Below are 72,089 nucleotides of genomic sequence, written 5' to 3'. Positions count from 1 at the left end.
CACCCCGTGTCTATTTCAACTCAATCGGTATTTTTCAATTGAATGGGTCTATTTCACCCCACATACATAAAGCATACAATCAAATCAGCAAGAGTTACAAAGACAACAAACACATACACACATATCAATAAGTTTCACGAAGAGCACGTTCATACTACAAACATAATCTAGTGTGTCGATATTGGTGCCTTCGACCTACAAGTACAGTGAGGAGACTCACCTAAACTATTCAACAAAAGCCCAATAGTTACCTTAACAACAAAGTAGCCAACCCAAGCTTCCTAAAGCCAAGTTGAAACCAATCCTTAGTCGAATATTGAATTCTACCCAAGTTTGACCAAAAGTCAAACTGGTTAAAAAGTCAATGGTCAAAGTCAACTAGGATAACCCCACGTCATGGCAATTCATTTGCCACGTCGTGATCACGTCCAGACAAAACAGACGAGATAAGTCTCGTCACCACGCCGTAGGCCTTCCTTGGCCACGTCGTGGTCTTCAATTTGTAAAGATTTTTTTCAATATAAGCTTAACCTATAAGGACCAAAGCTAAAATCATTAATTCTAATTCCTAATAAATTCATAATGGATAAAGTTTCCAACTTTATCCATTGGGAAGGTCCAAACCACCAAGATCTAGACTTTAAGTCTTAAGGGGACCCAAAAATGCATCTTTCTCTACTTAATCCATTAAGTCCAAATCTATAACCTTCACATATGAATCAACATGATGATTAGATGGATAAATTTTCCAACTTTATCCATAATAATGTCTTAAACTTTCAAGATCTGAACTTTTATACACCAAAAACACCTAAAGGACCAATATAACTTGCGTGGCTAAAAGGGAAGGCAAAAGATCATAACTTTACTAGTCCATAAGGTCCAAGAAGCATTCTGTGACAACCCGAAACTTTCATCCTATGTAATTGGTCCACTTATTGTCTTTAAATCTTGAATTCTTCATCCTTTGTAAATCTTGTAGTTCCAAATGCATGTTTTGGACATAATATAGTTTAGTTATGGGTCTTAGGAGGTGTTAAAAAGTGTTATGCATCATGAAATTGGATCAAACACACCAAAAGAGGTGTGTGCGGCCACACACCCATGTGTGCGGCCTCATATCCAACCGCACACCCTCTAGCCTCACACCCAAACATATATATAGTGGTATACCTTCTTCATTCATTCATTTGGATGCTCCTTACTCTCTCTCTACTTCCTCTTTCTAAAAACATCAACCAGGAACACCTTGAAGGCCTCATAATTGTGATCTAGTTCATCTTCAAGCTTATTAGTGGTAAACACTTGAATCCCAAGCTTTAAAACTCATCATGTTCATCATATTCATAGTCCCTTAAAGGTGTACGGCCGCAAACCTTCATGAAGGGGGCATCACACATTCAAATCTCCTTAGTGTGAAGAGCAAACACTTCATTTGGACTCACAAGAGGAGTGTACGGACGCACACTCCTGTGTACGGCCGCACACACACTCTGAACAGCCGCACACACTTGTGTGCAGCCTCACACACCCTTCTGGCCGCACACCTCAGCCGCACACTCATATTCAAGGCCATGCACTCACTCAAATGCCCACTTTTGGCCCTAAACTTGCATGAATCATTAAGTATGGATCATGAGACACTTGTACTCAGTAATGCCGAGCCCTAAGGATGTTTTCCCATCATGTTTAAGCACAAAACACCCTAGTTCTAATCCAATTATGTGTCATCAAATGATTTATAGGGACCATTGGCATTCAGGGCATCTGTTGACACTCGAACCCTATGATAAACTGTGAGTTCATACCCCTTTAATGAACCTTTCAAATGTTTTTAATGTTTTAAGGGGGTGGGGGGGGGGGGGGTTACAAGCCAAATATACATGTTTATGAAAATTAATCACATGTGATTCACTATCCGTGACTCAAATCACATGTGATTTATCACTATGCCTTATAAAAGAACTTTGCGTTTTCAAAGCTATTTTGGATAAATAAACTATTTTCTAAATGTTCCCTTTTGACAAGATTTCCATTAAATATATTTTCTTATAAAATGTAACCACACTAATATATTTATATAAGTAAGACTTGAATGACTTAGGACCGATAGCTCGCCTTATTTCCTGTTCTTGTTTGATTGTGGGCTTAGGGTAGTTGTTATCCGTCCGACTGTCGTTGATTTCTTAATTATATATCATGTATATTGGTGTTGCATACGGGCCTTTTTCATTTCAATCGATGTTTACACTACTTAATTGCCAAGAATTACACACACTAAGTTAACTATTATGGGTATAATTAAGGCCACTACTACTCGTTACTGCCACTATTTTACATACTATATTACCACTATCACGAGACGACACACTAGTAAGAGAACTCACTACGAGCTATCCAAAAGACTACTACACTACGACTCACTATTAAGAGAAACTCACTACGAGCTATACAAAAGACTACTACACTACGACTCACTAGTAAGAGAAACTCACTACGAACTATACAAAAGACTACTACACTATAATTCGAGAGAAAGCACTAATCAGGGGATAACACACTAACCCACTATGAGATATGCTATTCGCTACATACTATGCCCAGAGTTTTCCGACAGGAAGACGACGCTACATGTATAGATCTATACGGGGCAGACACTATTACATCCCGACTGTTAACCTCAGTCCAAGCCGTGCAGGCCCAGGGATGCCACTATTTCTCTACACTATGCATGACCGGGAAGGTCATGGGGTACTCTATTACTCACACTATCAGTAGCATACAAGGAATACACTACATTCACACTAAGATACTAATACTAAAGAATAAGTTAATAATCCCGAAGTAGATAAGTATCTATTTCTTATAGGAGTTTGCCCCACTATCACCGATATCGGGCACAACTTTTCTTATTACACTACTTATTGGTGACTCACTACTATACCTTTACAACAAATGGTTTTAAATGAAGATAAGTACATGCAACTTATAGGTTTTCACTCACAAGGTATTTTCTGGAAAATTTAGGATTTTCTAGAGTTTTCTTCTACTTACGAATGTAAACCGCAGCTTTTCACACTATCTGTACTAATACATTTTATACTAAAATTTACACTAAACTATTATGAACTCACCAGCTTTATGCTGATACTCGTTTTCAAAATAACTTGTATCCTCAGGTCAAAGATAGACAGGTACAGGTGCAACATTTTGGAAAAGGTGGAGCATACAAGATTCATCTCTTATTTTTGTATACTTTTGTTGTTGTTGAACTTTACATAACACAGTTGTAATTAAACTCACTATGTAATAGAAATGGTTGTATGTTTCTTGCTTTTACTATTATGCAATTGTGATGATACTGTACATGACGTCCTCCACCCCGAAACGTATTCCGCCGTTATCGGTTTTGGGGTGTGACACATTCTAAACCGACCAAAAGATATTGGAGTCCATTCAACTCCAAGATCACTTATAAAATGGACCAAAAGAGCCAAAAACCACAAATAAAGATATCTAAAGAACTAAATGTTGGGTTATAAGCAAAATAACATTCCTATCGTGTTCATGCAAAGCCTGATTGCTTGGATCTAGTTTTTGTATTTGTACATGCAAAATTGTCCAAGACTTGCAAACCCTAATCTAGCATATAACAAAATTTTTTAATCAACATAAATAAACTAGTAAGAATGTTACCTTTTATTTTTTGCTTGAAGGTCTTTAGCTTATGAGAACCTAACACCTCAAATGAAACGCCTCTAATGAATTACAAACACCAAAGCAAGTTGGAAGATCTTTGCGAGAGGGGAGAGACTCAAAATCGGCTCTTGGATCTCTAGGATTCAAGTGGTAGCCGATTTATGTAGCATGAGGGTCCTTTTATATAGGTGTGAGATTAGGGTTTCAGTCAGACCTTATTCGGTTACTTAGCCACCAAGCAGCCCATAAGAAACTTCTGGATCCCTACCTTGGACTAAATCTTATGGGCTATCCATAAGAATTTCGTCCACCCTATCCCTAGGGTTTCTCAACCTACTTTGCAACTATCCAATAATTACAATTCAGTCCCCAATGTTTAATTAATCTCTTTTGTTCACAAAATTAATTCTTAATTAAATTTATGAGCAATATTAATTAAACAAATATGATTTCTCCTTTAATATATTAATCATACAATATATTAATAAACCATAATAAACTCTTTCTCTGTTAATCATCTAATCAAGTTGCTCCGCCGAAGGCAACCCAAAAGGATCATGCTATAATCGGGTCAATTACATACCAAATATAGTTATGGACTTAGATACTAATCCAACACTAAAGAGCAAGATTGGAACTTAATACTCATAATAGTCTTGAAATGTAATGCCTTTGACGGGTCCAAAATTGAAACGTCATTCCTTGCAACCAAAGGAACCTTCTTGATCTTTAACCTTCATCAAAATATCATAAAAAGCATCCAAAAGAGGAGAGGAGAGAGGGGAGGAACTTAAATCTTGAAGATATAGGCTACGGTTTCTCCCAAGGGGTTTTAGATATGATGGACGCTAAGAAATACCCTAAAACTTGAATCCCTGCCTTAAAATACCTTGAAAACCCTAAAAAAATTGTGGGCTTGGGTTGTATAGTTTTCACCTCGTGACAACCTACTTGTCACCTCGCGACGAGTCTCATGTCGTGACAACATTCCTGTCACCTTGTGACAATGGGTTTTCACCCAAATTCACTCTAATTCGAACAATCATACCTTCTTCATCTCAACTTCGTTTTCGGCAATCTTTATATGCACAAAAAGATATTAATGAGCCCCACAAACCCATCTAATTACTTTTGACTTAAAACATACCGAACTAAAATCATTAACTCATGCAAGAAGTCTGAAGCATCACTTTTCCCATTTTACCCTTGGCTCCAAAACACAATCAAGGGATTAAACAACTTAACCAACATTATTAACATCCGGTAGGGTCTAAACACTATTTCTTTGATGCCCAAGGCCTGCACATGATCGATTTTATAGTCCACAATCCCAAAATAAGAATATTCCTAAAACTGGATGTTACACTACTAGTATGATTTTTATACCAAAATAATCCAACAAAAGTACAAGTGAATCAAAATATTTTGCAAATCAAAAAAGAAAATCAAACTCTTTGAACAAAGTTGTTTTTTATTTAAAACATATGAAACTCTAGCTATGTGAATATATCATACACACAAATTGTGACACCCTCTAATTTTCAAAACCAATTAAAACTTTTCTTTACGCTTTAAAAATCGTTTATTTATATTTGCGGAAAATCCCAGTACAAATATCATTTTGATTACAAATGTTTGTTTCCAAAATGTTAAAATCCTAAGGATGTCATAATCAATACAGATACATAAGTTACAACGTAAAGACTTGATGGTCCTAAATACTATTGTGGGCTGTCTCTTAATCTCTCAATGTAACAACGGAAATTTTTAAACAATTTTTTTTTCATTTCAAAAGGAAGTATTTTCATCCAAAACAAGGCATAAACATTCAACGTGTCATATCATAATACAAATCATATGAATCCCAAGATCATAAATCATCTATGAGTGTGTACAAATCACGCCGGCGCCTTCCCACGGTCCTCGCTAGTACCTGAAACACATACACAACAACTGTAAGCTTAAACGCTTAGTGAGTTCTCTAAAATACAACTTACGCACATACGCCTTTCCAGGCCCTGACCTTTCGGTCCATGTGTCTCAGGGGACTTCCGTCCCTGCTGGGTAAACCTTCCGGTCCTACCCACGCCAACCCTTCGGTCCACATTACAACGCCTTCCGGCCCATAACATATTCGCCTTCCGGCCCATAACATAACATATCATACATAGCACATATAACAATTAACTTATCACATTTGGAAAAATCATAACTTCCTCATACGAAGTCAGATTTGGATGTTCTTTTTATGTATGCTCACGGTTTGAGGTTATCTATAACTTTCATTTAGATACTTAAGGCTAAAAACTATTGTATTGAAACTTCGCGTTTTTCTTTTATTCGGTGATGCCGGTTTTGCCGAGAATCTTCGGTTGGTCATAACTTCTTCGTTATAACTCGGATTTTAGGGTTCTTTATATGTACGAAAACCTTGATACGATTCCTACTACTTTATTTAACCCAAATAAGATTTTAGGAAAGTTATATTTTGACCTAAATTTGATTGGTTTTACATTACATAGTCTCGAAATATCGGGTTGTCACATTGGAGGTCAAGGGTGACAGAGTTTACTACCTTATGGACCGAATTTGGACTCCGCGCCACGGAGGTTTCAGAGAGGTAGTCATGAAGGAAGCGCACAACACTAGATACTCCATCCACCCAGGTTCGGACAAGATGTATCTGGATCTCAAAAAGCTATACTGGTGGCCTAACATGAAGGCAGAGATAGCTACTTTCGTGAGTAAGTGCCTTACTTGCGCGAAGGTCAAGGTCGAATACCAGAAGCCATCAGGACTCCTCCAACAACCAGAGATACCGGAATGGAAGTGGGAGCGGATAACGATGGATTTCATAACCAAGCTGCCCAAGACAACGGGTGGGTTGGATACCATTTGGGTCATCGTCGACAGATTGACCAAGTCTGCACACTTCCTACCTATCAAAGAAGCGGACAAGATGGAGAAACTCACAAGAACATACATCAAGGAAATAGTACGGCTGCATGGCGTCCCTATATCTATTATCTCAGATAGAGATAGTAGGTTTACCTCGAGATTTTGGCAATCACTACAAAAGGCTCTAGGGACGAGGCTGGACATGAGTACAACTTACCATTCACAGACCGACGGAAAAAGTGAGAGGACGATCCAAACTTTAGAAGACATGCTGCGAGCTTGTGTGATCGACTTCGGTAAATTGTGGGATACACACTTACCCCTTGTGGAATTTTCCTACAATAATAGTTATCATACGAGCATCAAGACAGCTCCATTCGAAGCCCTCTACGGCCAAAAGTGCAGATCCCCTTTGTGCTGGGCTGAGGTGGGTGACACTCAGTTGGCTAAAGGACGAGTTCCTGACAGCGCTCTCACTGGTCCGGAGATCATTCGAGAAACGACCGAGAAGATTGTACAGATTCGTGAACGATTAAAAGCCGCTAGGGATCGACAGAAAAGCTACGCAGACAAATGAAGAAAACCCTTGGAGTTTCAGGTAGGAGACCGAGTCCTTTTGAAAGTCTCGCCCTGGAAGGGCACGATACGCTTCGGAAAGCGTGGAAAGCTGAACCCAAGGTACATAGGGACTTTCGAGATTCTTGCTAGAATCGACCCTGTAGCTTACAAACTCAACTTACCCCACGAGATAAGTAACATACATCCTACCTTCCACGTCTCAAACTTGAAGAAATGCTTGTCCGATGAGACTCTCGTGATTCCCCTCGACGAGATCGAGGTCAATGAGATCCTCAACTTTGTGGAAGAGCTTGCGGAGATTATGGACCGAGAAGTGAAACGAACGAAACAAAGCCGCATCCCAATTGTGAAGGTTCGGTGGAACGCCAAGCGGGGACCGGAATTCACTTGGGAGCGCGAGGACCAAATGAAACTTAAATATCCCCATCTTTTTGCATAGTAGTTCTGTAATTACCCTTTGTAGGAATTCTAAATTTCGGGACAAAATTCCCTCTAACAGGGGGATAATGTGACAACCCGAAACTTTCATCCTATGTAATTGGTCCACTTATTGTCTTTAAATCTTGAATTCTTCATCCTTTGTAAATCTTGTAGTTCCAAATGCGTGTTTTAGACATAATATAGTCTAGTTATGGGTCTTAGGAGGTGTTGGAAAGTGTTATGCATCATGAAATTGGATCAAACAAACCAAAAGAGGTGTGTGCGGCCACACTTTTGTGTGTACGGCCACACACCCATGTGTGCGGCCGCACAGCCAACCACACACCCTCTAGCCTCACACCCAAACATATATATAGTGGGATACTTTCTTCATTCATTCATTTGGATGCTCCTTACTCTCTCTCTACTTCCTCTTTCTAAAAACATCAACCAGGAACACCTTGAAGGCCTCATAATTGTGATCTAGTTCATCTTCAAGCTTATTAGTGGTAAACACTTGAATCCCAAGCTTTAAAACTCATCATGTTCATCATATTCATAGTCCCTTGAAGGTGTACGGCCGCAAACCTTCATGAAGGGGGCAGCACACATTCAAATCTCCTTAGTGTGAAGAGCAAACACTTCATTTGGACTCACAAGAGGAGTGTACAGCCGCACACACACTCTGAACGGCCGCACACACTTGTGTGCAGCCTCACACACCCTTCTGGCCACACACCTCAACCGCACACTCAATTTCAAGGCCATGCACTCACTCAAATGCCCACTTTTGGCCCTAAACTTGCATGAATCATTAAGTATGGATCATGAGACACTTGTACTCAGTAATGCCGAGCCCTAAGGATGTTTTCCCATCATGTTTAAGCACGAAACACCCTAGTTCTAATCCAATTATGTGTCATCAAATGATTTATAGGGACCATTGGCATTCAGGGCATCCGTTGACACTCGAACCCTACGATAAACTGTGAGTTCATACACCTTTAATGAACCTTTCAAATGTTTTTAATGTTTTAAGGGGGTGGGGGGGGGGGTTACAAGCCAAATATACATGTTTATGAAAATTAATCACATGTGATTCACTATCCGTGACTCAAATCACATGTGATTTATCACTATGCCTTATAAAAGAACTTTGCGTTTTCAAAGCTATTTTGGATAAATAAACTATTTTCTAAATGTTCCCTTTTGACAAGATTTCCATTAAATATATTTTCTTATAAAATGTAACCACACTAATATATTTATATAAGTAAGACTTGAATGACTTAGGACCGATAGCTCGCCTTATTTCCTGTTCTTGTTTGATTGTGGGCTTAGGGTAGTTGTTATCCGTCCGACTGTCGTTGATTTCTTAATTATATATCATGTATATTGGTGTTGCATACGGGCCTTTTTCATTTCAATCGATGTTTACACTACTTAATTGCCAAGAATTACACACACTAAGTTAACTATTATGGGTATAGTTAAGGCCACTACTACTCGTTACTGCCACTATTTTACATACTATATTACCACTATCACGAGACGACACACTAGTAAGAGAACTCACTACGAGCTATCCAAAAGACTACTACACTACGACTCACTATTAAGAGAAACTCACTACGAGCTATACAAAAGACTACTACACTACGACTCACTAGTAAGAGAAACTCACTACGAACTATACAAAAGACTACTACACTATAATTCGAGAGAAAGCACTAATCAGGGGATAACACACTAACCCACTATGAGATATGCTATTCGCTACATACTATGCCCAGAGTTTTCCGACAGGAAGACGACGCTACATGTATAGATCTATACGGGGCAGACACTATTACATCCCGACTGTTAACCTCAGTCCAAGCCGTGCAGGCCCAGGGATGCCACTATTTCTCTACACTATGCATGACCGGGAAGGTCATGGGGTACTCTATTACTCACACTATCAGTAGCATACAAGGAATACACTACATTCACACTAAGATACTAATACTAAAGAATAAGTTAATAATCCCGAAGTACATAAGTATCTATTTCGTATGGGAGTTTGCCCCACTATCACCGATATCGGGAACAACTTTTCTTATTACACTACTTATTGGTGACTCACTACTATACCTTTACAACAAATGGTTTTAAATGAAGATAAGTACATGCAACTTATAGGTTTTCACTCACAAGGTATTTTCTGGAAAATTTAGGATTTTCTAGAGTTTTCTTCTACTTACGAATGTAAACCGCAGCTTTTCACACTATCTGTACTAATACATTTTATACTAAAATTTACACTAAACTCTTATGAACTCACCAGCTTTATGTTGATACTCGTTTTCAAAATAACTTGTATCCTCAGGTCAAAGATAGACAGGTACAGGTGCAACATTTTGGAGAAGGTGGAGCATACAAGATTCATCTCTTATTTTTGTATACTTTTGTTGTTGTTGAACTTTACATAACACACTTGTAATTAAACTCACTATGTAATAGAAATGGTTGTATGTTTCTTGCTTTTACTGTACATGACGTCCTCCACCCCGAAACGTATTCCGCCGTTATCGGTTTTGGGGTGTGACAGATTGGTATCAGAGCATTGTTTATAGTGAATCAAGTATATCAACCTATAAAAGATATACGAACTATGAACACTTCGGGACTAAAACACTCTGACCAAGAATATATACTGCTAAATATCTAAAAGATTTAACTAAGTATATATATACACACATCTCTATAAAACGCAGGAGCCAGTATCACCCTTGAACAGAACAAAAGTATTAAGATTGTTGGATAGCACAATTTGGCTTAGAGACATATAGTCACATTTGGAGGGATGTAGCCTGATCAACTACATTTTCCTGAGAGTGACTAGCATGTGCCTAAGCTTGGTTGTGATGTTGCAAAAAGTCTAAAAAAAAAACTTACCAACACTACCACAATACCGCTAGCATAAGAATACTACAGGAGTATTCTGTATCTCTAAAACATACATATGTGAGAACTAAAAAGGGTCGTTACTAGTGGAGCAATGGTTGCTAAATGGATACTTTCCGGTTACCTGTGATTAGGGCGTTATAGACTTAGAATCTGTGATCTTTGCTTTACTTTCTGTTCCTTGTTTGGTTGTGGATTTAGAGTTAGGGTCACTTATTCGACGGACTATCCTGTCCCGATCACATGTAATTAATATGCATTATGCAAGTATTGGTCCAACTCGTGAAGATCATCTTATAAGTAATTTAGGTTAGTACGTCTATTAATCTTCTTTTCCCCTTTCTCGCATAGATAGCATGGCTGGCTTCCACCTACCCGGCGACCCGTACTACCCAAACCAGGGCAATGAAGGATGGCTCGATGAGGAGTCAGACAGTGATCACCCGATCCCTCTGGATGATCATCATGCTGAAGGCTTCTTGGATAGCTCCAACTCCGAACCAAAAGTTAACAACCTACCTCCTGAAGCTCCAAACCCCAACCCCCGTCCGGCATTTCAGGGTCCCACTCCTATGTGGGCCATATCCTTGCACTGATGGAGCGACGAGCAGGGCCAGACTTTACCCTACAATGGAGACCGAAGCTTCAACAACCTAAGCGATGGAGGATCAGCGGATCGGGTTCTGCCCATCATGGTCCGAAGGATTGCCAGGAATGTCGAGCAGGGTCAAGTAGCCATTGGTCGAGTTGTAGAAGTGGATGCCAATTCAAATCTCAACACGGTTCGCATCCGCCAACTCGAAGGAGCCATGGACAAGGCAAGGAGGACCAACGAGGCTCTGCAACATCAGCTGGCTGCATCCCGAGCCGAAGTTAGGGAACTCTGAGCATGCCAAAGGACTCATGAACGACACCTTCAAGAAGTTATGCGTCAGATAGCGGATCTGAGGGTTCGCCCAACAAGTAACCGTCGCCAGTAGAAGACGTCTAGTACCTCACTCTTTTGTCTAAAGAACTAGCTTTCCCTATCTATATTCGTAGATCATTTGTCTGTAAACATTCCTAGCTCTAAAAAGTACCCTAACTAGACCTCTAAACTGCCAACATTTTTCCCTATGGTTTGATGTAAGACCTTCTGTTAGGTCAATTTTTCCTGAACTTGTATTACAACATCAATACCAGTATATTGGCAGCTAACTATCCTATTACCATGAATCTCATTCTGATGTTTGGATTATGTTGAATTAATCCATGAAACACCCTATTCTTATTTCGCAATAGACTCTTACTATTGCTATCATTCCTGTGATCTCCCAGTAAAAGATGCCTCCACGAAAGCGTCCAAGCAGAGGAAGACCAACAACTCAAACCCCTCCTCCACCACCTCCTCCTCTGCAGTTCGATCCAGTGCTGTTCCAAACGGCTATGACTTCAGTTGTGATAGCAGCCATGGCTCAAATGAACTTTGGTGATGCGAGCGGTGGCAACTCAAGATTTGGTGAAGTCCATCAAAGAGTGCAGGGATGCACTTATAAGGACTTCATGAACTGTAAACCTACCTTCTTCGATGGTACTGGAGGAATTCTGGCATTATCCCAATGGTTCGAAAGAACCGAAGTTGTATTCGAAATGTGTTCTTGCCCCAAAAAGAGCAAAATCAAGTTCGCTACTGCCACCCTCACTAACAGGGCTTTAACATGGTGGAACGGCCATGTCAATGCACTCTCCTTGGTCACAGCCAATGCCATGGGCTGGGACACTCTAAAGGATCTCATGAGAAAGTAGTACTGCCCGAGGGGCGAAATTCAGAAACTTGAGGAGGAACTCTGGAACCTCAAGATGGTAGGGACCGACATAACAGCTTACATGGCCAGGTTTTGCGACTTGGCGGCTATGTGTCCCAACATGATCCCATCTGAAAGCAAAAAGATCGAACGATACATCTGGGGTCTAATGCCCCCGTATCGAGGAAATGTTCTAGCCTCACACCCTACCACCTTCGACAGTGCCAAGGAATTGGCCCAGAGTCTGATCAACCATGATGTCTCTTCCACTACAGCAACAGCAACCACAACTACCACTGCACCACCTGATTCATCTGACAGAAAGAGGAAGCGATGGGATAAGAAGAAAGGCAAGAAAACTCAAACCTCCTCCAAGGATCAGCAAATTGTGGCGGTCCATGCTGCCACTACTCCAGCCACTCCTGCACCACCAAAAGCTTATTGTGGGAATCTGCCCAAGTGTCCCAAGTGCCCTTTCCACCACAACGGCCCCTGCTGTGAATTGCAGTGTTCCAACTGTGGTCGGAAGGGCCATGCTGTGCGATTCTGCAAGGCCCCTCCCAAACCTATCTCGCAAGTTTCCGGTTCGGGAGTGACCCCGACGTGTTATGGCTGCGGGGAAGCTGGTCATTTCAAGAAGAACTGTCTGAAGGCTGCGAATGCTGAGGGAACTGGTAGGCTACTCTCTATTGGTCACAACGAGGCGGTAGTGGATCCCACAGTAGTCACGGGTACGTTTCTTCTCAACAACTCTTATGCCTGTGTCTTATTCGATAGTGGTGCAGAAAGAAGCTTCATAAATCAAAACTTTAAACACTTACTCAAACAATCCCCTCAACCACTAAAAGAAACATTCGTCGTAGAGATGGCTAACGGGAAGACCGAAAGCTCTAACAAAATCTAGATAGGTTGTACCCTCACGTTAGACGATCACTCATTTCCAATCGATCTCATACCAGTCGCTATCAAGAGTTTCGATGTCATTGTCGGTATGCACTGGTTGAGTCTCCATCGTGCCGATATCCTATGCTTCGACAAAGCCATTCGCCTAAATCTTCCGAACCACGAAACTCTATTGATCTATGGAGATAAACCTGGTACGAGCCTTCGTATCATCTCCAGTATTCAGGCCTATAAATACTTACGTAAGGAACATCACGCCTTTCTTGCTCACATCGTCGACACAAGCCAAAAAGCGAAAAATCCAAAAGACATCCCCGTTGTATGCGATTTCCCCAATGTCTTTCCGGAGGACCTTCTAGGTCTACCTCCCAAGCGTCAGGTTGAGTTCAGAATCGACCTAGTCCCAGGAGCTACCCCTGTAGCTAAGTCGCCCTATCGTTTAGCGCCTTCCGAGATGCAAGAACTATCTGGTCAACTTAACGAGCTGCTCAGCAAGGGCTTTATAAGACCGAGTTTCTCACCTTGGGGAGCTCCGGTCTTGTTCGTAAGGAAGAAGGATGGATCGTTCCGTATGTGCATCGATTATAGGGAACTCAATAAACTCACGGTCAAAAACCGCTACCCTCTTCCTCGTATAGACGACCTGTTCGACCAACTGCAAGGGGTGAGTTACTTTTCCAAGATTGATCTTAGGTCCAGGTATCACCAGTTACGAGTGCTTGAGGAGGATGTTCCGAAGACAGCCTTCCGAACCCGTTACGGACACTACGAGTTCGTGGTGATGCCCTTTGGACTGACTAACGCACCCACGGTATTCATGGACTTGATGAATAAAGTATGTCGTCCATATCTAGATCAGTTCGTCATCGTCTTTATTGATGATATACTTGTGTACTCTCGGAGCGACGAAGAACACATAGATCATTTACGACGAGTCCTGGAAACCCTACAATCAGAGAAGTTATATGCGAAGTTCTCTAAGTGCGAATTTTGGAACCGAAGAGTTGAATTCTTAGGACACGTGGTCAGCGAAGACGGAATCCACGTGGATCCCTCCAAAATTAAAGCTATTGAGAACTGGTCAGCACCGAAGATGCCTACAGAAATTCGTCAATTTCTAGGCCTCGCTGGCTACTACCGTAGATTCATCCAAAAGTTCTCTCGGATTGAGAAACCTCTCACCATGTTAACACAGAAGGGCGTAACATTCGAATGGGAAGAGAAACAGGAGAAGGCATTCCAGACCCTGAAGCGAGCTCTATGCACCGCACCAGTATTATCCCTTCCCGAAGGAACAAAAGATTTTGTTGTATACTGCGATGCATCAAACCAGGGGCTAGGTTGTGTATTGATGCAGCGAGGCAAGGTCATCGCCTATACCTCAAGACAGCTAAAGACACATGAGGTAAACTACACTACTTACGACCTCGAGTTAGGAGCAGTCGTCTTCGCACTAAAAATCTGGAGACATTACATGTACGGCATGAAGAGCATAGTGTACACTGATCATAAAAGCCTCCAACACATACTGAACCAGAAAGAGCTCAACATGAGACAACGCCGATGGGTCGAGCTACTCAGCGATTACGACTGCGAAATTCGATATCACCCGGGGAAAGCCAACGTGGCAGCCGACGCCCTAAGTAGAAAAGAGTATTCTGGTCGAAGAACCAAGTCATTAACAATGACTATCCATTCGCATCTATCCGCACGGATCAAGGAGGCTTAGCTTGAAGCCTTAAAGCCTGAGAATGTGACGGGGGAATCCCTGCGCGGAATGGATAAGAGTTTGGATGTCACACCCCAAAAACGCGAACGGCGGAAACGTTCTGGGGCGGAGGACGTCATGTATAATATCAACAACAATGTAAAGTAGTAAACAAGCAACAACATCATCCATTGCATTAATAAAATAATTATTATACAATTGTATTCTGTCAAATTTTGATAAACACTAAAGCATAAATCAAAATGAAAGATAAGTCTTGAACAAGCTCCATCTTCCTTTCTCCTTGCATCGGTACCTGTCTATGATGACCTGAGGATACAAGTAATTTTGAAAGCGAGTATCAGCTTTGAAGCTGGTGAGATCATAAGTATTTAGTGTCTTAATTTGTATGTAAGGATTTGTAAGTCTGTGTATTGTAAGAATTTGAAAGTGTATATGAATTGTAAGTGTTTGAAAAACCCTAGAATCCCTATGATTCCTTCTAGTATATGAAGGTGTCTTCTACCAAGACCTAACTGTTCTGTGTGTGTGTGTCTCTTGTAAGAGTATGTATTTTTCCAAAGTATAACTATCATTATCCAAAAATATAGTTTGTACATTTATGTTTAAGTGAGGTTATCACTAAAAATATGTAATGGAAAAATTAACGTAGTACTAAAACGTAGCTCTAAAAGGACTACTACCGTACTAACTACCTTAAACCGGATTTTAGGCTAAGGCATTATGTGATAAATTGCACCATACTATCGACTGATAACAACGACATAAAGAACGGTCGTAATAACGGAATGACGTTTGGCACCCGCAGACCTGCAGGTCCGGCTGTAGCTAGCAGCAAGGTGTAGGATTGTCAATCTAGCATAGATCTATACACAAACTCATACTATGGACTGGTTCATCGACATAAGAATGGTCGAAATAAGGTATGACGTTTGGCACCCGCAGACCTTCAGGTCCGGCTGTAGCTAGCAGCAAGGTGTAGGATAGTCAATCCATTATAGAATCTATACGCAAACTCAACGCTCCCCCTCCAAGAGAATTCTGGCTACAACTCGGACCATGACATTTAAGGCATGCTCCGATACAGTGGATCACAATTGTTAACGTATTAATGTAAGGGTAATGTTTCTCGTTCTAGTATAGTTGTATATGTTCTCGTCCTAGTATAGTTGTATATGTAATGTACAGTAATGTTCTAGAAAGTATTGACTCATGAATGAACTGACTCATTGTATGATATCGCGTTCTAGTAACGGTTCTAGTATCTTCCTAAACTACCCATATGGTAGTTTAACTGGTACGTATGGTCATGGATGTATACCCTTACTAACTAAGGGCATGGGATGAACTGGAAAGACCTTTTATGACTATATATGTACACATGATATATAACTAATATTTAAATGACTTTCAGACGAATACCCAATATCCCACCAGACCACATCTCAAGGCGCGAAAAGGAAATAGGGTGGATAGCCTTCCTAAGTCTTTTAAACATTTCTTATATAACTATACATATAGAGGCATGCAATTTATAATATAAAAGCATAAATAAATTTTTTAAGACATTTGAAGCATAAATATTATTTTAAGAAAAGATCGACTTGATGTCGATCTATAAAACAATTTGAAGGCATAAGTATGATAAAACAGTTTTGAGTATAAGGAACATTTGTTTGAAACACAGTTGTAAATAAGTTTGAAATATGATCAACAGAGTAAGAGGTACAGTGTAATAAGGGGTTTAAAACATATAAAATGTTTATAAAAATCATTTGAAGGAAACTGTTTGGTAAAACGGCTAATGAGTAGCCAAATCTTTTGAATGCTGTATATTAATCACATGTGATTGATGTAATAAGTAATATAATCCTACTTACTAATCACATGTGATTGACATAATAAGTATCATGATTCTACTTGTATCCCCCCCATAAAACATTTAAAATAGTTTAAAACATTAGTTAAGGGGTATGAACTCACTTGATTGAAGTGGTTGATGTGAAATAGTCTAGAGAAGAATCGAGCAGAACTTCGACAGGAAGAGTTGAAAGCGGGGGAAAAATCTCGGGATTCTCGGGAATCTCGGGAACACAAGACCTTCCTTCGGGACTTGAAGGTGAAAACCGGGGCTTTGGGAGGGTCTCGGGGGCTTAAACGCAGAGTTTCGGCGCGAGAAAGAAGGGAACTGAGCAATGGAACTCGGAGCCCTTGAAATCTATTTATAGGGGCATTTTTGGGGTGTGCCACGTCTTGGCAACCTTTTTCCACGTCGTGGGCTTGGTCGTCACTGCATGCGTCATCCCAAGTTGTATCTGGGGGCCTCCCGGAGGTGTCAGGAGATTTGCCACGTCGTGGCACTGCTTGCCACGTCGTGGTCTCTGACAGCCTCGAATATCGGGTCTCGAACTTGTAAAATCCGTAACTTTCGCATACGAGCTCCGTTTTCGACGTTCTTTATATGCACGCGTAGCTAAAAATATGATCTACAACTCTCTTTTAGACTTCATTGGCAAATTTTGACTTTATTTTTAATTATTTATTTTTAACGGGCCGGGACACGAAAAGTCCGTTAAGAATCCATAACTTCTTCATCCGGTGTCCGTTTTCGTCAGACTTTTTGCCGTTGCGCTACTAATGTTGAGACCTTAGATTCTCATTTAGGTTGTTTTGGTCAAAAGTATCTCGAGCTCTATTTCGAGTTTTTAGCTGTCTACTGCTATACCCGAATCTTGGAAAAATCATAACTTCCTCATACGAAGTCAGATTTGGACGTTCTTTTTATGTATGCTCACGGTTTGAGGTTATCTATAACTTTCATTTAGATACTTAAGGCTAAAAACTATTGTATTGAAACTTTGCGTTTTTCTTTTATTCGGTGATGCCGGTTTTGCCGAGAATCTTCGGTTGGTCATAACTTCTTTGTTATAACTCGGATTTTAGGGTTCTTTATATGTACGAAAACCTTGATACGATTCCTACTACTTTATTTAACCCAAATAAGATTTTAGGAAAGTTATATTTTGACCTAAATTTGATTGGTTTTACATTACATAGTCTCGAAATATCGGGTTGTCACATTGGAGGTCAAGGGTGACAGAGTTTACTACCTTATGGACCGAATTTGGACTCCGCGCCACGGAGGTTTCAGAGAGGTAGTCATGAAGGAAGCGCACAACACTAGATACTCCATCCACCCAGGTTCGGACAAGATGTATCTGGATCTCAAAAAGCTATACTGGTGGCCTAACATGAAGGCAGAGATAGCTACTTTCGTGAGTAAGTGCCTTACTTGCGCGAAGGTCAAGGTCGAATACCAGAAGCCATCAGGACTCCTCCAACAACCAGAGATACCGGAATGGAAGTGGGAGCGGATCACGATGGATTTCATAACCAAGCTGCCCAAGACAACGGGTGGGTTGGATACCATTTGGGTCATCGTCGACAGATTGACCAAGTCTGCACACTTCCTACCTATCAAAGAAGCGGACAAGATGGAGAAACTCACAAGAACATACATCAAGGAAATAGTACGGCTGCATGGCGTCCCTATATCTATTATCTCAGATAGAGATAGTAGGTTTACCTCGAGATTTTGGCAATCACTACAAAAGGCTCTAGGGACGAGGCTGGACATGAGTACAACTTACCATTCACAGACCGACGGAAAAAGTGAGAGGACGATCCAAACTTTAGAAGACATGCTGCGAGCTTGTGTGATCGACTTCGGTAAATTGTGGGATACACACTTACCCCTTGTGGAATTTTCCTACAATAATAGTTATCATACGAGCATCAAGACAGCTCCATTCGAAGCCCTCTACGGCCAAAAGTGCAGATCCCCTTTGTGCTGGGCTGAGGTGGGTGACACTCAGTTGGCTAAAGGACGAGTTCCTGACAGCGCTCTCACTGGTCCGAAGATCATTCGAGAAACGACCGAGAAGATTGTACAGATTCGTGAACGATTAAAAGCCGCTAGGGATCGACAGAAAAGCTACGCGGACAAATGAAGAAAACCCTTGGAGTTTCAGGTAGGAGACCGAGTCCTTTTGAAAGTCTCGCCCTGGAAGGGCACGATACGCTTCGGAAAGCGTGGAAAGCTGAACCCAAGGTACATAGGGACTTTCGAGATTCTTGCTAAAATCGACCCTGTAGCTTACAAACTCAACTTACCCCACGAGATAAGTAACATACATCCTACCTTCCACGTCTCAAACTTGAAGAAAGGCTTGTCCGATGAGACTCTCGTGATTCCCCTCGACGAGATCGAGGTCAATGAGATCCTCAACTTTGTGGAAGAGCTTGCGGAGATTATGGACCGAGAAGTGAAACGAACGAAACAAAGCCGCATCCCAATTGTGAAGGTTCGGTGGAACGCCAAGCGGGGACCGGAATTCACTTGGGAGCGCGAGGACCAAATGAAACTTAAATATCCTCATCTTTTTGCATAGTAGTTCTGTAATTACCCTTTGTAGGAATTCTAAATTTCGGGACAAAATTCCCTCTAACAGGGGGATAATGTGACAACCCGAAACTTTCATCCTATGTAATTGGTCCACTTATTGTCTTTAAATCTTGAATTCTTCATCCTTTGTAAATCTTGTAGTTCCAAATGCGTGTTTTAGACATAATATAGTCTAGTTATGGGTCTTAGGAGGTGTTGGAAAGTGTTATGCATCATGAAATTGGATCAAACAAACCAAAAGAGGTGTGTGCGGCCACACTTTTGTGTGTACGGCCACACACCCATGTGTGCGGCCGCACAGCCAACCACACACCCTCTAGCCTCACACCCAAACATATATATAGTGGGATACTTTCTTCATTCATTCATTTGGATGCTCCTTACTCTCTCTCTACTTCCTCTTTCTAAAAACATCAACCAGGAACACCTTGAAGGCCTCATAATTGTGATCTAGTTCATCTTCAAGCTTATTAGTGGTAAACACTTGAATCCCAAGCTTTAAAACTCATCATGTTCATCATATTCATAGTCCCTTGAAGGTGTACGGCCGCAAACCTTCATGAAGGGGGCAGCACACATTCAAATCTCCTTAGTGTGAAGAGCAAACACTTCATTTGGACTCACAAGAGGAGTGTACAGCCGCACACACACTCTGAACGGCCGCACACACTTGTGTGCAGCCTCACACACCCTTCTGGCCACACACCTCAACCGCACACTCAATTTCAAGGCCATGCACTCACTCAAATGCCCACTTTTGGCCCTAAACTTGCATGAATCATTAAGTATGGATCATGAGACACTTGTACTCAGTAATGCCGAGCCCTAAGGATGTTTTCCCATCATGTTTAAGCACGAAACACCCTAGTTCTAATCCAATTATGTGTCATCAAATGATTTATAGGGACCATTGGCATTCAGGGCATCCGTTGACACTCGAACCCTACGATAAACTGTGAGTTCATACCCCTTTAATGAACCTTTCAAATGTTTTTAATGTTTTAAGGGGGGTGGGGGGGGGTTACAAGCCAAATATACATGTTTATGAAAATTAATCACATGTGATTCACTATCCGTGACTCAAATCACATGTGATTTATCACTATGCCTTATAAAAGAACTTTGCGTTTTCAAAGCTATTTTGGATAAATAAACTATTTTCTAAATGTTCCCTTTTGACAAGATTTCCATTAAATATATTTTCTTATAAAATGTAACCACACTAATATATTTATATAAGTAAGACTTGAATGACTTAGGACCGATAGCTCGCCTTATTTCCTGTTCTTGTTTGATTGTGGGCTTAGGGTAGTTGTTATCCGTCCGACTGTCGTTGATTTCTTAATTATATATCATGTATATTGGTGTTGGATACGGGCCTTTTTCATTTCAATCGATGTTTACACTACTTAATTGCCAAGAATTACACACACTAAGTTAACTATTATGGGTATAGTTAAGGCCACTACTACTCGTTACTGCCATTATTTTACATACTATATTACCACTATCACGAGACGACACACTAGTAAGAGAACTCACTACGAGCTATCCAAAAGACTACTACACTACGACTCACTATTAAGAGAAACTCACTACGAGCTATACAAAAGACTACTACACTACGACTCACTAGTAAGAGAAACTCACTACGAACTATACAAAAGACTACTACACTATAATTCGAGAGAAAGCACTAATCAGGGGATAACACACTAACCCACTATGAGATATGCTATTCGCTACATACTATGCCCAAAGTTTTCCGACAGGAAGACGACGCTACATGTATAGATCTATATGGGGCAGACACTATTACATCCCGACTGTTAACCTCAGTCCAAGTCGTGCAGGCCCAAGGATGCCACTATTTCTCTACACTATGCATGACCGGGAAGGTCATGGGGTACTCTATTACTCACACTATCAGTAGCATACAAGGAATACACTACATTCACACTAAGATACTAATACTAAAGAATAAGTTAATAATCCCGAAGTAGATAAGTATCTATTTCTTATAGGAGTTTGCCCCACTATCACCGATATCGGGCACAACTTTTCTTATTACACTACTTATTGGTGACTCACTACTATACCTTTACAACAAATGGTTTTAAATGAAGATAAGTACATGCAACTTATAGGTTTTCACTCACAAGGTATTTTCTGGAAAATTTAGGATTTTCTAGAGTTTTCTTCTACTTACGAATGTAAACCGCAGCTTTTCACACTATCTGTACTAATACATTTTATACTAAAATTTACACTAAACTATTATGAACTCACCAGCTTTATGCTGATACTCGTTTTCAAAATAACTTGTATCCTCAGGTCAAAGATAGACAGGTACAGGTGCAACATTTTGGAAAAGGTGGAGCATACAAGATTCATCTCTTATTTTTGTATACTTTTGTTGTTGTTGAACTTTACATAACACAGTTGTAATTAAACTCACTATGTAATAGAAATGGTTGTATGTTTCTTGCTTTTACTATTATGCAATTGTGATGATACTGTACATGACGTCCTCCACCCCGAAACGTATTCCGCCGTTATCGGTTTTGGGGTGTGACACATTCTAAACCGACCAAAAGATATTGGAGTCCATTCAACTCCAAGATCACTTATAAAATGGACCAAAAGAGCCAAAAACCACAAATAAAGATATCTAAAGAACTAAATGTTGGGTTATAAGCAAAATAACATTCCTATCGTGTTCATGCAAAGCCTGATTGCTTGGATCTAGTTTTTGTATTTGTACATGCAAAATTGTCCAAGACTTGCAAACCCTAATCTAGCATATAACAAAAATTTTTAATCAACATAAATAAACTAGTAAGAATGTTACCTTTTATTTTTTGCTTGAAGGTCTTTAGCTTATGAGAACCTAACACCTCAAATGAAACGCCTCTAATGAATTACAAACACCAAAGCAAGTTGGAAGATCTTTGCGAGAGGGGAGAGACTCAAAATCGGCTCTTGGATCTCTAGGATTCAAGTGGTAGCCGATTTATGTAGCATGAGGGTCCTTTTATATAGGTGTGAGATTAGGGTTTCAGTCAGACCTTATTCGGTTACTTAGCCACCAAGCAGCCCATAAGAAACTTCTGGATCCTTACCTTGGACTAAATCTTATGGGCTATCCATAAGAATTTCGTCCACCCTATCCCTAGGGTTTCTCAACCTACTTTGCAACTATCCAATAATTACAATTCAGTCCCCAATGTTTAATTAATCTCTTTTGTTCACAAAATTAATTCTTAATTAAATTTATGAGCAATATTAATTAAACAAATATGATTTCTCCTTTAATATATTAATCATACAATATATTAATAAACCATAATAAACTCTTTCTCTGTTAATTATCTAATCAAGTTGCTCCGCCGAAGGCAACCCAAAAGGATCATGCTATAATCGGGTCAATTACATACCAAATATAGTTATGGACTTAGATACTAATCCAACACTAAAGAGCAAGATTGGAACTTAATACTCATAATAGTCTTGAAATGTAATGCCTTTGACGGGTCCAAAATTGAAACGTCATTCCTTGCAACCAAAGGAACCTTCTTGATCTTTAACCTTCATCAAAATATCATAAAAAGCATCCAAAAGAGGAGAGGAGAGAGGGGAGGAACTTAAATCTTGAAGATATAGGCTACGGTTTCTCCCAAGGGGTTTTAGATATGATGGACGCTAAGAAATACCCTAAAACTTGAATCCCTGCCTTAAAATACCTTGAAAACCCTAAAAAAATTGTGGGCTTGGGTTGTATAGTTTTCACCTCGTGACAACCTACTTGTCACCTCGCGACGAGTCTCATGTCGTGACAACATTCCTGTCACCTTGTGACAATGGGTTTTCACCCAAATTCACTCTAATTCGAACAATCATACCTTCTTCATCTCAACTTCGTTTTCGGCAATCTTTATATGCACAAAAAGATATTAATGAGCCCCACAAACCCATCTAATTACTTTTGACTTAAAACATACCGAACTAAAATCATTAACTCATGCAAGAAGTCTGAAGCATCACTTTTCCCATTTTACCCTTGGCTCCAAAACACAATCAAGGGATTAAACAACTTAACCAACATTATTAACATCCGGTAGGGTCTAAACACTATTTCTTTGATGCCCAAGGCCTGCACATGATCGATTTATAGTCCACAATCCCAAAATAAGAATATTCCTAAAACTGGATGTTACACTACTAGTATGATTTTTATACCAAAATAATCCAACAAAAGTACAAGTGAATCAAAATATTTTGCAAATCAAAAAAGAAAATCAAACTCTTTGAACAAAGTTGTTTTTTATTTAAAACATATGAAACTCTAGCTATGTGAATATATCATACACACAAATTGTGACACCCTCTAATTTTCAAAACCAATTAAAACTTTTCTTTACGCTTTAAAAATCGTTTATTTATATTTGCGGAAAATCCCAGTACAAATATCATTTTGATTACAAATGTTTGTTTCCAAAATGTTAAAATCCTAAGGATGTCATAATCAATACAGATACATAAGTTACAACGTAAAGACTTGATGGTCCTAAATACTATTGTGGGCTGTCTCTTAATCTCTCAATGTAACAACGGAAATTTTTAAACAATTTTTTTTTCATTTCAAAAGGAAGTATTTTCATCCAAAACAAGGCATAAACATTCAACGTGTCATATCATAATACAAATCATATGAATCCCAAGATCATAAATCATCTATGAGTGTGTACAGATCACGCCGGCGCCTTCCCACGGTCCTCGCTAGTACCTGAAACACATACACAACAACTGTAAGCATAAACGCTTAGTGAGTTCTCTAAAATACAACTTACGCACATACGCCTTTCCAGGCCCTGACCTTTCGGTCCATGTGTCTCAGGGGACTTCCGTCCCTGCTGGGTAAACCTTCCGGTCCTACCCACGCCAACCCTTCGGTCCACATTACAACGCCTTCCGGCCCATAACATATTCGCCTTCCAGCCCATAACATAACATATCATACATAGCACATATAACAATTAACTTATCACATATAACACATATGTCTCATATCATATCCGACCTTCCGGTCACACAATCAAACCCTTCCGGGTACAGTATAGTGAGAAGACTCACCTCGTGAATATCGATAGCTAGCAAATCCCGAAATCACTCGTGCTCGATCCTCCGAGCTACAATCTCCCTATAACATCATACATCTCTTATTAACACTTTTATCTCTAAGGTTGACTATCCCTAAGAAGTCAACACAGGTCAACTCTGGTCAACGGTCAACGGTCAACTTTGACCGAACTCGGCGAGTGCACAAGGGTAACTCGGCGAGTCTAGACGTTTTCGCCAACTCTCTAGGATTCCCTTCTTACACGTCGAGTACTCCCCCCTGACTCGACGAGTTCCACCTGGAAGAATCACGGGGCCACCCAGACTCAACTCGCCGAGTCTCAAGAACGACTCGGCGAGTCCCAGCTCGACTCAGTCCTCCTGTCAACCCTCTCTAACTCACCCTGACTCACTGAGTCAACCTATGACTCGACTGGACCACTCACTGAGCGAACTCAAGGCAATCTTCAAGCTACTCGCCGAGTCTGCTCATCGGACTCGGCGAGTCCATACCATGCAATCACTCAAACTCGCTTCTAAGGTCAGATCTGTTCCAACAACTCATAGATCTGGCCTTCCTAGACTGATTCATCACGTAAAGCCCCTAACTTGGTGTCCATAACACACCCCATGGCTCATAAGTAGCATTTTGACCTAAGGCATAAGGATTCCAATCCAAAACCTCCATTGATTCCCAAAAAGCTTGGGCAAAGGGACACTCTGGACCTCCAAGGGTCCAGATCTATGGTCTAAATCGCTTAAGGGACCAAGGGAGCACAAGATCTAGCCACAAAAAGGGTTCAATAAACCCTAAATCAATGTAAACATCAACATAGAAGAGGATAGCTCGAAGGTATTACCACAATAGCGATGCTCTGGACTCCAACCCTCAGAAGATGGCCCCTCTTGCTTTCCCCTTAGTTGATTTTCCCTTTCCTTGCAAGATGACACCTCCAAGATCAATAATGGCCTCCTACTTTGCTCCAAACGCTCACACTCGATTAGGGTTTCACTCAAGGGACTGGTGAGCACAAATGACGGCCATAAGGCCCTTTAAATAGGTCCCAAACCCGAGAAATTAGGGTTTCATTAAACAGCGCGGTCTCGCCGAGTCCATATCCTGGACTCGCCGAGTCCAGGCGAATCCCGCGTCCAGAATCGCGACCCTACTCGGCGAGTCTGAGCTCCAACTCGTCGAGTCCCCTCTCAAAACACCAAAATCAAAAACAATAAAGATACCTGGAAATCCGGCTATACACTTCCTCAATGGAACCACTGCCGACTCATCGGCTATACACTTCCTCAATTGCGACACATGAAAAGTGTCGTGGATCTGCCCCAACTCTGCTGGCAACTCCAAACGATAGGCTACCCGGCCTACCCTCGCAATCACACGAAATGGCCCAATATACCGGGGCCCCAACTTGCCCCTCTTCCTGAATCGAATCACTCCTTTCCAAGGAGAGACCTTTAGGAGAACGAAGTCGCCGACCTGAAACTCAAGCTCGGACCGGCGTCTGTCTGCATAACTCTTCTGTCGGCTCTGGGCGGTCAATAACCTCTGTCTGACCTGCTGAATCTGCTCTGTCGTCTGAAGCACGATCTCTGTACTGCCCATCACTCTCTGCCCAACCTCTCCCCAACAAATGGGGGTCCGGCACCTCCTACCATACAACAGCTCAAAGGGTGGCATACCAATGCTCGAATGATGGCTGTTGTTGTAGGAAAACTCTGCCAAGGGTAAATACGCATCCCAGCTACCCCCGAAATCTAATACACACGCTCGAAGCATGTCCTCAAGCGTCTGAATCGTCCGTTCGCTCTGGCCGTCTGTCTGGGGATGATACGCGGTACTAAAATGCAATCTAGTACCCAACTCCTCATGAAATTTCTTCCAGAATCTGGAAATGAAACGCACATCACGGTCCGAAACAATCGAGACCGGCACCCCATGCTGAGATACCACTTCCCTCACATATATCTCCGCCAACTTCTCCGCTGGAGAACTCTCACTGATGGCAAGGAAGTGAGCGCTCTTCGTCAACCTATCCACAATCACCCAAATTGCATCAACTCCTCTGGCAGTCCTCGACAATTTGGTGATGAAATCCATGGTGTTCTGTTCCCACTTCCACTCGGGAACCTCCAATGGCTGCAACTTGCCATGCGGTCTCTGGTGCTCGGCCTTGACCCTACGGCAGGTCAAGCACCTCTCAACAAACCAGGCGACGTCCCTCTTCATACAGGGCCACCAATACTCTTTCCTCAAATCCAAATACATCTTCGTGGCCCCCGGATGGATCGAAAATTTCGACCGATGAGCCTCTTCCATCAAAGTAGTACGCGTACCGCCCACAAACGGTACCCAAATCCGACCCTGAAAAGTCATAAGCCCTCGACCATCCGTAACGAACTCTGAAACCAAACCAACGACCCGTTCCCTCTTCTGCATTTCCGGGTGCACAGCCTCGGCCTGTGCCCCACGAATGGCATCTAGTACCGGTGCTATCACGGTCAATCTCAAACATACATCTCGCAGTGGAGTGCTCTCCGCCCTGTGGCTCAACGCATCGGCTACCACATTAGCCTTGCCTGGGTGGTACAGGATCTCACAATCATAATCCTTGACCACATCCAACCACCTCCTCTGACGCATATTTAGGTTGGGCTGATCCATCAAGTACTTCAAACTCTTATGGTCCGTGTAGATCGTACACCGAACCCCATACAAGTAGTGACGCCAAATCTTGAGGGCGAACACTACTGCCCCCAACTCTAGATCATGCGTGGGATATCTCGTCTCATGAGGCTTCAGCTGCCTCGATGCATATGCTATCACATGTCCCCTCTGCATCAACACCGCACCCAGCCCTAAAATCGATGCATCTAAATATACTATAAAATCATCCATCCCTTCCGGGAGAGCTAATACCGGGGCTTCGCACAACCTTTGGCGAAGTGTCTCAAAGGAGGTCTGCTGCTCGGGACCCCATGAGAATGCAACACCCTTCCGGGTCAATCTGGTGAGCGGCACTGCGATCTTGGAGAAATCCTTGATAAATCTCCGATAATACCCTGCCAACCCAAGGAAACTCCTGATCTCAGATGGTGATTTTGGCACCTCCCAACTCATCACTGCCTCAACCTTGGCCGGATCAACCAGAATCCCTTCCTGGTTAACGAGATGTCCTAGGAACTGAACCTCCCGCAACCAGAAATCACACTTGGAGAACTTTGCATAAAGCTTCTCCGATCTCAAAACCCCAAGGACCTCCCTCAAATGCGCCTCATGCTACTCTCAAGATCTCGAATACACCAGAATATCATCGATAAATACAATCACCGACCGATCCAACATCGGCCTGCAAACCCTGTTCATGAGGTCCATGAACACAGCCGGGGCATTGGTGAGCCCAAAAGGCATCACCACAAACTCATAATGCCCATATCGCGTCCTGAACGCTGTCTTTTGGACATCCTCATCCCGCACTCTCACCTGATGATATCCCGACCTCAAATCGATCTTGGAAAACCAGGATGCTCCCTGCAACTGATCGAATAAATCGTCGATCCTCGGTAACGGGTAACGGTTCTTGACCGTCAGCTTGTTCAACTCCCGGTAATCAATGCACATCCGGTGTGAACCATCCTTCTTTTTGACGAACAGAATAGGTGCTCCCCACGGCGAGCTGCTCGACCGAATGAATCCCTTCCCCAGCAACTCCTGAAGCTGCGAGGATAACTCTTGCATCTCTGGAGGTGCAAGACGATAAGGCACCTTAGCGATAGGCGCGGCCCTCGGAACCAAATCAATACCAAACTCCACTTGCCTCACAGGAGGTACACCCGACAACTCCTCGGGAAAAACATTTGGAAACTCACGCACCACCGGAACCTCCTCAACTGAACTCGGTCTCTCGGAAGCCACCCGCGTATCCATCACATATGCCACAAAACCCTTACAGCCCTGCTATAGACACTGTCTCGCCCTAGCGACCGAACAAAAAGCTGATCCAGAACGTGTACCCTCGCCGTACACTGAAAGAACTGCCCCACTAGGGTCTCGTATGGTCACCAGCTGACGCTCACAGTCGATGACTGCACCAAATCGGCTCAACCAGTCCATGCCCACTATGACACAGACATCACCCATCGCAATAGGAACCAGATCAATCGGAAACTCAACCCCGAAAATCTCTAACACACATCTCTGGAGAACCTCCGTGGCACAAATCACTCTCTCATCTGCTATAGAAACTCTCAGAGGCCGACTCAACGGCTCACGAGTAACACCGATCTGCTGACTAAAGGTCAAAGATACGAAAGACCGACTCGCACTCGAGTCAAATAACACTAAAGCAGGTACAGAGTTCACAAGGAAAGTACCTACGCATATCATAGCATAAGCATAATATCTCAACATCAAAATAAATAAATGAAATAAAGCATACCTGCCACAACATCGGGCGCAGCGCGGACCTCCTCCGCAGTCAGCTGAAAGGCTCTCCCACGAGCCCTCGGGGCCTCGGCCTTCACTGGTCGAGTCTCAGTAGCCCTGGCAGCAGGTGCAGATCCCTGAAGAAGCTGAGGGCACTCGGCCTTCCGATGGCCGGTCTGGTTGCAATGAAAGCAAACCATAAACCCCTTGGGGCAATCCCTAGCGATGTGCCCCTCCTTGCCACACTTCTAGCAAGCACCAGACCGACATGTCCCCTCGTGACCCTTGCCGCACTTTCCGCAAGTGCGGCCCTTCGGACCTCCCGTCCTCGAATCGGCAGACTTAGTCCGCTTGGCTGCCGGCTGAGACTGAGCCGGCCGCCGATCCACCCGTTGAGACTCGGCCTCCTCCCTGGCCTGGGTCTCCAACTCGATCTCGCGCTTCCTGGCATTCGCCTGAAGCTCAACAAAGGTATGATATGTGGAGTTCGACACGAACTCCCGGATATCCCTCCTCAACACACCCAAATACCGGCTCATCCGAGCCTACTCTGTGGACACCTGCTCGGGGCAGAACATCGCCCTCTCATGAAACTTCCGCGTGATCACCGTAACCGAATCAGTACCCTGCTTGAGGGTCAAGAACTCCTGAACCAACCGTTCCCTCTCCACCGGCGGAACGTACTCGTCTCTGAACATAGAGGTAAACCTCTCCCACGTCACAGCTGAAATCTCTGCCAAAGTGAAGTTCGCCGTCACGAACTTCCACCAATCCTTCGCTCCCAGACGGAGCTGGTTCAAGGCGAACCGTACCTTCAGATGCTCCGGACATGAACAAGTGTAGAAGCATCCCTCGATATCAGCAATCCACCTCATAGCAGCGATCGGATCCTGCGTCCCGTCAAACTCAGGTGGCTTCGTGTTGCTGAACTCCCGAAACAGCAACGAGTCACCTCCTTGTGGCCTAGCAGCGGCCACCGCTGCGGTAGCTGCAGCGGCTGCAGCCTCAGTCAACGCGGCGTACCGCTCATCAAAGGTCTCCATCAAAGTGGTCTTAATAGACCCAAACATCTCCGGAATCTCGGCCCGGATCGCCGCAGCCACCTCCTCATGAATCATCTGACAAATCTCCTCGTCACTCACACTGCTCGTACTCGGTCTGTGGCGTGGTCCAACCATGATGCCTCTGAAATACAACATAGAACTTATCAGAGACTCTATCGAGCATAATCGTACTCGATAACGCAACCCTACTCAGTCTCCGATACTTAGGGATTCTTACTTGGGTTGCCCACTGACCCGGTGTCTTCAGTAGTACGGGCCCAATACTACCGACCACACCGCATCAGCATTCATCCCAAGTCCTCCTCCCCAAACCCCGGATCGTGAGTACTCTACTCTTGTTATGCACTAACTACCCGCTCGCTATCAAAGCATCTCATAGCAACAAACTTCCCTAGACTAAGGCATCACAAATCAGGCCACTCTAGTCCTATCATGAATACCTAGTCTTCTAGCATGCATAACAATTCATATCATATCATATCTCTTAACACAACATTGTAAAGGTATTTTGGGGATCTTTTCCGTTCGGGCGCTGGCTGATCGTACACACTGCTTCATTCTTGTTTACCACAAATACTTTATAAAAATTTTATGCCTTTATTTTAAAAGTTTTCCTAAAATCCTCGGTTTGAGTTCAGTTACGCCCGAAGGTGTACCCGAATCCCTCAAACCAAGGCTCTGATACCAATTTGTAACAACGGAAATTTTTAAACAATTTTTTTTTCATTTCAAAAGGAAGTATTTTCATCCAAAACAAGGCATAAACATTCAGCGTGTCATATCATAATACAAATCATATGAATCCCAAGATCATAAATCATCTATGAGTGTGTACAGATCACGCCGGCGCCTTCCCACGGTCCTCGCTAGTACCTGAAACACATACACAACAACTGTAAGCATAAACGCTTAGTGAGTTCTCCAAAATACAACTTACGCACATACGCCTTTCCAGGCCCTGACCTTTCGGTCCATGTGTCTCAGGGGACTTCCGTCCCTGCTGGGTAAACCTTCCGGTCCTACCCACGCCAACCCTTCGGTCCACATTACAACGCCTTCCGGCCCATAACATATTCGCCTTCCGGACCATAACATAACATATCATACATAGCACATATAACAATTAACTTATCACATATAACACATATGTCTCATATCATATCCGACCTTCCGGTCACACAATCAAACCCTTCCGGGTACAGTATAGTGAGAAGACTCACCTCGTGAATATCGATAGCTAGCAAATCCCAAAATCACTCGTGCTCGATCCTCCGAGCTACAATCTCCCTATAACATCATACATCTCTTATTAACACTTTTATCTCTATGGTTGACTATCCCTAAGAAGTCAACACAGGTCAACTCTGGTCAACGGTCAACGGTCAACTTTGACCGAACTCGGCGAGTGCACAAGGGCAACTCGGCGAGTCTAGACGTTTTCGCCAACTCTCTAGGATTCCCTTCTTACACGTCGAGTACTCCCCCCTGACTCGACGAGTTCCACCTGGAAGAATCGCGGGGCCACCCCGACTCAACTCGCCGAGTCTCAAGAACGACTCGGCGAGTCCCAGCTCGACTCAGTCCTCCTGTCAACCCTCTCTAACTCACCCTGACTCACTGAGTCAACCTATGACTCGACTGGACCACTCACTGAGCGAACTCAAGGCAATCTTCAAGCTACTCGCCGAGTCTGCTCATCGGACTCGGCGAGTCCATACCATGCAATCACTCAAACTCGCTTCTAAGGTCAGATCTGTTCCAACAACTCATAGATCTGGCCTTCCTAGACTGATTCATCACGTAAAGCCCCTAACTTGGTGTCCATAACACACCCCATGGCTCATAAGTATCATTTTGACCTAAGGCATAAGGATTCCAATCCAAAACCTCCATTGATTCCCAAAAAGCTTGGGCAAAGGGACACTCTGGACCTCCAAGGGTCCAGATCTATGGTCTAAATCGCTTAAGGGACCAAGGGAGCACAAGATCTAGCCACAAAAAGGGTTCAATAAACCCTAAATCAATGTAAACATCAACATAGAAGAGGATAGCTCGAAGGTATTACCACAATAGCGATGCTCTGGACTCCAACCCTCAGAAGATGGCCCCTCTTGCTTTCCCCTTAGTTGATTTTCCCTTTCCTTGCAAGATGACACCTCCAAGATCAATAATGGCCTCCTACTTTGCTCCAAACGCTCACACTCGATTAGGGTTTCACTCAAGGGACTGGTGAGCACAAATGACGGCCATAAGGCCCTTTAAATAGGTCCCAAACCCGAGAAATTAGGGTTTCATTAAACAGCGCGGTCTCGCCGAGTCCATATCCTGGACTCGCCGAGTCCAGGCGAATCCCGCGTCCAGAATCGCGACCCTACTCGGCGAGTCTGAGCTCCAACTCGCCGAGTCCCCTCTCAAAACACCAAAATCAAAAACAATAAAGATACCTGGAAATCCGGGCTGTTACACTCAACATCCTAATAAAGTTCCACTAGCTTAAACCTTGATACATGTGATGTATATAAACTAAGTGGGTCAGGTTTGGGAAACCTGATGAGATACATAGGGATTTCAATCCCACCATATTGATATGATATTATTCCTTAATTATCAGACCCATACAACCAGCCATTACCATACTAAATCTATATAGGCTTATACCTATATATCTATTCTTACCGATCCTTCTTAGACTATGATTATCAAAGAGAATTTATCTCGCTTGATGAATCGTTGACTACACAGCGAGGCTTCCTTTTTCGATTTAAGTCATAAAGGCTTATGGGCGCCAGAGTATTTGATGAATATGGTTTTCCAATTCATCTACATCTGGAGTAATGAGATCACACTAACAACGTAATTCACAAGACCTTATAGAATGATCAAGTGTTGTCACCTACTATGTGGGTTGACCAAACATACCGCTAACAGTCGCCTAATTGGGACCCACCATTTATGGTCATCCTATACGAAGCTACGTATATCAACACCTGATAGTGTCATGAAACAAAACTTTACTCTTCGTTCCTAGGTTACGCACATTCTCCTAATGAGACTACTTAATATCAAACTAAATTGAGCTAGGTATCTTCCATAAGTCTAAGTTTACCCCTAGACTAGATCACAATGCCTATAACCAACTTTTAATACCAACTTTATTCTTGGGTGACATTAACCTATCTCTAGTGTATTTATATTCCCTACATAGCATTAGGTATTATTATTCCTTTATCTTCTCAACAAAGTTACCTTTAATATTATCATATGATGTTATATATTTAATCCTAACATCAAACTAAACTATATCTGGTTTGTACATAACACAATATATATCCTAACATATAATCCAAACAATAAGCCCAAAATTCACATACAACTTCCATAAGATATATAATATTTTAATTAATACTTGTATTAAATCATGTTCATGAAAGAGAGTATGCACTTGCCTGAATTAGGTGGGTGACTGGTGATCTTGGCAGAGCTTCGCCTAACACTTTAGATATTCCTTAACATAACCTAAGTATAATTAATACAAAGTTTTAGTCTAATGGTCCTGGAGACTAAGAATATTCTAGATCCTCACTAATCCCAATGTCTACGTCAAGATCTATCAAGTAAGGATCAACTAGGCATGACAGTTGGAAGACAAGATCATTTCTGCATAATAGCTTTTCTAAAATCGAACAACCAAGCTAACATGACCATTCGAAACAAGTAGATCAATTAGTATAATGATATGGAATTATTGATAAATCTTATTTATAGGTTCATAATAACAACTTATGACCATAAATATAAGTTACACTGAAAAAACTAGAATGTAGCTTAACTTACAGATGATTTAGCGAAAAGCTAGGAATTATATGAGCATAACTCTAATCTGAAAGCTTCTATTCACCAGCTATCTGACACCGCAAAGCTTCTACTTGATAGCTACTACTATCGTAGGGCTTTGCCGAAGCCTAAAACTAAGGGAAATTGGGGCATTCTCTATATATACGTTCTTGGTTTAACGACTACTATGACTTTCGTTTAGATTATTTATCCTAAATAATCTTTTTTTATAATACCTTATTATCGTTGTGACTAATAATTATCTCATTTATTCTTTAATCATCTAGTTCTATCTTACGGACGTTACACAAATTCCCTTTTGTGTTATAAGATCATACATTATCGATTGAAAAATTATATATTGTTGTACAAGTAGTAAACTCTTAGCTTACATCTTAGTTTCAATTACGTAAAATTTTAAATTTCTGATGATACTAAAATGATAAACATATAATGTGGACATTTTCTTGGTGTAGGTTGGGCCTTTCTGCCTCATCATCTCTTTGAACAACTACTTCAAGCTCTTGTGTCGGCCTCACCTTATAAACATTCAAAGAAGAGTTCCTTGTTATTGTATATTTAGTTTTAGGATGCTTTTGGAAAAAAGAAACTCGATTTTGTAAAAATAATGTGGAGAGCTCTTCAATTAAAGAACATGCTCCTTGTATTTCCTCTGATACGTTGCTAGTCTTTTTTTAATGCTCGTTAATAGTATATTTCTACCGATTCTTAAAAAACTCACTTCATTAATATCTCATTTTTTATTGAATACATTAAATACTAGAAGACCAGATTTTATTGACATCATGTGTTGTGACAAAGGAATACTTACAAAACCAACCTCACCACCACCAGCGATTAACTTCTACTTCTAACCTTAGTAACTCTCTCTCTCTCTCTCTCTCTCTCTCTCTCTCTCTCTCTCTCTCTCTCTCTCATGGACAAATGTAGAAACTTTAGTTAATTGCAACTAGCCCCTATATTTTGACATATTGACAAATAAGGTAATAATAAATCCCTTGTATTTATTCGATCTTTACGTAACAAGATCATATCCATATTTTTTTTCTTTAACCTTTTCCCTTGTTATCATTTTATTATTAAAAAGATAATGAAAATACCGGATACAACATTTAAAGTTCTAACAACATATTTTGTACTTTTGACATTCCGAGACCAATTCAACCTCTTGCCAAAAACATCTTTTTCCATTGTACAATTCTTCTAACATTTGTATCGTTTTTTTAGAAAACGACTAATAAATTTAAAGGAAGCCAACTTAAGTGATTGATGCATGGTTGTCTCCATTCCACATAAAAATGATTATGAAATGAAAGAACATGCATAAACAATATTATTTTTACGCAAATATTGTAACCATTTTATATATTTGTTAAATACATTCCATAAAAAATTACAATCTTTTCCTTTGGAATAAACTTCAATTAAAATTCGCTTAGTAATCATACCTATTGATATTATTACAAAAGATTGCTTATGATATAATCCACCTATTCGTGTATTTTATTAATAAGGAAACCGTATTTGTAAGATATTATAAAAAGTCAACCACTTAAAATTTATAATTTTCATAAGATGAAAAGGCAACAAGTATACTTTTACAAATTAATATCAACGGAGCAAATAATTACAATACTTGTGATATATATTATATTATGTAATATATAATGAAACTTTATAATAATACAAATTAATTTTAGTTGGTGATGAAAAAGATTGAACAAGTCTTTTCCTTGTTAAATCACGACAAAAGAAAAACATAAATTTAACCAATAAACATCCAAAACGGCTTTTAAAATATGTTACTACTGTAACATATATTGATGGATACAATTATTATTTATTCACTTTACAACAAATGTACAAACTCATAAATACAATACAATGGTCAAAAATATAATAAATGTAACAGATGGGAAAAAAACTAAAAAATTAAATATGGTATTTATACGGAAAGGACGGAGTAATTTAAAACCCCATTTAATTACTCCGCTACCGGACACCTCCGTCCTCCGCCGGCCTCCGGCCATCGCATTATTTAATCCCTTTTCAATCAATATAAATTCACATTCTTGTTTAGAAGGAGACTCTCATTTTCTATACAGAAAGAAAGAGAGAGAGAATCGGTGGGTGTTGAGCTGTGATTTAGCTGTCTTCATTCCCCACCCTCCGTTCACACCTTCTCCGAATCCCCTAGAAAAACCTCCACTTTCTCTCTCATAATTCAAAACCCTCATTCATCTCCTTCTTCTTCTACTTCTTCTTCATCTTCAATCGATAATCTTCACCCACATTTCGAGTTTCTTATAATCGATTGTTGCGTTCAGAGCGCAGGTTTGTTTACAACGATTTAGTTAAGCCTCAGATGTCTAAGGTGTTGATATGAAGAAGACTTCGATCCTTGTTTATATTGCGCTGTTTGCATTATTGTCTGGTTTTGGGTTTTGTTTTTCCGGTGATGGTTCCGGTGTCAGCGGCGGGTTAAGTTCTGGAAAGCTGACTGACGGTGAGGTGATTTTCATACGTCAACGGCAGCTTCTGTCCTACCTGGATGAGTTCGGCGACAGAGGCGAGAATGTGAGCGTGGATCCGACGCTTGTGTTTGAAAACCCTAGGCTGAGAAATGCTTACATTGCTTTACAAGCATGGAAGCAGGCGATACTCTCAGATCCACAAAATCTCACTGTGAATTGGGTTGGTTCTAGTGTGTGCAACTACACGGGAGTGTTCTGTGCACCCGCACTGGATAACAGTTCGGAGAGAACCGTTGCCGGAATCGACCTTAACCACGGCGATATCGCTGGGTATTTGCCGGAGGAGCTTGGGTTGCTCAAGGATCTTGCATTGTTTCATATTAATTCGAATCGGTTCTGTGGAACTGTTCCGAAGAAGTTTCGTCAGTTGAAGTTACTCTACGAATTGGATCTCAGCAACAACAGGTTCGCCGGAAAATTCCCTTACGTTGTTCTTAAATTACCGGTATTAAAGTTTTTGGATCTCCGGTTTAATGAGTTTGAAGGTAGTGTTCCTAAAGAATTGTTCGATAAAGACTTGGATGCTATATTTATTAATCACAACCGGTTTGTGTTTGAATTGCCGGATAATTTTGGCAATTCGCCGGTGTCGGTGATTGTTTTAGCGAACAATAGGTTTCATGGCTGTCTTCCGGCGAGCATCGGGAACATGTCGGATACTTTGAATGAGATTATCATGATGCACAATGGATTGAGGTCTTGTGTGCCGGAAGAAATTGGGTTGTTGAAGGAGGTGACGGTGTTTGATGTGAGCTTTAATCAGTTAATGGGGCCGTTGCCGGAGAGTCTTTCTGGTTTGGTGAGCGTGGAGCAGTTGAATGTGGCTAATAATTACTTGACCGGAAGTATACCGAAGAGTATTTGTAGTCTTCCGAGGTTGGAGAATTTCACTTATTCTGATAATTTCTTCACCGGTGAGCCGCCGGAGTGTTTGAGGTTGGAGGAGTTTGATGATCGGAGGAATTGTTTACCGGCGAGGCCCGCACAAAGGTCTAAAAAGCAGTGTGACATGTTCGCGTCTAAGAAGATTCATTGTAGTGCATTTAGGTGTACGCCATTTGTTCCGGCGCTTCCACCGCCGCCGCCACCATCACCTCCACCGCCAGTTTACTCCCCTCCACCTCCACCATCACCTCCGCTACCAGTATACTCTCCTCCGCCTCCAGTTTACCCTCCTCCTCCACCGCCACCCTCACCTCCGCCCCCTGTTTACTCTCCTCCCCCACCTCCACCATCACCTCCACCGCCATCACCCCCTCCTCCACCTCCACCAGTTTACTCACCTCCTCCACCGCCTCCATCACCACCACCACCATCACCTCCTCCACCACCTCCACCAGTTTATTCTCCTCCCCCACCGCCACCATCACCACCACCACCATCACCTCCCCCACCACCTCCACCAGTTTACTCTCCTCCCCCACCTCCACCATCACCTCCACCACCGGTTTACTCTCCTCCGCCACCTCCTCCATCACCCCCGCCACCAGTATACTCTCCTCCCCCACCTCCACCGTCACCCCCCGCACCAGTTTACTGTCCTCCACCACCTCCAACCTATTGTGTACGATCACCACCACCTCCTCCACCTCCAACTGCATCCCCGCCTCCGCCGCCCTTGTTTTCTCCACCACCACCTGTTCCATATTACTACAACTCACCTCCTCCGCCTCATTCACCGGCCCCATATTACTATAACTCACCGCCTCCACCACACTCTCCACCACCACCTCCACCTCACTCACCGCCTCCACCACCTCCATCTTATATCTACTCATCACCACCACCACCACCACCTGTAGCCCATTCTCCACCTCCCCCAGTCCATTCTCCGCCTCCCCCAGTCCATTCTCCACCACCACCACCATCACCACCTCCTCCACCTCCTTGTATAGAACTACCTCCACCTCCCTGTATAGAACCGCCACCACCACCATCCCCAACCCCATCACCTCCACCACCACCGCATAAATCACCTCCACCACCAGCACCTGTTTACAGTTCTCCACCACCCCCAGTCCACCACCCGTCCCCACCTCCACCACCGATTATATACAACAGCCCACCACCTCCTGCTCCAGCATACGAGGGGCCATTACCTCCGGTGATCGGCGTTTCTTACGCCTCTCCTCCACCACCACCCTTCTATTGATTCTTTGATGTATTCTGAAAACTCAAAACACCAACAACAACAATAATACACAACAATTGGCATCATCTATTCCTTGAGCTTTTCCGAATTGATGACAGAAAACAGATAGAGAAAGAGAGAGAGAGAGAGAGAGAGAGAGAGAGCTGAAAAAAAATAAAACAAATTTTATTTTAGGTTGCAGAAGCAGATCAAAGCATATCATATCATATCCTCATCCTCATGTATAGAGAAACATCCATTGGCATTCTTTCTCCTTCTGATTCTGCCTGTGGGTTTCTAATTTTATTATTTTATTTAAATTTCATACTTTTTCTTCTTTTTATAAATGAAAAACATTTTTATTATCCATTTTCTCTTCTTGTTTGTGTTTGTTTGTATAGCTATGTATGCTGAAGTTTTGTGCCCTTGACTTCCTTCTTAACCAAAATTAATTGGTATGTTTGTTTGTTTGTGGATCATGTCTTAATGCATAAACGAAATTTATGAAGACGAGACACATCTTTTTTACTTTCATTTGTGCTAACGTAGCTATTTTTGTATAAAACATTAGGGTGTGTATGGTTTGGTTTGATTTGTTATTGGTCACAACCAAACCAATCGGTTAATGTATTTCGATAATCATAGCTATTAATATTGGATTTGGTTAATGGTTTTAGTTGATTAATGGTTACGGTGAATGGTTAACATCGGTTAGCCAAAATGGTCCAAGATAATCTAAAATAAAAATATTTTTCTACAAAAACTAAAAAACGTAAAGTCTAATGTTATAAAAAGTGAATTAGTATATATAATTAATTGTCATAGCTAAATAATTTCTCTTTAAATTTCCAGCTCCTAATATAATTACATACCATATATTTAATATTATATTTTATTAATAATAATTATTAATATTATTGGTTTAGTACGGTTAGGTAGGTGGAGCAAAAACCGCACCGCAACTAAAATTAACCGTAAAAACCGCAATCGATAAACCGCAACCGCAATTAAAACCGATGGTGAGGGTTTCTATTTGTCAAAAACCGCAAATTTGCGGTGCGGTGCGGTTATTAGTATTCAAAAACCGCAAAAAAACCGCACCGCACCGCATGTATTATATATAATTTTTTTAATTAATTATTAATATATTAAATATTAAAAATAACACAAGTTTCATGGATGAAAGATGGATAAAATACTAGAAAACCAAAGTATTTGGGTTTTATTATGTTTAACTTTGAAAAATGGTGAAATTAGACAATTTTAAGATATTTCTTGTTAATTACTATTGATTTGACGTTTTTAAGATATTAGTTGTTTGTGATTTAAATTAATTGTCTTATACTTTATGGTTTTTTTTTTATTATTATTACAAGTAATATGTTTGAACTCTTAAAACCATTTGAGCTGTAAACTGTGGTTAAAAACCACACAAAATAACCGCACCAAATCCATGCGGTTAATAACCGCAACATAGAAAAAACAAAACCGCACCGCAAAAATAACTGTCTAACCGCACCGCAAAAATAACCGCACCATGCGGTTTTGAAAATGGATTAACCGCATTTGCGGTTAGTGGTGATGTTTTAGCTAATAACCGCACCGAACTGCACCGCGCTCACCCCTACGGTTAGGAATGGTTTGATTATATCAGTTACTTTGGTTTTTTGGTTAACACGCTCACCTTATAAAACATATTAGAGTTAGCAAATTTGGCGGATGGGTTGTTCGATGTTTTTGCTTAACATGACACAAATTACTTTTTTTTAACCTGAACAAGAAATGACAACGTGTTTTTTTAACCTGAACACGACATGACAAGTTTTTTTGTTTGTTAACACGAATACGACTCAATAAACAACATAGAATACTACTAAATATACACAACTTTGGAACATGAACAAAATGTTTCCTTCTATTATGGTGTCTTATATTTTTGACGTGTCATGATAACTTTTGACACCCTTGAACTTATACATTCCTTATACACACATACTTTTTAGGCATGTTTTTTCAAGGAGTCATTTTTATTATAATGATTTCTTAAAGTAACAAATTTTGTTCTCCGTATACACACTTAATCATTAAAGATTTTTTTATATATTCTTTTATAATTAAACTATTTATATTATTCAAAAAACATCATATTACTTGATTATTAGCCCTTCTCTGATCTATATTATTTTCACATTTTGATAGTGTTTCATTTCAACCTATATCGTTTTTTATATAATTTTTTACATCAAAAAATACATTTTCTAATATATATATTTTTCATCAAACTTACTAGTTTTTTTTACTTATTTATTTACATTTTTTTTTTATGTTTTTATATAAAAACATTATAAAATATATTATTACAAAACTAAAACCAAATTAATTATTTCTATATTATCAGTTAGAATGAGGTATTATTTTATTAAAATGACATTTATTAAATAAAAAACTATATTTTAAAACACATTTTTAAATATATGTAAGATTAATAATATCAACTAGATGCATTCCAGCGCGTTGCGCTGGTCAGAAATGGTGTTGTGTGGGTCGGAGCGGTGCATGTGGATTGGGATCAATGTTGAAGTATTATATTATAACAGGAGGATGAAACAATATACAAAGTTATGAAAGTAGGTTGCTATTTATTGTATTTAACTAAAATTAAATGCATAAATAACAAATTACTTGTACTTGAATAAACAACACTCAAACCTATCTAATACGAATATTGATGAAGTAAAAGCAAGTTTCTGCAATTCCATTGAATTTGAATTCAACAATCATATTAAGATGTTGCATGTGCCTCTGGCTTTAACTGATCAAAAGGGCATGTTGATAGTAGTATCCAGTGATAGGGCAAAATCTACAAAAATGAAAAGACATAAAAGTGCAGTATTACGGAATCAATTCTAACCGTACATTCCAAAATGATGAAGTGGGATTCGTTTCACCCATAAAAAAAGTGTAAAATCCATTCTATTGTATGTAAATAGAGAACATACCAGGCCTGTAGGTAGAAGCTAGCATCAAATTCCTTTACCACCGCCTTAACCCTCTTCAGCCTTTTTACTGCTACCATACCCTTAAAAAAATGGAAGAATCGGTAGGTATCATCTTCTTCGAACTTGATTTTTTTTTTCAGAAAAGTTAACAACGTTACTGAAAAATCATTGAAAACGATTCGAGTATTTATACATTGATATTACGCCGAAATTTGTTGTTTATATTGTATTTTTTTTTATCTAATATGCAATTTAAAATTTTACAATCCTAGTTATGTGGCTCGGCTCTACCCACTACAGTTTTGACAACATCCTCCATTCCCAACATACCCCCTTTTTGAACCCATAAAATGAATCCAAAAGAAGCTTTATTTTCGGCCTCAACATCAACAACACATAGCACCATAAGGCAATACTTTATGATCACATCAGATATTGTCCTCAAAACACGACTTTCATTGACTTTCTTCTTTGTCAATGGAGTTTCATCTCCCACTTTATCAAGAGCCGATACAACAATTTTCTGTTTTAATTCCATTTGAAAAGTCAGTTTACAGAAAATAAAGAAAATGGATGGATGTTTAAAGAAATGTATCGATTCAAAAAACACGAACCTTTGTGGGTCCCAATGCATTATCGTTGTTCTGGTAGTTTTGATTTTTCTTCTTTTGAGTTTTCATCACTTGTAATAAAAATATATATTAATATAATTTTATAACTTCAAACCAATTTGTTAAATTAATATATTTTCATAAATTTATGTATACCTCTATCCACAGGTCGGTTATCTCTTACCTATATATTAAAGATTTTGTTTTGTCAATAACAAGATTCAAATAGATGTAAGTTCCAATAGTGGAGCCGATTTGAAGTCTTCCTGCATTTAGAAGTCAATTTAACGTGGATATTAGACAGTTAGAAGATATGTTGGGAAATTGATCTAAGAAAGTGAAGAAAAATTGGAAATAATTTGTTACCTGGTATCGATCTTTAAGTTCTACTTTTATAGCAGTAGACTTTTTCAGCTTTTGAGTGTCTGATACGCTGTTAATTTTTGCAATGTAATTTGAAAAGCAACGTATTTAATACAAATGTTAGAGAATAGAAACTGTAAACTGTTTAGGGCGGGGGTACCTGTTAGGATGTAATTATTGTAGTCATTTTGTAATTATAAAAAAGTTGGATGATGATAAACTGTATAAATGTGAAGCTTCAGGGCAAAATTTTCTTTTATCATTTGTTGGATCTAATTTATAGTTAGGGGCAATACGTACCAAAAGGTTTGTGCCACAGAAGATCACCATCGTTTCAGGTTTGCTAACATTTTACTGATTTTTTCTCCGCCTCTCAGTTTGGTGTTTCAGGCTCAACTTAGCTTACTCCTTCCTATAGTTGCATATGGAGTAATTAGTAAGAAAGAAAAGCCAGTAAAAAACATCGGAAAAATAAATAAAAGGAATGATTGATTCATGTTACCTCAACCATGTTTGAGGTTATAATATCATGAATGCGGTCTGTGGTATCCTTATGATGTTAGTATCAGGGTATATCTCCTTCTGGTCCTTCCCCACCACATCCAATGGTTAGATATCATGGATTGCCATGATCCTATTATTCATGACCACACGTACCGGTCAAACCAAATACCATGTTTCCTTTAATGTTCATAAAACATAATAAATAATATAATCATAAAACATATTCTAAACAATTCTCATTCACTAATAAATTTAAATTATTTATAAAATGCTAGATATTAATAGGCTTTCAATTAAAATCCATATGCTAACTACAAATCAATATATAATTGCATCTATGACTATCTGCATAATATCTAGAAGCTATATACAAAACAAAAAGATAATATAATTTCAAAATCTACAACAAAATATAAACTTAATAACAACATTAAATCGATTTCTAAATTTAAATTAATCTTACTATATCTAATAAAAGCACAACCAAAATTTTAAGTTAGTCTATATAATTTGATTTCTCATTTTAGTTCAATCATAAGTAAAAGTGCATAGTGCATATTGCTATACTGGTACTTTATTTTTGACGCAACCCGATTGTTAAAAGTAACCCAATTTACATTGCAGGCCTAATAGGAAGTGGTAGCTATCCCAAAACTAATATCCCTATTTTTTGTGTGAACCATGAACTTGAAGCCTACTAAAACCTGGTATGAGACTATGGTTTTATTCAAATAAAAGAATTACAATAAAATTATAAAAGGTGGGCATTGAATTGCAATTATCGCAATGAATCAAATACATAAACCCTAATCACACGAACACCAAATTTTAGAGTGGAGTTAGGTTTATCTTGCAGAGGAGAAAAGAGATATTTTCTAGGTTTGTTAAGAGTATTATCGTCTTTGATAGTTCAAGAAATGTGATTTTTTCCATCCAGATGCTTCTTTAGTAGGAGGATTTACCTAACACCCATAAGTTGAGAACTTATGTTGTTTTGTGTTGTAGTTTATCACAACTAAAGCTCTGAGTTTTGGCATGTTATCAATGAGTGGAGGAAGGGAATACTCAGTGGAACCAAAATTCAAGATCAAGACTTCCGCTTTATCACTAATCTAATATATTCATACCAATGTTTTTGAATCATGTACGAAGAATCCTAAACATCTTCTAAAAACATATATGACTTCAAATCAATTATTCAATAACCAAACACATGAACACCATAAATGGAGGGAAAATAGCAGGAACTTCAGACATACCTCATTCACAATTGACATCTGAACACATTTAGACCCAAATTGACATGGACATTGTCGTCCACGTTCACATAAAATTTTGCATCCCATTTGGGCCCATCTCCAACTCAACGAACAACACTTTCGGCCATCTAGTCATCGCCTTCAAGGCTATATAAAAGAACCATAAGGCCTAAAATTGAGAGCGGTGGTGGGAGAAAGTAAAAATGAGGTGTTGAATCAAAAAAGCCAAACACAAAAAAGGGAAGCATTACCTGGCTAATTAAATTTTTCTTGAACCCAGGATCAAAGCGTGATTGAAATTGAAATTGATATCCAATCCAAATATGAACAACAAAAAAACCCAATCCATATCACCCCGTTCTCGAGCAACTTAACGAGAGAAATGAAAGGACATGAGTGGAATTGGTGTTCCTGAGTTTCATTAAAGGGGGGAAGCGGAAGGAAGCGGAGGGAAATGGAAGGATCATTTTCCCTCCTAACTTTCCTTCCGATTTGGGAGGATTTGGAAAGAAAGAACAAAATAATTCATTTTCCTTCCACTTCTCTCCAACTCGGGAACACAAAAGAAAATTTTGTTTTCCTTTCCTTTCTCTTCTTTTCTCTTCTCTTCTTTTCTTTTGCTAAACTCGGGAACAAGATGTATATGAAATCTGTTAGGGTTGAATGGTTACCTTTCCAACCAACCCAATGATCTCCTTTTCTTTATAACATTTTGGCGAACACCTTTGGTGCACAAACCATTTCTCCCTTTTTTATAGTACCTTGATGAGTAATGATTCCTGTTACATAAATTGTATGATAGAATTAGAGGAAAATAATTGGGTAGGCACCTTCCCCGGTTAAAGACTTACCATAGGTGGGTTCAATTGACCGATGAGAAATTATCACCTTTTCTGATCGCTTCTCAAAAAAATAAAATACCAACCGATCGCAAGCCCTAGAAAGATGTAGTAGCTCCCCGAGTCTCCTAGGTACAACAATCACACATAGACTGAGGTTAAAAAAGGGAAGTTGTTTGTTCATAAAATCAGAAACCGATAACAGGATTGAAGCGAACTGAAAATAGGAAAAGGAGATTGAGAATATTTGGTTGAAAGAATTCGGTAGGAGGAACTATATGGAAGGAACAGGAAGAATGAGGATGCGGTGGATAACCGGTGGATGGATTTTGGGTTAGATATTGTTCCTAAGGAGCAAGACAGTGGTGAGACATGGAGAAGGAGAAGCCGATGAGGTGTCGGTGGGTCGGCGATGGAAATCCAGGGACATTGGTGGCAGTGAAGGCAAAGCAGGGCTGAGACGGTGTCGACAGTCTAAGGCAGTGGATGATTAGGAGGAATCGAAAGTGGAAGATTAGGAAGAATCGCCAACAGATGACCAGAGTTTTAGAAGAGAGAAGGTGGATCATATGTAGGAAGTAAGAGGTGGAGACCGCCAGGTGGGGATATTTTAGAGAGACAGGTGGAAGGATCGGGAAGTAAGAAAAGAAGTGGTGGAAGTTGCAATGTGGAACGGTGGCGTTGTGGAGACGCTGAGAAAGTGTAAGGGCGACTCAGTTTAGAAGAGGAAAATGGAAGCGGTGGAAGGAACTGGAAGGTAGAAGATGAAGATAGACTGGATGATAATACGTGGAATACTAGTATTGTATCTTAGAGGCGGTGTATCATGAGGAGGACACGTAGTGAAGAGACCGACTAGCTGAGAAAGCAGTGAGGCAAAAACATGTGGACACACAATATAGAAAATGACAAAATATACCCTCTAAAAAGAACAGGCCAGGATTGTAAAAGCAGATATAGACGGAGGACTATTTCTGCAAAAAAAAGTACAAGGACTGAAATAGACAAAAAAGAAGGGATTTATTGTTGTTAATGTAACACCCAAGATCAGAAAGGCCAAGAAAAGGGAAGAAACCCTAAGTCAAGGAGTGGACTCGTCGAGCCCAGGGAGGAACTCGACGAGTCGGAGCGGGATCTGGGGGATCGAGTAAGTGACCAACTCGGCGAGTCGGCTCGTGAACTCGGCGAGTTGGGTCTGAACGAGGAAACCCTAATTTCAGGACTTGGTACCCTATTTAAGCATCTTATTCTCTTCCCTAGGGCTCATTTTCGGCCCCAATAGTTCAGGACCCCAAACCCTAGCCACCAAAATCATTTTTGGAGCAAGATCTACCCTTGGTGAAATAATTTGGAGCTTGGAAGAGAAGAGATTCATAGTGGTGCAAGAGGAGGCCTTAGATCCAGAGTTGGTGGAACTTTTTAAGAGCATTTGGAGGTAATGAATCGTTATCCTTGGCTTTTTCCTTTCTAGATCCATCTTTCATGGAGTTTTAGGGTTTCTTTGAGAGTATGTGATGAGGAATTGGTGCATAAGCTAGATCTGGAATTGAAACTCCAGATCTGAGCTCTTTTTGGATCGAAAATGCAGAAAGCCATGTTAGTTGCTATGAAAAAGCCTTTCCCCATGAGTGGAGTTCCTCTCTAGCTTGGTTTTTGGTATTATGAGGCAAGAAGCACGTAAAGTTAGCAACTTTATGTTGCTAATGGACTCTAGGAACCCAGATCTATTGTTTGGAGCAAAGGAGAAGCTCTGTAACTTGAAATTATAGAAATGCACGTATGGACTCGGCGAGTCTGGGAGATGACTCGGCGAGTCAGGCTAGATATCAGACTTAAATCGCATAGCAACTCGGCGAGTCACATGGGTGGACTCAGCGAGTTGGATGAAGATAGGCAGGAACTCGACGGGTTAGAAGAACAACTCGGCGAGTCTGTTGAAGATTGCCTTGAACTCGGCGAGTCAGGTCGCGAAACCCCAAACCCTTCGAGTTAAGACTCGGATCAATGAGTTGAGTGGGGACCCAGTGAGTTGGCCAGGTCAGGACTCGGAAATCAGTAGACTCGGCGAGTCATGGTCTGACTCGGCGAGTCGAGTCGAGAAGGGAGGAGGTTTCTGAGCTCATGAACTCGGCGACTCAGTAGGCTGACTCGGCGAGTAGGGTCAACCTGGAAGGTTAAATTTGACCAGGACTTTGACTTTGACCAGAGTTGACTTAGTTGATTTTTGGAGGACTGTCAAACTAAGCGTCATGATTGATATTGGTAGTTCGGAGAGCTAGAGGAGCAGCGGCGTAGAGGGTTGTCGGTTGGCAGCCAGAGGGTTATCAGCAGAGCTCAGCAGTTAAGGTGAGTTTCCTTCCAGTAGGAACGGGTCCAAGGCCACAATGCCGGCCCGTTTAGCTAGCAGTAGTTTCCGGATTTTAGTCCGATGCAGTAGTTAGTATGTTTGATGCCTTTGTGGCTCATACATGATTTATGTGTTATGTGTTCCGGGCTACGGCCCGATGCAGTATGCAGTATATGTGTGTTCATGTTAGTTGATATGTTTATGTTATGTTCTGTTCAGTTAGTTCTGGACTTCGGTCCGATGCAGGGGGCACGGCCCTAGTTAGTCCGGACTTCGGTCCGATGCAGGGGGCAAGGCCCCAGTTAGTCCGGACTCCGGTCCGATGCAGGGGACAAGGTCCCAATCAGTTAGTCCGGACTTCAGTCCGATACAGGGGGCAAGGCCCCAGTTAGTCCGGAATTTGGTCCGATGCAGGGGACAAGGTCCCAGTCAGTTTCCGGACTTCGGTCCGATGCAGGGGGTAAGGCCCCAGTTAGTCCGGACCTCGGTCCGATGTAGTGGGCAAGGCCCAGTATGTGTTTTATATGTTATTGTATGGTATGTGGTAGTTTGGGGGAGCTCACTAAGCTTTGTGATTACGGTTTTTAGTTTTGGTTTCAGGTACTCAGTTTTCAAAAGAGGAGCTCGGAGAGATTGCAGTGCACACACCATAGTCAGTTAGCCTGGGAAATGTTTTACTCTGACAATGAGATTATGTTTTGAATCTAATACTCGAAAGTTATGTTATGACTTATGATACGTTTTTATAAATATGGTTTTAGTAATGTTTTAAAAAGAAATTTTTACTCTTGAATTTTGGGTCGTTACAAGTTGGTATCAGAGCCTTGGTTTGAGGGATTCAGACATACCATTGGGCGTGTCTGAACTCAAACTAAGGGATTGGTATAAAGGTTTTCAAAAAGGAAAAGACAGTTTTGTAAAAAGAGTTTTGAAAAAAAAAAGAAAATAGTTTTAGTAAAGCAAAAGAATTAAGAAAGAAAGGAGTTTTGGTAAGAGAAAAGGGTGTGGTGCATGCAATCAGCTGAGCTCAAGTAAGTACTCCCAAATTACCCATACAAGTTTATGATCATTAGTTTCCGTTTCATTTTTAGTTCCAGTTTCAGTTTCAGTTTCAGTAGAAGAGCATGCTAGTATAGGACTAAGGATCTAGGAGGATGCCTTATGTGCCTGCTTTATATGTTTCAGCTTGATCAGAATTTCATGCTAGTATTGAGTAGATAGTAGTAGGATAGCCTGTGTAGGTTATGCCTGATAGTATGAGCTTAACATTGTATGCTAGTACAGTTTCTTGTTATGAGAATAGTTTTGCCTGAGTATGTTTCCTTTATCCGAATGCTGCTTGCTTTGTGCTTTGTGGGACTCTAAGTGATGGGAGTTAGCCATTAGGTAAATACGTCACATCACATGTGATCAGGGTTGAATAATCTCAGAGTGCTAGATTTGGCCCTACTGCGCAACTCTCGTTTGAGTCTAACCGTTGTAGGGACGAGACTTTTACTCGAAGGATTATCCGAGCCTCGTTGCATGTGATGGTATTCAGGTGGTGGCTAATTGGCATTACGAGGAGGCCTTCAGCAGCTGAGGATTGGTTTGGGTGGAGTTAGAGGTTCCCTAGGGCAAGCCTAGGATGAGAGTAGCAGAGATCAGTAGTAGAGAAAAGGGGACTTGGTGGAGTTGAGGTAACTCTTGAGGAAAGTACGGATAGATGTGGAAGGTAGTATGGGCCCGTACTACTGAAAGCAGAGGATCCGTACTCGATTCAAGAGGGGCCAAGGCAAAACCAGGGAACTAGTAGAGTGTGTGAGAGATCCCTCAGTAGTAGTGTGTAAATTGATCAGGAATTGTTATATTTTCAGCATGGTGACGTTGCGCGAGATATCAGTTGGCAGTTCAGTTGCCGGGGAGGGATCTGGCTCAGGCTCTAGAGCCGGGCAGTTTGAGGATCAGATGAGGGATTTCATTTCCACAGAGATCATGCGCAACATCATTGATCAGACTCCAGTGATTTTCGGTTCGGTTAGAGAGGCCATTGTGGAGCTCATGGACAGTCATCTTAAGGCCTTTAAGGCCGGGATAGTTTCAAGACAGATTGGGGCTCGTCTAGACCCCGATTCTTATGGAGTTCAGGGATCCATCAGGAAAGGAGATCCCATTTCTAGTTTTTGCCATCAGGGGATAGGAGTGAGTGGGGCACCCTGTCTCCAAGAGAGACCTTTGCATGATTGTATAGTTGAGGAGGTTACGCGAGCCATTTGCGAGGATCTGCCCGACATGGTTGTGAGGATCACTGATAGGTTGATTGCGAAGCTCCAGGATCAGACAGCAGTTGTTCAGTCGACGGGCGGTGTCGACAAGGTAATGCAGGAGCAAGAGACGGGCAGGGAATCAGAAAGGAAGAGGAAAACGGATGAAACTCAGGGAGCCGCAGGTTCGGGCAAGAGGCCCAAGGGGTCGAATTTGAGGACGAGGAACTATCAGAGCCGCAGTCGATGCAGGAAGTGTGGTAGGACGCACATGGGTACATGCAGGCGTAGAAGTGGGGGCGATGTTGGATGTTTCAAGTGCGGCCAGATTGGCCATTTTAGCAGAGATTGTACTGTTACCATCGCCCAGGGACTTGATCCGATATGTTTCCATTGCAGTCAGAGGGGTCACAAGTATGAGCGGCAGAGTAGATAAAACAGTTATATATAAAATCGAAGTATCTTCAGAAGTCGCTGGAAGCAACTAGTAGGTTGCGATGGGGTGTAGGGACCGGTGGGAGTCCGGTAGCTCAGATATTGGCAGATTAGTTGGACCAGGGTGGTCTCAGTGCATCCGGTAGGCGGATGAGGGGTAACATAATTTTCAGTCGGAGGAAGTAACGTTAAGGAAATTATGGAAAAGAGAAGGATTCAGTACGTACCAACAGTAACTGTGAGTGGCTGGAGTGATGGACAAAAAGGGTGTTAGTTTTCCAAGACAGAGAGTTGGAGGCAGTTCGCAGGACAGTTGGCCATAGCAAACTTCGAGGACGAAGTTTAGTTTAAGTGGGGGAGAGTTGTAACACCCAAGATCAGAAAGGCCAAGAAAAGGGAAGAAACCCTAAGTCAAGGAGTGGACTCGTCGAGCCCAGGGAGGAACTCGACGAGTCGGAGCGGGATCTGGGGGATCGAGTAAGTGACCAACTCGGCGAGTCGGCTCGTGAACTCGGTGAGTTGGGTCTGAACGAGGAAACCCTAATTTCAGGACTTGGTACCCTATTTAAGCATCTTATTCTCTTCCCTAGGGCTCATTTTCGGCCCCAATAGTTCAGGACCCCAAACCCTAGCCACCAAAATCATTTTTGGAGCAAGATCTACCCTTGGTGAAATAATTTGGAGCTTGGAAGAGAAGAGATTCATAGTGGTGCAAGAGGAGGCCTTGGATCCAGAGTTGGTGGAACTTTTTAAGAGCATTTGGAGGTAATGAATCGTTATCCTTGGCTTTTTCCTTTCTAGATCCATCTTTCATGGAGTTTTAGGGTTTCTTTGAGAGTATGTGATGAGGAATTGGTGCATAAGCTAGATCTGGAATTGAAACTCCAGATCTGAGCTCTTTTTGGATCGAAAATGCAGAAAGCCATGTTAGTTGCTATGCAAAAGCCTTTCCCCATGAGTGGAGTTCCTCTCTAGCTTGGTTTTTGGTATTATGAGGCAAGAAGCACGTAAAGTTAGCAACTTTATGTTGCTAATGGACTCTAGGAACCCAGATCTATTGTTTGGAGCAAAGGAGAAGCTCTGTAACTTGAAATTATAGAAATGCACGTATGGACTCGGCGAGTCTGGGAGATGACTCGGCGAGTCAGGCTAGATATCAGACTTAAATCGCATAGCAACTCGGCGAGTCACATGGGTGGACTCAGCGAGTTGGATGAAGATAGGCAGGAACTCGACGGGTTGGAAGAACAACTCGGCGAGTCTGTTGAAGATTGCCTTGAACTCGGCGAGTCAGGTCGCGAAACCCCAAACCCTTCGAGTTAAGACTCGGATCAATGAGTTGAGTGGGGACCCAGTGAGTTGGCCAGGTCAGGACTCGGAAATCAGTAGACTCGGCGAGTCATGGTCTGACTCGGCGAGTCGAGTCGAGAAGGGAGGAGGTTTCTGAGCTCATGAACTCGGCGACTCAGTAGGCTGACTCGGCGAGTAGGGTCAACCTGGAAGGTTAAATTTGACCAGGACTTTGACTTTGACCAGAGTTGACTTAGTTGATTTTTGGAGGACTGTCAAACTAAGCGTCATGATTGATATTGGTAGTTCGGAGAGCTAGAGGAGCAGCGGCGTAGAGGGTTGTCGGTTGGCAGCCAGAGGGTTATCAGCAGAGCTCAGCAGTTAAGGTGAGTTTCCTTCCAGTAGGAACGGGTCCAAGGCCACAATGCCGGCCCGTTTAGCTAGCAGTAGTTTCCGGATTTTAGTCCGATGCAGTAGTTAGTATGTTTGATGCCTTTGTGGCTCATACATGATTTATGTGTTATGTGTTCCGGGCTACGGCCCGATGCAGTATGCAGTATATGTGTGTTCATGTTAGTTGATATGTTTATGTTATGTTCTGTTCAGTTAGTTCCGGACTTCGGTCCGATGCAGGGGGCAAGGCCCCAGTTAGTCCGGACTCCGGTCCGATGCAAGGGACAAGGTCCCAATCAGTTAGTCCGGACTTCGGTCCGATGCAGGGGGCAAGGCCCCAGTTAGTCCGGACTTTGGTCCGATGCAGGGGACAAGGTGCCAGTCAGTTTCCGGACTTCGGTCCGATGCAGGGGGCAAGGCCCCAGTTAGTCCGGACCTCGGTCCGATGCAGTGGGCAAGGCCCAGTATGTGTTTTATATCTTATTGTTGTTGGAATAGTGTCTAAGCCTGTAACTATATTTGGTATGTACTTGACCCGGTTATGCATGGTCCTTTTGGGTTGCCTTCTCTAAAGCAACTTGACAAGGTAATTTAAGGAGAAAGAGAGAGTATTATGATTTATTAATATATTATAAGAATAATATATTAAAGGAGAAATCATATTTATTTAATTAGTATTGGTCATAAATTAATTAGGAATTAATTTGGTGGTCAAAAGAGATTAATTGAATAAAGGGGTATAAACTGTCAAATGTATGATAGTTGAGTTTTAGGTTAAGGAAACCTACTGGGCTTAAGGGGGAACAAAATTATGATGGGTATCCATCATATTTTCATCCAAGGGCTTCCATGGGCTGCTTGGTGGCTAAGCTGTCCATTAGGGTTTAGAGTGAAACCCTAGTAACCTGTAAGTATAAATATGACCCCTAGGGCATGAATTCGGCTACCACTTGATTCTAAGAGTACCCTAGGCCGATTTCTAGCCTCTCTCTCCCTCTCTCATATTGCCTTCTTGCTTGTGGGGTTTGTGAACCATTAGAGGAGTTGCATTTGTGACTCTAGGCTCAAAAGAAGAAGATATACAAGATCTAAGTCAACCATTGAAGAGGTAAACATCTAGATCTGATTCTATATGTTATTTCAGTTGTTTATATGCTAGATTAGGGTTTGTAAGTCTTGGAATCAAAGCATGTTCAATAGTGAAACCTAGATCCAAGCATTAGGGTTTGTATGAGCACATAGGAATGTTTCTTATGCATAAAACCCATCAGTGGTATCAGAGCTTTGATTGGTTTCAGTTGTATGTGATGCTTAACTGCTTTAATTGCTGAAAAAAACAATTTTTGGTCCCTGCCCGACTCAACTCGGCGAGTCAGTACCTGGACTCGGCGAGTTGGCCCCTACTAGGCGAGTCCAGGCCTGACTTGGCGAGTCAGTTCGTTAGAATTAGGGTTTTTCGGGTTTTGGCTGCTGTTTTGACTTGGACTTGATGCTTAATTGTTTTATGAAGTTTAAATCCGAATTTTATCTATATTAAGTGTTTATCCTTGCCAAAAGAATAGATAATTTCAAATCTTTTTAAATATTAGTTGTTTATGTGATAAATATGGATTATTTAAAAATTATTTGGTAATTATCTAATGACTAAAATTAAGATTAGGTTAAATATAGATAATTATGAAATTAATTGGTTAATTTGAATTATTTGTTATTTGATCCCTTATGTTTTGAAAAGTTCAAAACTTGCCCTCAAGTTTTGAAATTTAAATTTTGTAATTAAAAGTTTAATTTTGAATAATTTAAATTTCAAACCCTTAGAATTTTACAAGTTTAAAATTCAACCCTATACTATTATATATTATTACAAGCTTAATTAATATATATATATATATATATATATATATATATATATATATGTATGTATAACTTTAAATGCTAGTCTTACCGTTAGTAGGCCTCATTCACGAAGCCGGTCTATAAGGTGGGTATAAGGTTGCTGCCTATAAAATGGCGCTTAATGGGTGTACACTCACACCTACCGCTTGCTTGACTGGTGGAGGGTCGTTAGCCGAACGGGTAGGATAGGGCAACCCTCTCCTCATTAAAAGTATAATGTTGATCATAAAGTAACTACATGTTTTTACAAATTCCCATTCCTAGTTACTTTAGGGTAAAATGTGAAAATGATGCTAATCCATGGAATTACACTTCGTACCCTTGTCAAACGTTGATGGAGCGTGTGTGGTTAACCGGCACATCAATTTGGGGATGACATTGGTAGCGAAGGGTAACTCGATGTTTGTCATAGATCAATGGAGCGTGTGTGGTTTACCGGCACATTGATTAGGTGATAGAGACATTGAGTGCACCACGTTGATTCGCATGGTTATTCACAAATTTGTTTGCGATCCTCGGCATCCCAGTCGCAAATTTGAAATGCATATCGAGATTTAAACATGCCATTGAAAAGTTCGATGAATCTCAAAGATCTAGGAGTTTTCAATACATTTAAAACCTAAATTGCTTTTTCGTTTTTCATGGTGAGAATTAGTGAATCGTCATTCACTTACCTTCAAATTATTTACTTTTAGAGTACGACATCCCTTTCTAAGTTGTAAATAATGTTGTTGGATCCTAGCCCTAATTTCTCATGTGGGTGTTTAATTGGGGATTCATTTCTAATCAAACTTTGTTCCCTTCTTTTTCAGATGTCTGCAAACAACAACAACAACAACGCTTCTGGGTCATTCTCGTTGATGAACTTGTGTCAGAAAGTGACATTTTATGGTTCAAACTTCAACGAGTGGATGAGGTATATCCGCATGATCACACGCTACGAGGACAAAGAATATGTCCTCGATGAAAAGCTTGAGAAGATCGTCCCAGATGTTGCTACTCCTAAGGAATTAGCCGCCTTTGAGGCCCACGAGCGTGATGCCACGAAAGTTCACTGGATCTTGCTGGCCACCATGAACCTCGAACTCCAAAATTCCTATGAGGACATGTATCCATATGAAATGCATCAGGATTTGCTGGACAGGTATCACCAGAGCGCGAGGCAAGAGCGCTATGAGATCATTACTAACATGATCACCGCTAAGATGGGGAGTGGAGAATCCCTAACCTCTCATTTGCAAAGAATGCAGAGGTATGTTGATCGTCTTCTCAAACTTAATGTTAAGTTTGACGAGGATTTGGCCATCGACATAATCCTCCACTCCTTGCCCTCCTGCTACAATCAGTTTAGGATGACCTACCATATGAACAAAGAGGAGGTCTCCTTGAGCAAGCTCCAAGGGCTCTTGAGGACTGCTGAGAGCAACCTCAAAGACAAATCCGTTGCACTGTCCCCTGCTGTGGCCGCTCCTGTGATGGCAATAGGTCAAGGAAAGGGAAAAAAGAGGAAGGCTCCATGTAAGAGCCACCATAAGGGGAAACCCCGTGATGGTTCGTCCTCAAGTGGGACCAAATCTGGCTCCGTTAAACCCTCTTCCGATCCTAAAGAAGCAGAGTGCTTCTATTGCCACCAAAAGGGCCACTGGAAGCGAAGCTGCCCTCAATATCTGCAGGACATAAGAGATGGGAAGATCAAGCCCACATTTGCAGGTATGTATTCTATTAAATCTAATAACTCATCATTTGCTACTTCATGGGTTCTTGATACAGAATGTGGTTACCACATTTGTTCTGATTTGCAAGGCGTAAAAAGAAGTAGGGAGATGGAGCATGGGAAGATGAACCTGATTATGGGAAACAGAAGATCGTCGCCTGTGACCAAAGTCGGTGTTTATTCTTTAGTGTTGAGTAATGGGTTAGGAATAGATTTAGAGAATTGCTGTTATTCGCCAGATATGGCAAGAAACATTATTTCTTTTCACGGGTTGTGTAGACAAGGTTTCAGATATTCTTTTGATAATAGTAATGGTTCTATTAATGTTTATTTGAATGGTGTTTTTTGTTTCAATGCATTACCTTGTAATGGGATTTATGAATCTGTGATGATTGTTGATAATTTTGGAAATAATGTTTTGAATATTGATTCGTCTACTAGTCTAGACAAAGCATGCTTGTGGCATTGTCGCCTTGGCCATGTCAACAAGAAACGCATAGCCCAACTCCAAAAGGATGGAGTGTTGGAGTCATTCGACCTTAGGGACGATGACACATGTGAATGTTGTTTACTTGGGAAGATGACCAAGTCACCCTTTACTGGCACTTGTGAAAGGGGTGAGGGTTTATTGGATCTCATACACACCGATGTATGCGGGCCCTTTAGATCCACCACAAGGGATGCTTGCCGTTTCTACGTGACTTTTACAGATGATTATAGCAGATATGGATATATCTACTTAATCAAGCAAAAGTCAGAAACCCTTGAAAAGTTCAAAGAGTTTAAGAATGAAGTGGAGAATCAGCTGGGCAGGAAAATCAAGATGCTTTGGTCAGACCGAGGAGGAGAGTACCTAAGTCTTGAATTTCACGACTATCTAAAAGAATGCGGAATCGTTTCGCAATTGACGCCTCCGAGGACGCCACAATTGAATGGTGTGGCTAAGAGACGTAATCGGACCTTGTTGGACATGGTACGTTCTATGATGAGTCGGACTTCGTTACCAATAGCTTTCTGGGGGTATGCCTTAGAGACTGTCGCCCACATACTTAACTTAGTTCCCACCAAGAAGGTTTCCAAGACTCCTCATGAGATGTGGATAGGGAAGGCTCCCTCGTTGGCACATATCAAGGTCTGGGGTTGCGAGGCTTTCGTAAGACGAGAGACTCACGACAAACTAGAACCTCGTAGTGAGAAGTGTTATTTCATCGGCTATCCGCAGAAGTCTTTTGGCTACCTTTTCTATAGACCGAGTGACAATGTTGTCTTCGTTGCTAGAAGAGGAGTTTTCCGAGAAAGGGAATTGATAGGCCAAGAAGACAATGGGAGGCAAATTGAATTTGAAGAAATTCAAGATCAAAGCGATGAAGGAACCTCTGACACTGGCACTCAACTTGAGGAGGAAACTCCTGTTGAACCCATTGACGAGTCCCTACCTTTTCGACGTTCCACTAGGGCTAGTGTTCCACCCCAGTTTTATGGTTTTCATATTACTACTGAAGGGGATACATTTATTAGTGATAGTACACTAGTAAATTTGGATGAACCTAGCAGCTATAAGGAAGCCATGGCAGGCCCGGAGTCTGCGAAATGGAAAGAGGCTATGGACAGCGAGATTCAGTCCATGTACGACAACCAAGTTTGGAATTTGGTTGATAATGTACCGGGTCGTAAGACAGCCGGGTGCAAGTGGATCTTCAAGAAGAAGACAAACATGGATGGGAAAGTGCATACTTATAAAGCGCGATTGGTTGCGAAGGGCTTTACTCAAACTCCCAGAGTTGACTATGATGAGACCTTCTCACCAGTTGCGAAGATAAAGTATATTAGGGTGATGCTTGCCATAGTTACGTTTCATGATTATGAAATATGGCAGATGGACGTGAAAACCGCTTTCCTTAACAGAAAGTTGGCTGAGGATGTCTACATGAATCAGCCAGAGGGTTTTGTCGATGCGAAGCATCCAAATAGAGTATGCAAGCTTGAGAAATCCATTTATGGATTGAAACAAGCATCTCGCAGATGGAATCTTTGTTTTGACGAGAAGGTTAAAGAGTTTGGCTTTCTGCGAAGCGAAGATGAATCTTGTGTGTATGTCAAAGCCAGTGGGAGTATAGTAAGCTTCCTCGTATTGTATGTTGACGACATACTACTCATAGGAAACAATGTCCCAACCTTGCAGGAGGTCAAGTCTGGCTTGGGAAATGTTTCGCTATGAAGGACCTCGGAGAGGCTGCTTATATTCTGGGAATAAGAATAGTAAGAAACAGGGAAAAGAGACTGATAGGACTTAGTCAGGATACATTCTTGGAAAAGGTACTAAAGCGTTTTAGTATGGAAAATTCCAAGAAAGGGGAGTTGCCAATCCAAAGCAATACCAAGCTGAGTAAGACTCAGAGCCCGAGTACAGAGACAGAGATAGCTGATATGAGTCGAGTACCTTACGCTTCCGCAGTAGGCGCTATCATGTACGCTATGACTTGTACTCGCCCTGATGTGGCCTTCGCTTCGAGCATGGTCAGCAGATATAAAGGGAATCCTGGTAGAGCACATTGGATTGCAGTTAAGAATATTCTTAAGTATCTTCGGAGGACCAAGGAATGGTTTCTAGTCCTCGGTGGGAGTGATGACTTAAGGGTACGAGGGTACAGTGACGCTAGTTTTCAGACAGATCGGGATAACTTCTGATCACAGTCGGGCTGGGTCTTTACCCTAAATGGAGGAGCAGTGACTTGGAAAAGTTCCAAGCAAGAGACCGTAGCTGATTCAACATGCGAATCAGAGTATATTGCGGCGAGCGAAGCGTCAAAGGAGGCTATATGGTTGAAGAACTTCATTGGAGACCTTGGAGTTGTACCATCCATAAAGGAGCCGATGGAAATTTTCTGTGATAATGAAGGAGCGGTTGCCTTGACCAAGGAACCGAGAGATCATGGCAGATCTCGACATATTGACAGAAAATACCATTTCATCAGACATCGGGTAGAAGAGGGACTCCTCGTTGTGAAGTGGGTATCATCAGAAGAGAACCCAGCAGATCCCCTTACGAAGGGACTGAGTAGGGTTAAACACTTGCAGCACGCTAGGAGCATTGGGCTGAAGGATGATATAAGTTTGGATTAGATAGGAAACGTGTAATAGATAGTTTGTACTTGACATTCGATGAATAAATAAAATGTATTATTTATGAGTAAAGCTACTATCTTGTGTTGGTTATTTATCTATTGTTTCCATTTTGCATGTTTTGACTTCCCGAATGATATGATTATTCAAAAGGTCCACAGTCGGTCATATTTTGGAAGTAGATATGAATGAAGACTGTCATGAATTGTTTGTAGACTGTCTGAAAGGTTTTAGACATTGCAAAGGTTTGCTGCAAAGTTCATGAGTGCTTATGAATATGTTTGATGCAGTAGTTAGTATGTTTGATGCCTTTGTGGCTCAGACATGATTTATGTGTTATGTGTTCCGGGCTACGGCCCGATGCAGTATGCAGTATATGTGTGTTCATGTTAGTTGATATGTTTATGTTCTGTTCTGTTCAGTTAGTTCCGGACTTCGGTCCGATGCAGGGGGCAAGGCCCTAGTTAGTTCGGACTTCGGTCCGATGCAGGGGGCAAGGCCCCAGTTAGTCCGGACTTCGGTCCGATGCAGGGGACAAGGTCCCAATCAGTTAGTCCGGACTTCGGTCCGATGCAGGGGGCAAGGCCCCAGTTAGTCCGAACTTTGGTTCGATGCAGGGGACAAGGTCCCAGTCAGTTTCCGGACTTCGGTCCGATGCAGGGGGCAAGGCCCCAGTTAGTCCGGACCTCGGTCCGATGCAGTGGGCAAGGCCCAGTATGTGTTTTATATCTTATTGTTGTTGGAATAGTGTCTAAGCCTGTAACTATATTTGGTATGTACTTGACCCGGTTATGCATGGTCCTTTTGGGTTGCCTTCTCCAAAGCAACTTGACAAGGTAATTTAAGGAGAAAGAGAGAGTATTATGATTTATTAATATATTATAAGAATAATATATTAAAGGAGAAATCATATTTATTTAATTAGTATTGGTCATAAATTAATTAGGAATTAACTTGGTGGTCAAAAGAGATTAATTGAATAAAGGGGTATAAACTGTCAAATATATGATAGTTGAGTTTTAGGTTAAGGAAACCTACTGGGCTTAAGGGGGAACAAAATTATGATGGGTATCCATCATATTTTCATCCAAGGGCCTTATTCCAGAAGGTTCCATGGGCTGCTTGGTGGCTAAGCTGTCCATTAGGGTTTAGAGTGAAACCCTAGTAACCTGTAAGTATAAATATGACCCCTAGGGCATGAATTCGGCTACCACTTGATTCTAAGAGTACCCTAGGCCGATTTCTAGCCTCTCTCTCCCTCTCTCATATTGCCTTCTTGCTTGTGGGGTTTGTGAACCATTAGAGGTGTTGCATTTGTGACTCTAGGCTCAAAAGAAGAAGATATACAAGATCTAAGTCAACCATTGAAGAGGTAAACATCTAGATCTGATTCTATATGTTATTTCAGTTGTTTATATGCTAGATTAGGGTTTGTAAGTCTTGGAATCAAAGCATGTTCAATAGTGAAACCTAGATCCAAGCATTAGGGTTTGTATGAGCACATAGGAATGTTTCTTATGCATAAAACCCATCAGTGGTATCAGAGCTTTGATTGGTTTCAGTTGTATGTGATGCTTAACTGCTTTAATTGCTGAAAAAAACAATTTTTGGTCCCTGCCCGACTCAACTCGGCGAGTCAGTACCTGGACTCGGCGAGTTGGCCCCTACTCGGCGAGTCCAGGCCTGACTCGGCGAGTCAGTTCGTTAGAATTAGGGTTTTTCGCGTTTTGGCTGTTGTTTTGACTTGGACTTGATGCTTAATTGTTTTATGAAGTTTAAATCTGAATTTTATCTATATTAAGTGTTTATCCTTTCCAAAAGAATAGATAATTTCAAATCTTTTTAAATATTAGTTGTTTATGTGATAAATATGGATTATTTAAAAATTATTTGGTAATTATCTAATGACTAAAATTAAGATTAGGTTAAATATAGATAATTATGAAATTAATTGGTTAATTTGAATTATTTGTTATTTGATCCCTTATGTTTTGAAAAGTTCAAAACTTGCCCTCAAGTTTTGAAATTTAAATTTTGTAATTAAAAGTTTAATTTTGAATAATTTAAATTTCAAACCCTTAGAATTTTACAAGTTTAAAATTCAACCCTATACTATTATATATTATTACAAGCTTAATTAATATATATATATATATATATATATATATATATATATATATATATATGTATGTATAACTTTAAATGCTAGTCTTACCGTTAGTAGGCCTCATTCACGAAGCCGGTCTATAAGGTGGGTATAAGGTTGCTGCCTATAAAATGACGCTTAATGGGTGCCGAACGGGTAGGATAGGGATTTCTTGAAGCAACAAAGGAAGTACTACCAAATGTGGAGCATAGACAGTGTGCAAGACACATATATGCTAACTTTAGGAAGACCTATACTGGAGTTGAGTTCAAGAATATGTTTTGGGCAGCTTCCTTTTCAACTATAAGGAGTGAATTTATAAGAAAAATGGATGTTATCTAAGAGGTAAATCCCAGTGCTTATGAACATTTGCTTGCAAGAGATCCTCACAAATGGTGCAGGACATATTTTAGGACTGAGGTAGCATGTGAGACGGTTGAAAATGGCATTGCAGAGTGCTTCAACACCATCATATTGGATGCTAGAAAGAAATCCCTTCTAGCATTGTTTGAAGAAATTAGGTTGTACATGATGGATAGGTTCTACCATATGTTACGAAAGGTAGAAAAATGGGAATCAATGGTTTGTCTACCCGCTATCAAGAAAATGAACAAGTTTGGAGTGGATTTGAGGTTTGTCTTAGCATTTTTATGATTGTTCTTTATCATCATTCTTCTAGTTTTATTGTTCTGATTTTATTTAGTAATGTCATTGTAGGAATTGGAATGTGAATCCTAGTAGACCATATATTTTTGAAGCTAGGAATGGATTTGAAGGGTATGTGGTTGACTTACAAAGGAAAGTGTGCAACTGTAGGCTTTGGGATATCTCAGGAATTCAATGTGTACATGTACAGTCTGCAATATTATTCACTGGATAAGATCCAGTTCAATTTATAAGTTAGTGGTTTGGTGTGGATAATTTCAATGCCATATATGCAAACAATATACTACCTGTGAATGGTAGAAAGTTATGGCTTAGAACTATATACACAAAGCCTCTACCCCCTTTAGCTAGAAGAATACCAGGGAGACCAATTCTAAAAATAAAGAGACATGTCACTGAATCTCAATACAAATACTCCCAAAATAAGATGAAGGTTACTGGAATAGGAAGGACAGTCCAATGCAAAAACTGTCTTCAAAGGGGTCACAACAAAGCATCCTGTAAGAATCTCAATGTCACATAAGAACCCAAACCCAAAAAAATGGGTAGAGCAAGATTGGATCCTGATATCGGTCATTGGACTAAAGGTGGTGTTAGAGGTAGTAGAGGTGGTGCAGTGGGTAACATAGTTGGTGTAATGGGTAACGGAGGTGGTGCAGTGGGTAAGAGAGGTGGTAAAGGTAGTAAAAGCGGTGGTACTAGTAGTGGTAGGGGCGGTAAGACATCTGTTGGAGTGGATGAGGTTGAAGGTGGTGGAGTGGCTGAGGTTGAAAATGAGGATGACACTATTCCTGAAAAATATTTAGTCCATCTATGGAAGGAAATGCAAGATTTAAAAGTATCACACTATTCAATTGAAGAAATTAAAAATAAACTTAATCTGACAGATTCACACGTGAAACAGCTCAATGATTCCAATGACACTATTGAACAAGTTCTTCTTATGTCTATGGTAAACCCTCTATGTTACCTTAATGTTAACATTCATTTATGTTATTAATTACTTGATGCTTGATGTTTTACAGGAAGAGGAGGATCCACCTGAGACTGAGACATAAGATGGGGCTGAAGAAATTATCCCTGAGACACAACCAAAAACTGAAGAAGAAGAAGAAGAAGAAGAAGGAATTAATGACACCCTTGAATTACCAGTACACCTTAGGATTGTGAAAAGAAGATGACCCTCTGAGAGGATTTTCAAAACCAAGCTGAAGAAGATGGGATGTGTTAGGACTTCTGAAAATTCAACATTGGAGTTGGATTAGGGTGTTGGGGTGTTAGGGTGTTAAGGGTAGTAAGGATATTAAGGGTATTTTTGTACATCTGTTGTGAATGTTACTTTTTTACATCTTTTGTGAATGCCCTTAAATTACTGATAGCCATATTTTGTACATCTTTTGTAAACATATTGAAACATTTTGAATGCCCTTAACATGGTTGGTAATGACATATTGGAGTTTGTTGTTTAATTATTATAGTTGACAAGTATGCATATTTCATGGTTATATTTGTCAAGCGTACACCATGTATGCAAATCATAATAACATATTCCAATTTCATTAGCCAAAATATTACATGATCCATAAGAACATATATCTATTACATCATGATAACAAACCAAAAGATTACATCACCCATACTATACCATAATACCCTGCAACTTACACTAAAATAACCATCCGTCATCCCTACAATGAAACAAACAAAACAAACCATCATCCACTTCTAGAATCCAAGTTCATTAGCAGGAACATGTGTATTCTCAAGAATTGCAATTTGATTATCAGGTTCAAGGGAATTCACAGGGGAAATATGTGAAATCCCCATTTTAACGGCCAGAAAAGACCGATTTTGTTTATGCTTTATAAAAATCAGAGTACATCTTTTAATAAGAATATTGCGGAATTTGTTCCCAGTAAAACATGATAAGTACGTTATTAAAGCATTTCTGAAGAAAAGTATTTTTATTCATTTTAAAACATTTGGGATGTCATCGTCAATACAGAAACATAAGCATAAACAGAACTTACATTCATTATCACTAGTGATTTATATCTCCTTAATCTCTCAGTGTAATGTGACTTCACATCCACACCTGTGATATAAATAAACTGAGTGGGTCAGGTTGGGAAATTTGGTGAGTACATAGAGTTTTCAACCCATAATAATATAATTATTATGTTTAATCATCAAACAATTAACCCAATTACCCATCCCCATTTTCTTATTTACTCTTAAGGATCTACCCTAAGAATCAACTATTTCTTGTTCATTCCTAAGGATCATCCTAAGGAATAGGCAGGAAATCCATCGTTTCCAGGGTTTACTCAACAAGCACTAAATCCATAGTTGTCAGGGTTTGCTCAAGAGGCAGTGAGGCACTAATCCATAGTTGCAAGGGGTTGCTCATCATGCACTAAATCCATAGCTTCCAGGGTTATCTCGTTTATCGATAGTATCATTTCCGAGAATCCACTCGCAATACATGTCAATGGGTTTTTATCTCGTTTATCGACAGTATCGTTTCCAAGAATCCACTCGCAATACATGTCAATGGATTTTTAGAGTACAGCTGGTGAATACACAGTTCAAATAACGCCTACAGGTTGCGAGCCAACTAGTGTTCCACTGGACTCTCTAGAATAGTCTATGGTTGTCATCCATACTCTGCTAGATGACGGGGCCAACACTTGGGTAAAAGGCTTCTCTCATGGTTCACCTCTCACCCTTATCTCATAGTCTATATCACCTCTCATCATTTTGTTTTTGTCACACATCAATTATTTCATTTATCCATGTTTTACCCAACACATTTTATAGATATAAAATACATATACAGTTTAATTCATTTAAAACATGTATAAAAATCTTTCACCCAACATAGACGACAAGTATATAGACAATATGCATACATTTCATGTAATTTATATTAAATACTTCATATCTATGTGTAAGATGAAAGTAACTATGCATTCACCTGATAAGGTGGTGACTCGGTACTCGGATAACACTTCGTTTACTTAAAACAACTTCATTGGACAAAACCTAGTATCATTACCCCTAGAGTTTAGTATAATGTTAACCGAGACTAATTAATAGTCTTGCTATTATTACTATTATATAAGCGTTAAAACAATACTCTTCACCCACTATGTACAGACAGGGGCCAGACATGTAACACCGGAGGGCAGGACCATTTTGACATATAGCACTTCTGAAATCCAGCAACCCAAGCGGCCCTCCAAACCAGATTCCCCGTACCGCAAGTGGTTAAAAAGATATTATAATGACACTTATATGACTCATAATAATAGCCCAAATATTTATTATAAGGACCTAATAACATTACTATATTGAAACATAAGCTATACTAAAGATAGGTTAGGCGTAGCTCACTTACAACGGATTTTTCTCAAAACGGGGCTCCACTGGAGCAACGTTCCCGAGTCGAAAGGCTCTTCTTCTCGAAGCTTTCGGACACTCCGAGGCTTCCGCCTCGTGCTAGGGAGGTTCCCTGGGCTTTTCGGGGGATTTTGGGGCTAGAGAGGTTCTAGAGAGGGAGAGGGAAGTGATGGGAGGTGTGAGGAATGAAGAGGGCTTCATCTCTTATTTATAAGGTGCTGGAGGAAGATTCACGTCATGAATTTCTTGATGTTCACGTCGTGAGTGAGCTTGGGCTCCAAGTCTGAGCTAGGTGCTGACACGTGACATCGCACATAGGATGGAAATCATCCGATTTTCAAAAACTCATAACTTTCGCATACGAGCTCCGTTTTCGACGTTCTTTATATCCACGCGTAGGTAAAAATAAGATCTACAACTTTCATTTTGACACCGCCGGCTAATCCTCGACTGATCTTAAATTTAACAGTACAAGGAGATTATACTGTTAAATGTCCGCGTAAAATTCATAACTTCTACATACGGACTCCGTTTTCGTCTTTCTTTTTACCGTTGAGTTCCTATTAATGAGATCTTCAACTCTCATTTAGGTCGTGTAGGCCAAAAACCGCTCGATCTAAAATTCGAGTTTCGGGCCGTTCACTTCTATGCCAAATCTTAGAAAATTCATAACTTCCTCATACGAAGTCAGATTTTGGCGTTTTTTTTTGTACATTCTCGGTTTAACGTATACTATGACTCTTGTTTAGATTTCTAAGGCTAAAAAGTCATCCATCGTGAATTCACTATTTACGTCTCCCGATGCCGTGTCGGTTTTGCCGAAAAACTTTGATGGGTCATAACTTCTTCGTTATAAATCGGATTTAGGCGTTCTTTATATGTACAGAACCCTTGAGACATATCTACAAATTGGTTAAGATTATTTATTCTAAATAATCTTTTGTTAAAAAGTCATTTTCGACACTTATTGCCTCTAAATTGACTAGCCCAGATCTACGGGCGTTACACAATAGGGACATCAACATTCACAAGGGAAATATGTCCATCAACAACTTTTTCAACTTCATTAACATGGTTATTGAAGGGAATAGCTACACCCCCATTAGCATCATCTCCTAATTCATACATTCTTTCTTTATACCACTTATTCAATAGTGGTGGGTCAATCCAACAAAAATACCCACATCCCTTCTTTTCATCCTACATAACATAGAAAGATGCATGTTTTTAACATAGAAGAGTTTTAGTGGAATAGAAGAATATGAGTGAGATTTGAAGATTCTATACCATGTAATTTGGGTAATCAAAAAACCTCCGACCTGGATTCTTTCAAGTCCATGATGTCCGCATTCCAGCCTTATCTCCACAATAGCACATTCTGATGTTGTTGCTTGACGAACTCGACATCAATTTCTTGTTTCCAATTTGCCTTAATCGTCCGCTCCTTTGATTATCGAATGAAGAAGAAGAGCCTGATTCATAGATTTATCCCTCTTAAATGGCACTTAGGATGTTATTTAACATGATGACTTCCACGTAAGCCGCCACATCAGTTAGATACCGACTAACCCAATAAATACCCCGTTTTGATTACGTTTACCAGTAATTAGGACTAAATTGCAAAAAAAAAAAAACTATAGAGAGTAAATCGATTATACGGACAATACATAGGAACTTTATTCGAGTTTTCCCTTTAAGGACTATTGGTGCGGAATGTGTCAAAATACATATACAACGTCGTCAATAGGTTCCTAATCTTAACTGAACCGATGATTTATATTATTATTATTATTATTATTATTATTATTATTATTATTATTATGTAATTTTATTAAATGAATAACAAAATTAATCTCATTGGTATCATTATGTCATCATCTCAAAATTACATGCCCTTGAAAGTTGAGAAAGTTTATTTGATTCTCATTTCATTGTCTTAGGAGAATGTAATCTTATACTATGCATATATGAATTTTTTTAAAGTTCGAATTTGATAGTGATTTCATCTTAAGAAAAGAATCGGATGTTGCTTTCAAAGGATGATTTTTGTAATATTAGAACAATTAAATCTTATTATACGGCAATGTATTCTAAAATTAACTTTGAATCATAGTACTTTTAACCTTTTAAAGGTATTTTTTTTAAATGGTAAAATTTATTTAAAAACCTAACAAAATGCTATAAAATTTCAAAATATCAAAATCCATATAATAATCTTTCATCCAACCAATTCAATCTAACTTATATGCAATCTACTAGTGATCCGAGTACATAATTGAGAGATATACTATGATTGCTATCAAATAAACTCTTTCCCAGACATAGGGCGCATTTGGTTGACAGGAAAAGAATGAAATTTGAGGGGAAATGATTTTAGTTCTCTTGAATTCAAGCGTTTGGTTGGAGGGAGAAAGAGATTACTAAATGAAATAAACTTTTCACCGTATAAAGGAAAACGGATTCTTTTCAAAGTTGGATGAAAAATATTCATTCTCATCAAGGAAAGTGACAAATTATAAAAATACATTTGTTATTTATTAGAAAACCAACACCCACCACTACTGCTACCGACACCAACCGCCACCACCACCACCGCTACCGGTACTACCACCACCATCACCCGCCACTACCACCCATCGCCGCCACCACAATTACTACCGCCAATATCACCACTATCACCGCCACCACCACTATCATCACCCACCACCACCGTCGTCACTACCACCGCCGCCACCACCACTACCACCGCCGCCACCACTATCGCCACTGCCACCACCATCGCTGCCACCATTGCCACTTTATTTTCGTTAGAAAATAAAGTAAAATTAAGCAAACAGACAAAAAGGGTAATTCTGTCATTTTACATGGATTCCGATTCCATTTCGTACTAGTCAAACAAAATCTGGAACTAATTCAAATTTCATTTCCTGCCAACGAAACACTATATGGAATTGGATTCGAATTCCTGATTCATTTTCCAATTCCAATTGCATTTCCTTCAGAAATATTTTTCAAACCGAACAACACCTGAACATTTTGCATACGTGAAAACATTACGAAATATCCAAATGGACCAACTGCTGTGAGAACTACCAAATCAAATCCATTATTTTTTTGAAAAAGAAAATACAGGAAATTGTCGGCAAAATTCCAATTTTTAACCAAACGAAAATATGAGAATTGAAATTTTGCACCAACGAGCAATCATTTTAAGGGTGCGTTTGGTAGAGATAAATGGAATTACTGCAGAGAATGGAAATGCAAAGAAAGAGAATTAAGTTGAAGAAAGAGAATTGACTCCCCTGTTTGGTAGAACTGAGAATCCACTACAGAAATGTTTTTGAGAATCATTTCTCTTGTTTGGTTGTATTAATCAATGAAATGGAAATGAGATTTTTTTTTTATCTTGTTTATTCATTTTCAAACAACATTTTTTTATAAAAATGTATTATGATGTACATCTTAATTAGTCAAAATATGCATCTTTTATGTTATTAATATTCTTAGAATATTAAATATTAGTAAATAATTTATTTTCTAATCAATTAATATTATTTTTTATACATCTTGTATTGGAAAACATATTTCTAATATAAAGAATAACTTACAAATAGATTTTTAAAGAAATATGCAAATCATACTATTCAAAAACTATGTCCAATGTAGGATATATGGAAAAAGTATAATTCAATATTCCTAACAACTAAAAAAACATAACTATGTCTAATACAAAATGTGCAATGAGTCAACTTCAATATTCGTAAAAACTAAAAAAAAATCATGATATTGAACTATTCCCAATCATTTCCATGTAACACATCTTTTCTTCTTCTGTCATTTGAAAAAACGCTCGGGTATGAAATTGATCTTTGCTAAACATGTCAATCACCTTAATTCGTTGTTTGACATTGATATTTGGCATGCGTTGTATATCTTCGATAACTTTATCTATCATATCACACGCTTCCTTATTTTCTTGTCTTCCTATATTGTAGATTGTTTCATTAAGTTTTTCACCAACCTCCTTGAAAGTCTATTTCATTTCTTTCGCTGCTTCCTTATAAGAGCCTTCTGTGTCATCTGTTGGAGGTCTTTTGTGTTTACTATTGACACGAGCAGTTTCTTGCGTCTCTTCAACAATCTCTTCCAACCCTTCCACATCAACATGTGAGTTTCTTTATGTATCTTCAGTCACATCTTCACCAAGATCAGTAGCTCCATGACCAGTAGCTCTATCCTTCCCGAAGATTTTACATAGGTTATCAAATTGGGGAAATGGTTTATCGCGAAAACATGCAACACCTTTATGACTCTAAAAGAATGGCACAAAATTAATTGGTTACTATTTATTTACAATATGTTTTAATAATGCTAAAAATACTACAAACATGGTACCTTTATGTACTCATCCCAAACTTCAGCATCGACAGTAACACAACATTTATCCGTATCCCAGCCGAATCCACTTGTGTTTGTTCCATATACCATGTCGTGCACGATGTTGAAATGGTTTTTCCATGTCTTCATCCTCGATTTAATATGAGGCTCTTCTTTCAAACCCGAGTTAGGAAGACTTACATCTAGTAATTGTTGCACTGCCTTCAAATCATCGGGTTTGAATCCGTTGTCGGCACCACCATACTTTCCGGATACATGTAACTCCAACAATGTTTCAATTAACTTTGCAACCTCTTCATTAGTCCATGTGTGTTTGTTTCGCCCTGCCATGTCTACAAACAAAATTTACATAATAGATGGTTGAAATAGTAATTCAACTTAACCAATTAAGTTTGGGGCTTGAAATAGTAATTCAACTTAATTGGTTAAGTTTGGGGCTATATAACTTAACCAAAACTTAACCAATTAAGTTGTTCTTTGATTCTAACATGTAGACAAGACAGAGGAGTATAGTTTGAAAAAAAATCGCAACATTCTGAGCTTGTATGAAGCTTTTATGATGGTTCAAAGTTGGACAAAATTTATAAAAAATGTTGAAATATCATATAACAATCATAACAACCCCTGTTTGTGGCTGTATAACTTAACCAAAACTTAACCAATTAATTTGTTTTTTGATTCTAAAACGTAGACAAGAAAGAGGAGTATAGTTTAAAAAAAAATCGCATCATTCCGAGCTTGTATGAAGTTTTTATGATGGTTCAAAGTTAGACAAAATTTATAAAAAGTGCTGAAATATCATACAACAATCATAATAGCCCTTGTTTGTGGCTGTATAAATCAACCAAAACTTAACCAAATAAGCTGTTTTTTGATTTTAAAACGTAGACAATACAGAGGAGAACAGTTTGAAAAAAAAAATCGCATCATTCCGAGTTTGTATGAAACTTTTATGATGGTTCAAAGTTCGACAAAATTTATAAAAAGTGCTGAAATATCACACAACAATCATAACAGCCTCTTTTTGTGGCTGTATAACTCAATCAAAACTTAACCAATCAAACTTCTTTTTTTATTTTAAAATGTAGACAAGACAGAGGAGTACAGTTTGAAAAAAAATTGCATCATTCCGAGCTTGTATGAAGCTTTTACGATGGTTCAAAGTTAGACAAAATTTATAAAAAGTGTTGAATAGTTAAAAAAAATCATAACCCTTTTTAGGGCTATATAACTCAGCCAAAACTTAACCAATTCAGCTATGTTTTTATCCTAACATGTAGACAAGACAGAGGGAAACCATCTCGGAAAAAAACGCCCCCTTCCGAGATCGTATGCATATTTTATGATGGTTTAAAATTTGTCAAAATTTCTAAATTATTTGTGTGAAACATATGGAGCATACAATTTGCACAATAAAATTGTCACCGTCTTTTCTTATAATGCGTCCCCTGATTACCATTCCACTTGCAAGATTAATATATTCAAAAAAATAATTCATGAATTTCAATTCAAACGCATAATTGCAAAACAGAATGACTTCGTTTGTTTTTCAATTCAAAAGATTAACATATTGAAAAACTATGAATCGTTGAAAAATAGAGACATAATTCGACCTACACAGAATAATAGCTAAATTAAAACTAACTAGTGCTATCATACCTTCGATTGGAATAAACTGGTGCCAAAATCGACCAAAAAGAAGGTGCAAAGAACTGATGAAGCGTGAATCGATCAACACAAATCGTATACTGCCGATGTGGGGCTACTGGGAATATTTTTTTATCACTTACGTGGGCCGACTGCAGGAAAATCCAATGACTTCGTTTGAAAAATCAGGATCTGCATCTAACGGGAATCGAATGGGGGTAAAATGATTTCTCCGCTTTTTTTTCTGATTCTCGACCCACGCCCCTTTTTCTTTTCTTTCCTTTTATCTCTTAAAAATAAGGAATTGTTTTGATGGAAAAGGAATTGGTTTATTTCTCAATTTCTTACTTTTTGCATTAACCAAACAAGAGAAAGAGAATCAATTCCTTTTCCTTGGTTTTATTTCCCTGTACCAAACACCCCCTAATTATATTTAACATTGGAAAATAGTGTTTGGCTCACCTAATACACCATCTACATATTCTCCCCATATCTTTGTCACTCTTTAGTCTTCACTCTTCCTTCTCCAGTCGATCGAAATATTGATGTGAACCCTACACATATGAAGATGATTGTAACGACCTAAATTTTCTATCATTTAATCTAAGGGATATATCATAGTTTTATCTACATAATGCAAAATTCTACTTTAATAAAAACACTTTACACCTCAAGATAAAATCATGAGTTTACAATAAAATCTTACATATAAGTTGTAACAATGAAAATACAATATTAACAACCTACTATGTAAGTCTTGTCCTTGTGCTTCTATCTTCTCCTTTGGTACCAAGACTGTTGTTACCTGAACCTGCAAAACATAAAATCTTTGCAGTATCAGACACAATGTGTCTGGTGAGTTATTCTTATATCTTTCTTATCTTTTTTTTTTCCAATACTCTATGATCTATCTCTTTCTCTGATAGCATACACTGTTATTCTTCATTCTTTCATCTATCTCTTGTATCTTTATTCACTAATCTTTCTTTTAGCCTCGTTCTTATCTCATTTAACTCTTTATTTGACATTTACTCTATTTCTCATACTCTTCTCTTACACCTTTTTAGCCTTTCTTAGGCTCTTCTCATACTCTGCACATACTCTCTCTCTTATCTACTCTACTTATTCTCTATTTTGTCTCCTCTGTATCTCTTACTTTGTTATACGATCGTTCTCTTCTCTGCTCTATCACTTCTCTTCTCTAATCTATCTTTTCTCTAATGCCTTAACATTTTGTTCTCATGTAGACCC

The 72,089-nt window shown here is 40.2% G+C and overlaps 2 protein-coding genes and 1 long non-coding RNA gene across 5 annotated transcripts; 1 reads left to right on the top strand and 2 right to left on the bottom strand.

The window, feature by feature from the left end:
• The first annotated feature begins 35,936 nt into the window (after positions 1 to 35,936).
• LOC145069192 (leucine-rich repeat extensin-like protein 5) lies at positions 35,937 to 38,932 on the top strand. Its single transcript, XM_079016141.1, has one exon. The coding sequence runs from the start codon at positions 36,281 to 36,283 to the stop codon at positions 38,582 to 38,584; it is 2,304 nt and encodes a 767-aa protein (XP_078872267.1). The 5' UTR covers positions 35,937 to 36,280; the 3' UTR covers positions 38,585 to 38,932.
• Positions 38,933 to 41,143: 2,211 nt separating this feature from the next.
• On the bottom strand, positions 41,144 to 43,127 carry LOC145069136 (uncharacterized). Of its 3 annotated transcripts, XR_013689309.1 has the most exons (8): positions 43,039 to 43,127; positions 42,837 to 42,948; positions 42,540 to 42,606; positions 42,330 to 42,439; positions 42,177 to 42,244; positions 41,893 to 42,085; positions 41,563 to 41,642; positions 41,144 to 41,423 (listed from the first exon to the last, which is right to left on the bottom strand). It is a non-coding gene; the product is annotated as an uncharacterized LOC145069136 (long non-coding RNA). The 3 variants fall into 3 exon arrangements; XR_013689310.1 differs by having other exon boundaries at positions 41,145 to 41,423; positions 41,563 to 42,085; positions 42,358 to 42,439; XR_013689308.1 differs by having other exon boundaries at positions 41,146 to 41,423; positions 41,563 to 42,085.
• A 25,309-nt stretch (positions 43,128 to 68,436) lies between these two features.
• Positions 68,437 to 71,201, bottom strand: LOC145068801 (uncharacterized). The gene is made up of 3 exons (XM_079015795.1): positions 70,851 to 71,201; positions 69,189 to 69,523; positions 68,437 to 69,105 (listed from the first exon to the last, which is right to left on the bottom strand). The coding sequence occupies exons 2-3, from the start codon at positions 69,519 to 69,521 to the stop codon at positions 68,971 to 68,973; spliced, it is 468 nt and encodes a 155-aa protein (XP_078871921.1). The 5' UTR covers positions 69,522 to 69,523; positions 70,851 to 71,201; the 3' UTR covers positions 68,437 to 68,970.
• Between the last annotated feature and the right edge of the window lie 888 nt (positions 71,202 to 72,089).

This window comes from Lactuca serriola, chromosome 8, assembly GCF_051521515.1.
Source record: "Lactuca serriola cultivar US96UC23 chromosome 8, Lser_US96UC23_V15, whole genome shotgun sequence".
NCBI classification, from domain to species: domain Eukaryota; kingdom Viridiplantae; phylum Streptophyta; class Magnoliopsida; order Asterales; family Asteraceae; genus Lactuca; species Lactuca serriola.
The sequence above is the reverse complement of the archived record's forward strand: the minus strand, read 5'-3'. Positions and strand labels throughout refer to the sequence as shown.

Bases quoted from the DNA above. Each gene is read 5' to 3' on its own strand.
- LOC145069192 (XM_079016141.1), top strand. From the start codon at position 36,281: ATGAAGAAGACTTCGATCCTTGTTTATATTGCGCTGTTTGCATTATTG.
- LOC145068801 (XM_079015795.1), bottom strand. From the start codon at position 69,521: ATGGCAGGGCGAAACAAACACACATGGACTAATGAAGAGGTTGCAAAG. The intron at 69,106-69,188 runs GTACCATGTTTG...CCATTCTTTTAG, and splicing joins TTTGGGATGAGTACATAAAG to AGTCATAAAGGTGTTGCATG.